Source organism: Tachyglossus aculeatus, unplaced genomic scaffold (assembly GCF_015852505.1).
Source record: "Tachyglossus aculeatus isolate mTacAcu1 unplaced genomic scaffold, mTacAcu1.pri scaffold_166_arrow_ctg1, whole genome shotgun sequence".
In the NCBI taxonomy this organism is placed as follows: domain Eukaryota; kingdom Metazoa; phylum Chordata; class Mammalia; order Monotremata; family Tachyglossidae; genus Tachyglossus; species Tachyglossus aculeatus.
This window is the reverse complement of record NW_024044889.1, coordinates 5,047-77,135: the sequence shown is the minus strand read 5'-3', so window position 1 is coordinate 77,135 and position 72,089 is coordinate 5,047. Positions and strand designations below refer to the sequence as shown.

The 72,089-nt window shown below is 43.6% G+C and overlaps 2 protein-coding genes across 2 annotated transcripts; both read right to left on the bottom strand.

Annotated features, from left to right (window-relative positions):
- Positions 1-44,711: 44,711 nt before the first annotated feature.
- On the bottom strand, positions 44,712-61,436 carry LOC119923268 (olfactory receptor 50-like). The gene is given in 6 exon segments (XM_038742726.1): positions 44,712-44,748; positions 48,517-48,707; positions 51,222-51,724; positions 51,727-51,835; positions 56,338-56,355; positions 60,951-61,436. Coding segments are annotated over 6 exon segments (1,344 nt in total).
- Positions 61,437-67,148: 5,712 nt separating this feature from the next.
- LOC119923266 (olfactory receptor 7A10-like) lies at positions 67,149-68,096 on the bottom strand. The gene has a single exon (XM_038742725.1). It carries the CDS (start codon positions 68,094-68,096, stop codon positions 67,149-67,151), a length of 948 nt encoding a protein of 315 aa, XP_038598653.1.
- Positions 68,097-72,089: the final 3,993 nt, after the last annotated feature.

Below are 72,089 nucleotides of genomic sequence, written 5' to 3'. Positions count from 1 at the left end.
TGGATGATTTAGAATAGGATTCACCCTTCTGGGAGATAGGCCAGAATTTGCTAATGAGGAGTCTCTGGGTTGCTTTCCCATTAGAGAAATTATTTTCTGAGTAATCATTCAGTGGTGTTTATTGTGGGCTTTGTGTGAGCAGAGCCCTGTACCAAGTACTTTAGAGTAATCAAAAAATATGGCATAGTGGCCATTTCCCTGGCCACTACTAGCTGCCACACAAAGTGATCATGTGGCTTCTGGAAATGGCTGGTTCGGTCTCTGGGAACAACTTGATATACTCAAACTAATGGCCAGGTGTTCTTATCATACCAGGCTGGAAGCATCGAAAGGGGACTTCTTATGACAGAAGCAAGAAAACTGGACAAGTGCCTCACATTAAGATTTGAAATGTCTCGGGTCACCTGTGCCCATGTATTAAGGAAAATGTTGAATAATGTCATCAGAGGCATTATTTATTATTATTATTATGATTCGATAAGTACCCACTGGTGTCATGTGCAAGGTGCTGGGCTTGAAACATATTCAATGCCTTCTGTGATGCTATGATACCAAATGTTTAAATTATTTTAGATGAATTTAGAATTCATCTTTCTTGCCAGTTTAAGTACAGAAGGAAGTTTCCTCAATGCTGTTGGGCTAATATGGGCTCATTAGTGTGTTTCTGCCTTGGACATTAGCAAACAGAGTTGGAGACAGTTTTGATTTCTGCAGGCTTACTTGATAAACTGCTTAAGTTAAATAATCTGCCACTCTCTTGAAAGGAATGGTATGATTTACAGGAAAATCCCTCTAAGGTGAATGAAAATAACTGTCAATCTGAGTGAGGCTTTGGAAGATGAAAATGGGCCAAAGTTGAGGTCTCTTCAGGAGAGGTTGTGGAAGGTCAAAAAACCTTTCTATCAGTTCTTGAAATCAGAGGAGGAATGCAAGAAAATGTCATGACGTGTAGATTTTCATTGTCCTGCTGCTATCTGTGAAAACAAGAAACTTGGAAAATACTGAAAAATGCAACGGAGGTAGGCAGATAACAGTCTAGTTTGAAGAAGGACCTAACAAGGAAATGTTATACTTAGGTACAATTATCTAATTGGATGTCAATATATTCACCTCAAGTCATCATCTCCAAATATCCAAACTGGTTCCATTACAGTTTGGCAGATTATAATAGATCCTTCCCACCATTCTCAAATGGTACAGGCTTTTCTGCTATTTTCCTTGAGTCCATTATTTTTTATGGTATTTGTTAAGTGCTTACTATGTGTCAAACACTGTTCTAACCACTGGGGTAGATACAAGTTAATATTGTTGGATGCAGTCCCTGTCTCACATGGAGTTGACAGTCTAAGTAGGAGGGAGTACAGTAGAACTGAGGACCAGAGAAGTGATGTGACTTGACCAAGGTCATGCAGCAAGCAATTGGCAGTGCTGGTATTAGAACCCAAGTCCTCTGATTTCCAGGCCCATGCTCTTTCCACTAGGCCACTAGACCACACTGCTTTTCATGGCCCCAGTTTTTGGAATTAACTGGATGCCGAGGTCCCCAAGATTATGCAACGTTCAAGTTGTTCCCTTAGTTTGGATTTCCCTTAATCAGTCTGCTTCATAGTTTGGTGTACCAAACTGTAGCTAAGTGTCTGTAAATCCACCAGAACTGTAGTCTGTAGGTTAAACCTGACCTACCTTACCTCACTGGGAACCCCTACTATACCCCAGCTTCCACTTTGCTTCTCTAGTGCCAACTTGCTCACGGTGCCCTGATCTTGTCTAACTTGTTGCCAATCCCTTTGCTATTTCCTGCCCCTGCCAGCACCCCCTCCCCCATCCCTTACTCCCAGCCCTGGCCTGGAACTCCTTTCCTCTCCTTACATGCCAGACCACCACTCTCCCCACCTTCAAAGTCTTATTAAAGTCACATTTCTTCAAAAAGCCTTCCCTAATTAAGCCCCCTTTTCTCTAGCTCCTTCTCCTTTCTGTGTGATCTATGCACTTGGATTCGTGCCCTTTGAGCATTTGGGGTATTCACCCAATCGCACTTATGTACATATCTATAAGTTACTTATTCATATTAATGTCAGTCTCTCAGTCAAGACTGTAAGCTCGTTGTGGGCAAGGGATGTGTCTATCAACTCTCCCGAGTTCTCTGCACATAGTAAGTGCTCAGTAAATACCACTGATTGATTAAACATCAGGAAGCAGTCTTCCTAAGTGTCAGTAAATACTTTTATGCCTGGCTACCCCTATGGAGTGTAAGCTTCTTGTGGGCAAGGAGAATGTCCCTTATTTGTTTTGTATTCACAAACACTTGGTACAGGGCGTTCATTAAACACTATTACTAATACTACAATTACATTAAGAATAATAATACTGTACACATTCAACAGCCCTGAAAACAGTAGAAAAACAAAAGGTAGTGTCTGAATTAAGGTGAAAATTAAATAAAAAGTGTGCTGTCATTTGTAGAGTCAAAACAAGGCTTCCCAACAAGAAAAATGGGAGGAACAAAGCCTTGAATCAATTCACTAAAGCAGCTTATGGTCAGAGTTTGTTGTGGTGTGTAAGCTATTTTGTTTAAAATTGGGTCACTGGGATACCATTCCAAGCTTGCTGGATTTCTCTTTTCTTTCAGAGAATGAGAAGAGGGAGAAGGGGAATGAGAAGCAGAGGAAGAAATCAGCAAAGTCTGCAAACATGCCTTCAGTACATCTCCATCTGGATGTCTGCCTGCCATCTAAAACTCAACGTCCAAGACTGAACTCCTTGTCTTCCCTCCCAAACCCTGCCCTCTCCCTGACTTTCCCATCACCGTTGACGTCACTACCATCCTTCCCGTCTCACAATCCCGCAACCTTGGTGTCATTCTCGACTTCGCTCTCTCGTTCACCCCTCACATCCAATCTGTCACCAAAACCTGCCGGTCTCACCTCTGCAACATCGCCAAGATCCGTCCTTTCCTCTTCATCCAAACTGCTACCCTGCTGGTCCAATCTCTCATCCTATCCCTACTGGATTACTGCATCAGCCTCCTCTCTGATCTCCCATCCTCCTGTCTCTCCCCACTTCAATCTACATTTCATGCCACTGCCCGGATCGTCTTTCTGCAGAAACGCTCTGGAAATGTGACTCCCCTCTTCAAAAAATCTTCAGTGGCTACCAATCAACCTATGCAGCAGGCAAAAACTCCTCACTCTCATCTTCAAGGCTCTCCATCACCTTGCCCCCTCCTACCTCACCTCCCTTCTCTCCTTCTACAGCCCAGCCCGCACCCTCCGCTCCTCTGCCACTAACCTCCTCACTGTGCCTCGTTCTCGCCTATCCCGCCATCGACCCCCTGCTCATGTCCTGCCCCTGGCCTGGAATGCCCTCCTTCTGCATATCCGCCAAGCTGGCTCTCTTCCTCCCTTCAATGCCCTACTGAGAGCTCACCTCCTCCAGGAGGCCTTCCCAGACTGAGCCCCCTCCTTCCTCTCCCCCTCCTCCCCCTCCCCACCCCCGCCTTACCTCCTTCCCCTCCCCACAGCACCTGTATATATGTATAGTTGTTTGTACATATTTATTACTCTAATCATTTTACTTGTACGTATTTATTCTATTTATTTTATTTTGTTAATATGTTTTGTTTTATTGTCTGTCTCCCCCTTATAGACTGTGAGCTCGCTGTTGGTAGGGACCGTCTCTATATGTTGCCAACTTGTACTTTCCAAGCGCTTAGTACAGTGCTCTGCACACAGTAAGCGCTCAATAAATACGATTGAGTGAATATATAGGCAGAATGGGATTGGCTGCTTGGGTTATCTTGCCTACTCCAGTGGCAATGATACTGGCTTTGGAGAGATGGGTCCCATAGTAGATTTAACTACAAGCTGTATGACTAGGGCAAGCCACATTACCTCAGGTGGGCTGAGTACTTCTGTCTTCCTGCCAGGTGGAAAAAGCTTGGCCTTTTCCTTTAGCAGGAAAGCTTGGTTTTAAATATAAGTAAAGTCCTGAAAAGTCTTAGGAAAGAGCGTGCTATAAAAATTCAATGTATTCTTTTTGGGTTTCTGTTCCCAAATCAGTAAATAGGCAAATGCATTTTTCCTATTTCATATCATCTCCGATGTAAATTTGAGTTACATACTGGTAAATGGATGCAGATATGATGACTGTATTGGATAAGGTTTGATCGATCTGTGAAAAAAGTTTGACCTCTCCATCATAATTAAGCAATGTAAAATAAATCCATGCAATGTTTTTCTTTTCTGCAAACTAGCTAAACTGTTCAAGATTACTGATTTTACAAGTCTCTCCTTCATTTATTAACTGGTCACCTTCAAACAATGAAACGTTAGGATCCACATTTCCAAATCTCCAGGTTACTAGAAAGCAGCTGGTTTTCAGAAAATATTACGGCTTCCAAAGGGCTGTAAATTTTATACTGAGAATTTAAGAATTTCAACCTCATTTGTTCATTTAGAGCCCTGTTAAGGGCTTCTTTGCTGTACCACATTTCACTTTTGACTTCTACAGACTGAGGGGACTTCTGAAGAGTCCCTCTTTGTAGAGGTAGGGGACTGTTAAATGCCAGAGAAGTCAAATGACCTATTCAAGGTCACACCGTCAGTGAGTTCCTTTTGTTTGCTCAGTGTTCTTCCAGGGGAGCTAAATTTGTGAATTTCCTGTAGAAGAGACTCCAAGTCCAGGCCAGAGAAAGCAGCACCATTAAAAATGTTAACTACTCCTCCTTTCTTGGTATTGGTGTTAACCAGTCCAACACATTTCAGAGACGTGAATTTATACACTAATAGACCCTGAAGACAAAAGCAAATAGCTTCAGAGGTTCAAAGGTGAGCTACACACCTCACTGGAGATCTACAAAGCTGTGGTGGTATCAAATCTCCTACATCAGTGAGACCATCCACGTTATTTTTAGCAATCAATAAATTAATCAATGGTATTTATTGAGTACTTATGTGTGCAGTTCACTGAATTCAGTGCTTGGGTGAGTATAATTCGATAGAGTTTACACACAATCCCTGCCCTCCAGGAGCTTGCAATCTAGTGAGGGAAACAGATGTTAAATTATGCAGGGTAAAAATGGCAAAGTGATGTTAGGGAGGGGTGGGGTGGGGATCAATGTGCTTAGTGATAGCCCAAGTGTGTAAGTGACACATAAGGGAGGGAGAATAGGGTGGAGAGATGAAAGATTTGTGCCTACCAACACTGTATCTAGACTGCAAGCCCGTTGTTGGGTAGGGACCGTCTCTATATGTTGCCAACTTGTACTTCCCAAGCGCTTAGTACAGTGCTCTGCACACAGTAAGCACTCAATAAATACGATTGATTGAATGAATAAATGTACATATTATACTCCCCCAAGTGTTTAGTACAGTGCTCTGCACACAGTAAGCACTCAATCAGTATGCTTGATTGATAGGTTAGTCAGGGAAGGTTTCTTGGAGGAGATATAATTTTATTAGGACTTTGAAAGTAAGAGAGGAGTGTTCTGTTCAGTGTGAATCAGGAGAGAGTTCCAGGCCCATGGGAGGGTGTGGGCCAGGGATCGGTGAACATAGAGACAAGATACAAATACACTAAATAGGTTAGATTTTGAAGAAGAAATTGTGGGGGCTGAGTTATACCCTGCGCTGATGTAGGCTAAATAGGAAGGGAGAGCTACATGAGTGCCTTAAAACTAATGGTAAGAAATTTCTCATTGATGCAGACATGGATGGAAAACCACTGGGTGTTTGTAATGAGTGGGGAGACAAACATCAAATGTTTTTAAGAAAAATAGTCTGAATAGCAGAGTGAAGTAGGGACTGAAATGGGGGAGACAGGAGGCAGTTGAGGTGGGTCAGGATAAATGTTTCTATGCTATGTACTTGGATCAGGGTGATAGCAGTTTGGATGGAGAGAAAAGGCTGGATTCTAGAGAGGATGTGAAGGTGACCTGAGAGGATTTGGTGACAAATTGAATATGTGGGTTTAATGAGACAGAGAGATGAGTGGAGAATAAATCCAAAGTTATAGAACTGTGAGACAAGAAAGAGTGTTATTATCTACACTGATGGGAAAGTTAGTGGGAGGAGAGAGAAGATGAGGAGTTCTGTTTGGATACGTTAAGTTTGAAGTGTTGGCGGGTTCTAAACTGTGAGCCCGTTGTTGGGTAGGGACTGTCTCTATATGTTGCCAACTTGTACTTCCTAAGCGCTTAGTACAGTGATCTTCACACAGTAAGCACTCAATAAATACAATTGAATGAATGAAAGAATGAATGACATCCAAATAGGAATATCTTAAAGGCTGGAAGAAATGCGAGACCACAGAGAAGGCAGATCAAGATTAGAGAGGTAGATTTGGGAGTCATCTGTGTGGTAAGCAGCGTGGCTCAGTGTAAAGAGCACGGGCTTGGGAGTCAGAGGTCATGGGTTCAAATCCCTGCTCCGCCGCTTGTCAGCTGTGTGACTTTGGGCAAGTCACTTCACTTCTCTGGGCCTCGGTTACCTCATCTGTAAAATGGGGATTAAGACTGTGAGCCCCATGTGGGACACCCTGATCACCTTTTATCCTCACCAGCGCTTAGAACAGTGCTTTGCACATAGAAAGTGCTTAACAAATGCCATCATTATTAGATATGGTAATTAAAACCATGGAAATGAATAAGTTCTCTAAGGAAGTGGGTGTAGATGGAGAACAGAAGAGGACCTACAACTCAGTATCGAGGGAACAACACAGTTATTTTGGAGGGTGGGGAGTGAGTAGAGGGAAGTAGAGGAGAAGCTGGTGAAAGAGACTGAAGAAGGAGTGACCAGTGACTGGAGAGATAGGAGGAGAACCAGGAGGAGACAGTGTTAGTGAAACCATGGCTAGTGAATGAGGTGGTCCACAGTGCTAAGGGCAGCTGAGGTCAAGGACGATAGAGATGGAATAGAGTCTGTTGGATTTGGCCAAATGGAGGTCATTCGTGATGTTGGAGAGGGCAGTTTCTGTGAAGTGAAGGAGGTGGAAACCAGATTGTAGTGCACTGAGGAAAGATTTGGAAGGTGTAAGCAATGCTTGAGGAGTTTGGAAAAGAATGATAAGGAGACAGGGTGATAACTGGAGGGTACAATGGTGTCAAGGGATAGATTATTAAAATAGGGGGTACCTGGGAATGTTTGAAAGCAGTAGTGAAGGTTCCTTTAGATAGCGAACAGCTGAAGATGATGGTCAAGATGGAAAGAAGTGTTTGCATTGGGGGCAAGTGTTTCAATAAAGTGCAGAGGACTGGGGTCGGGGGGGCAGATGAAGAGAGTTAATTTTGAAAAGAGGAGGGAAATCTCCTCTTGAGATACTACTGGGGAAGATGGGAGAGTTGAAGAGGTGCAAGGGAGATTTTAGCAAGCCCACACTTCGTTTCAATTATTTTTAATTGAAGTAGGAGGTAAGGCCATTAGGAACAAGTGAAGGGGGCAGAGGGGAGTGGGAGGTATTTGAAGAGGGAGTTAAAAGTGTGAAACAACAGTCATGATCCACAGGCATGGGAGTCAATAAAGAAGGAGCAGTATTGTTGCTGGGCAGTGGAGAGGGAAGAGGAATAGCAGGTGAGGATGACTTTGATGTACGAGGTCAGTCTGCTGACTGACTTTTCACCAGTAGCACATTGTGGAACAGGCACACGAGCAGAGGAAGATTTGTCAGTGTTGCCTGTGGATCATATTCAATGTCAAATAGCAGGACAGGAATACCAGCCAAGAGCCCCTGGAATGCAGTCACTTCACCCTCTAGATCTTAGGCTCCTGCCCACAAAGACATGTCTACTAACTCTATTTTATTGTAATAATAATAATGATAATAATAATAATTGTGGCATTTGTTAAGCACTTACTGTGTGCCAGGCACTGGGTAGCTGGGTAGCTAGAAGGTAATTGGGTTGGACATGGTCCCTGTCCCACATAGCATTCACAGTCTTAATTACCATTTTTCAGATGAGGTAACTGAGGGCCAGAGATGTGAAGAAACTTTCCCAAGGCCACACAAAAGACATGTGGTGGATCCGATATTAGAACCCCGGTCCTTCCAACTCCCAGGCCCGTGCTCTATCCACTAAGCCACACCGCTTGCTCTGCCCACACAACTGCTCAGTAAACACCATTGATAGATTGATTCACCTGTATTGGGACAATCAATACACCTAATAATACAGCTTACTGGGGGAACATATTTGGAAGAATGGATACACAGAGACTCCCTGGTTACCTTTTTTAATCACTATTGTGAAAATACAATATTCAGGAGATGTGCACTAAATGAAGTACAGTTTCCCACAGGAAATAATGTAAAATGCTTTAATACATTCCCAAGATCCAAAAGGAAGGCCAAAACAATATAAATATCTCGAGCAAGAGTAATAAAAGTGCAAAGCACATAATTGCATAATCAAATGGTAATATAAATATGTGCCAATAATAAAATACTATGAATTAGATTTTTTAAATCTGTATCATAGATAAATATTTGATTTTCAAAGTGTTTTCTTTCACATTCTAGCAGCAAAATGTCACCTTGTTTTAACACAGTACAAGATCATTATCTAATTCCAAAGGAAGAACAAACATAATCTGAAATGGACTCTAACCTCTCTGTTCAAGTCAGCCAACGTATTTCTAAATTTCAGGAAAACAGAATGAAAGATGAAAGGAGTTTGGGCCTAAGTAAACTTTGCACACCTGCAGAAGCAGAGGGGTATTAAGACGTGAGATAAAATTCAATAGGCTATTGTTAGAGAGCCCAAATGTAGAGCAGATATAATGGAGTTGGTGAGCTGGTAGAAAGATAGCCTAACAGTTGCTAGATGGGGTCCTGAAATTAGACATAAACAGATGGAGAAAAAAGACAAGACATTTTAAAGACACATTGAAGCACAGTTTCAAACAATGAAGGGCAATAGCAGACTGGCAAGGAAACACGAGTAGTGACCAGCCTTTCTGGTGGGTTGCAGGGGCTTGCCAAGACCAAGCCTGATTAGAAAATAGAGCAAAAAATGCTACATGCAAGTCTCCACCATTTCAAGAGGCAACAGACAGGTGCTGTGCATCACAGGGTGGAATGGGTTCTCAAATCCTCTAGACTGTAACCTCATTGTGGGGAGGAATGTCACTGGTTTTTTTTGTGTTGTACTTTCCCAAACTCTTAGTACAATGCTCTGCACATGCTCAACAAATGATTGAATGACGCGAAGCAGTTCTTTTCCCCCACACTCTCTCACTCTCAGTAGCATCAACCATACTTATGCCTGATATAATAATAATAATAATGGTATTTGTTAAGCACCTACTATGTGCAAAGCACTGTTATAAGCTCTGAGGAGGTTACAAGGAGATCAGGTTGTCCCACGGGGGGCTTACAGCTTTAATCCCCATTTCACAGATGAGGTAACTGAGGCACAGAGAAGTTAAGTGTCTTTCCCAAAGTTACAAAGCTGACAGTTGGTGGATACAGGATTCGAACGCATGACCTCTGACTCCAAAGCCTGTGCTCTTTCCACTTAGCCACACTGCTTCTCAATATATAGATATAGACCCATCATCAATATAGCATGGCTAGTGCTAGTTCTGGAAGGGAGAGTCTGAATTCTGGTGAAGACGAACCTCGAAGAACTTTGTCCTGTCTGCATTCACAGCCATGGAAACACTACAATTTTCATTTTATGCATTTCTCCCCAATATCTGCCTGCTTTGCTCAATCAGTGCTCCGTATAGTGTCATTAACATACCTGTGAAACTTCTAATAATAAACATAGTTTTCCTAAGGACTTACTATGTGTCAAGTACTGTACTTTGCACATCAATCATTCGTGGAAAGGGAGTTAAAAATATTTTAATCCTCCTGGAAGCTCCTCTGGGTTATTTGCATATAGCCTGCCCTAGTGGATTGAGCATGGGCCTGGGAGTCAGAAGGATCTGGGTTCTAATCCTGCTTCTACCACTTGTCTTGTTGAGTGACTGTCTTCCTGTGTGACCTTGGTCAAGTCACTTAACTTCCCTGTGCCTCAGTTACCTCATCTGTAAAACAGCAATTAAGATTAGACCACATGTGGGACAGGGACTGTGACCAACCTGACCAGCTTGTATCTACCATGGCTCTATGTACAGGGCTTGGCATATAGTAAGCAATTAACAATGCCATTTAAAGAAAAAACACCGAAAAAATCCCCAAGATATAATTATTCAGACAGGGCTCTTGGCTCCTGGCTCACAGGGGGTTCACAATCTAAAAGAGGGAGGGGGAAAAGCCCCTCCCTTCAACCCTTGTTAAGCCACTCTAAGTATCATACTCGATGGCTTTCAGAGTGAGTGAGGGCATAGTGGTGTTTTCTGTTTTCGAGGTTTCAGACAAAGAGTATTTTGTTTGCTGACCACACTCTGTGCCCTTTCTCCTTATCAGTCTCATGATGCATTCTGCTGAGCACAAGAAGACTGCATGAGAAAGTTTGGATGGCCCAGTGTGAGCCTTTTTTTTAAAATGGTGTTTGTTAAGTGCTTACTATGTGCCAGACACTGTACTAAGTACTGGGTTAAATACAAGCTTATCAGGCTGGACACAGTCCATATCCCACATGGGTCATATGGTCTTAATCCCCATTTTACAGATAAAGTAACTGAGGCATAGAGACGTTAACAGACTTGCCCAAGGGCACCCAGTAGACAAGTGGCAGTCAGGATTAGAACCCAGGTCCTGCTGACTCCCAGGCCCAGGCTCTTTCCACTAGGTGATGCTGCTCCTTTTCACCATTTTCGTACTATCTACTTAAATGCAAGTCCTGCTGGAGGTTGAACCATTGATATCTGAATAACAACCACCTGCAAGACAGCACTTCCCTATATATCAGTAATTTTATTTATTTATTTTATTTATTTATTTATTTATTTATTTATATTGATGTCTGTCTACCCCTACTAGACTTGTGAGCTCACTGCGGGCAGGGAATGTCACTGTGTATTGTTATACTGTACTTTCCCAAGCACTTAGTACAGTGCTCTGCACACAGTAAGTGCTTAATAAATACAAATGAATGAATGAATGAATGAGGGCCAGAATGAGGCCTCTCTCTTTCAAAGAGACTCATACTCATGTTTGCAGTCTCACCAGTGGCAGCATCATCTTCATACTGAAGGGCAATTCTACCGCATATGGTCAAATATCATAAAAATGGAAATCGTGTAATGCAGGCAGTTCTACTTCAAATCTTTGCTAATTGGGCAATATGAGAATAACCTATGGTTCCCTCTGAGGATATCCAAATAGCTGCTGCATGATGAACTGAAATGGGAAATGTTAAGTAGGGAGCACAGAAGACCTGCTTTACATACAAAATCTTAAATTGAGGAGGCATAAGCATGGACAACTGGAAGACAGCAGCAGAAGCAGAAAGCCTGGCATATATCAATTGTTGATGGTTTGATTTTCTTAGACTCAAGGCATCACGATATAACATGAAAATCGTACTGTAGGTAACAAACGTAACAGGGCAGTAAGGGACAAACTTTGGTGCTCCCAGTGTGGAATAAATAGTCACACAGTCATATTCTCAGTCATATTCCCACACACTAATAAAAATCTACTCGACAGTTGCCTCATATTTGAATCAACAGGTTGGCTATACATAGATGAAGAAGTTCAAGAAGAGGCCATCAAAAGGGAAGGGAAGGATGGGAAGCAATATAACCTAGTGTAAAAAGAATGGACCTGGGAGTCAGAGAACTTGAGTTCTAATCCTGGCTCTGCCACCTTTCTGCTGCGTGATCTTGGGCAAGTCACTCAACTTCGCTTTGCCTCAGTTACTTCATCTGTAAAATAAGAGCTCCATTAGGGACATGGACCGTGTTCAATCTGATGGCTCATATCTACTCTAGTGCTTATACAGTGCCTGACACATAATAAGCACTTAACAAATACCATTACCACCCCACGAACAAAAACCAAAAGTGATTAGTGGCTAAGAAAGAGAAACCTGACAAAAAGGCTGAAAAACTGGCACTTATTTCATCGTAAATAAAGGGCTGAGTAGTTTAGTGATTCTGTTAAAGTAGATAAAAAGGGAAGATGGCTTACATCCTTATTCTCCCAGAGAATGAACATAAATTGCAGAGGGAAAAATTTAGAGTTAAAATAAGGAGGAATGCTGAAAAGAAACTTTTAGGACTGAGACACTGAATGGATTACCACAGAAGGTTGATAAATTTCCTTCCCTAGAGATAATTGAAGATTAAAAATACATTTTTTTCCTTGGGCAGAGAAAGTTCAAGGACTCTCATTAAACGAGGCCACCAGTGGGCCTTCCAGGGCATGGAGCTGGAGTCAGCTTTATACATTTGGCTGAGCAAGGTAGAGGTAAACTCACTGTCCTTTCCAGTTTGGTTTCATGTGACGACATTATATTGAAGTAGCATACCCATTCATGTCATGGGGAAATTGTTTGGGATCCTCAAACCAATAATAGTTACCCAGGGACCTCTAACCTATCCCTGTTACTCCTGAACATCGAATTCCCCTACCATGTCCTCCTCATTATTAGAAGACTCAGTTTGGGAGCCCACAACTATTTTAGCAATCCCCCTCAGCCAGACAGAACAACCTGAGGCCATTGCTTACCTCATGGGAACACCTGAAGCTGGTCCTGGATGGTGCTTCATAACAGGGCTAAGAACAAACTACAAATAGAATGAAGTTCAGTAAGTGATTCTCCCATGGACGAACTCACACATCTCTCATCTATTCCCCAATTCTCTGCTGTCTGTACCCACTCACCACCTCCCCCATCCACTGTTTGGCTTACCAGTCCTGGCTCTTTCTCCTAAATCTTTCTGCCCCTCTTGTACCGTACTCTCCGTGCCTCATTTTGAGACTTGTCCTAGTCTCCTTATCTTGAGTTCTGATCCACTGGGTATTTTCTGCTATCTGTCTCTTTCTCCTTTTTGTTCTGTTAGTCAACCCTATTCTTATCACTTCTGTTTTGTTTTGCTCTTTCCTTTCTTTGTTTCTCTGTTCCCTCTCTCATGTGTTTTCCCCATCCTTGTTCACCTGCTAATTTTCTTTCTTAATAATTGAGGTATTTGTTAAGCACTTTATATGTGGCAAATACTGTACTAAATTCTGAGGTAGATACACGGTAATCAGATCACTCAGATTCTGTCCCACATGAGACTCATACTCTAAGGAGGAAGAGGGGGAATAGGTACTTAACCTCCATTTTACAGATGAGAAAATTGAGGCACTGAAGAGTTAAATAACTTGCTCAAAATCACACAGCAGGCAAGTCTCCCACTGTAGATTGTAAACTCACTATGGGCAGAGAATGTGCATACCAACTCTGTTATACTGTTATATTGTATATGCCTAAGTGCTTAGTACAGTGCTCTACACACAGTAAAACCTCAGTAAAAGCAACTGATTGATAGTGGTAGAGCCAGGATTAGAACCTAAGTCCGTGCTCTTTCCACTAAGCTGTGTTCCTTTTGTCACCTGTTTAAAAAAATTATTTTTATTGCATTTGTAAAGCAATTACCACGTTCCAGGCACTGTACTGAGCCCTGGAGTAGATACAGGATAATCAGGCTGGTTATAGTTCCTGCCTACATAGGGCTCAGTCTTAATCCCATTTTACAAATTAGGTAACTAAGGTATGGAGGAGTTAAGTGATTTGCCCAAGGTCATGCAGCAGACAGGTGATGAAGTTGGGATTAGAATCCAGGTCCTCTGGCTCCCAGACCCATGCTCTTTCCACTAGGCTATGCTACTTTGCTGAGGCCAATAGACCCGTACCTCTCTCTCTCTCCTATTCTGAATCTTTCTTGAGAAGAAGACTCCTTTTGAATTTCCTCCCAAGCTATCTGGAGCCCCATCTCTCTCCTTCCCTCAGTCACAAGTACCAATGCCATGTGGACGGGGGAGGACTCAGTGGCCACTGTGAGATTCCAGGGAGGCCACTGTTTTTCTCTCACCTTTTTGAGCTAGATCCCAGCCGTGCTCATCCCAAGTTTCTGACAACATTTGGAAGTTTCTGAGCAGGGTTGGAAAGCCAGAAAATTGGGTCTTTATGACTTGGTAAGTCTTGAAAATCCTAACCATCGCCAGCCCCATCCCCCCTGCTCATCTCCAGCCTATGAAAATCCCCTGAACACCAGATAAAGAATTGGCACTTGTGCCCTTCCAATCAATCGTATTGAGTGCTTACTGTGTGCAGAGCACTGTACTAAATGCTTAGGAGAGTACAAAATATCAGAATTAGTAGACATATTCACTGCACACAAGTTTACAGTCTACATATATGATACAAACCTGATATTAATTAATTAAATTAATTGTGGATATGTACATAAGATCCAGAACATGAAGATTGTGAGCCCACTTTTGGGTAGGGACTGTCTCTATGTGTTGCCAACTTGTACTTCCCAAGCGCTTAGTACAGTGTTCTGCACACAGTAAGCGCTCAATAAATACAATTGATTGATTGATTCCCCCGGGCCTGGAATGCCCTCCCTCTGCCCATCCGCCAAGCTAGCTCTCTTCCTCCCTTCAAGGCCCTGCTGAGAGCTCACCTCCTCCAGGAGGCCTTCCCAGACTGAGCCCCTTCTTTTCTCTCCCCCTCGTCCCCCCTCTCCATCCCCCCTTCTTACCTCCTTCCCTTCCCCACAGCACCTGTATATATGTATATATGTTTGTACATATTTATTACTCTACTTATTTATTTACTTTATTTGTACATATCTATTCTATTTATTTTATTTTGTTAGTATGTTTGGTTTTGTTCTCTGTCTCCCCCTTTTAGACTGTGAGCCCACTGTTGGGTAGGGACCGTCTCTATATGTCGCCAATTTGTACTTCCCAAGCGCTTAGTACAGTGCTCTGCACATAGTAAGCGCTCAATAAATGCGATTGATGATGATGATGATGACAGGCATGAACGAGGTACGGTGAGAAGATTGGCGGCAGAGGAGTGGAGGGTGCGGTGTGGGCTGTAGAAAGAGAGAAGGGAGGTGAGATAGGAGGGGGCGAGGTGATGGAGAGCCTTGAAGCCCAGGGTGAGGAGTTTCTGCCTGATGCGCAGATTGATTGGTAGCCACTGGAGATTTTTGAGGAGGGGAGTAACATGCCCAGAGTGTTTCTGGACAAAGAGAATCCGGGCAGCAGCATGAAGTATGGATTGAAGTGGGGAGAGACACGAGTATGGGAGATCAGAGAGAAGGCTGATGCAGTAGTCCAGACGGGATAGGATGAGAGCTTGAATGAGAAGGGTAGCAGTGTGGATGGAGAGGAAAGGGCGGATCTTGGCAATGTTGTGGAGCTGAGACCGGCAGGTTTTGGTGACGGCTTGGATGTGATGCATGAACGAGAGGGCGGAGTCGAGGATGACACCAAGTTTGCGGGCTTGTGAGACGGGAAGGATGGTAGTGCCATCAACAGAGATGGGAAAGCCAGGGAGAGGGCAGGGTTTGGGAGGGAAGATGAGAAGTTCAGTCGTGGACATGTTGAGTTTTAGGTGGCGGGCAGACATCCAGATGGAGATGTCCTGAAGGCAGGAGGAGATGCGAGCCTGGAGAGAGGGGGAGAGAGCAGGGGCAGAGATGTAGATCAGGGTGTCATCAGCATAGAGATGATAGTTGAAGCCGTGGGAGCGAATGAGGTCACCAAGGGAGTGCGTGTAGATCGAGAACAGAAGGGGACCAAACACTGAACCTTGGGGAACCCCCACAATAAGGGGATGGAAGAGGGAGGAGGAGCCTGCAAAAGAGACTGAGAATCTCGGAGAGATAAGAGGAGAACCAGGAGAGGATGGAGTCTGTGAAGCCAAGGTCAGATAGCGTGTTGAGGAGAAGGGGGTGGTCCACAGTGTCGAGGGCAGCGGAGAGGTCGAGGAGGATTAGTATAGACCTTAGTATATTAGTATAGACCTTTGAGAGGGCAGTTTCCGTGGAATGTAGGGGACGGAAGCCAGACTGGAGGGGGTCGAGGAGAGTGTTGTTGTTGAGGAATTCGAGGCAGCGCATGTAGACAACATGTTCAAGGAGTTTGGAAAAGAATAGTAGGAGGAATATGGGGCAATAACTTGAAGGTGAGGTGGGTCAAGAGAAGGTTTTTTTAGGATGGGAGAGACATGGGCATGTTTGAAGGCAGAGGGGGAAGGAACCAGTGGAGAGTGAGCGGTTGAAGATAGAAGTTAAGGAGGGGAGAAGGGATGGAGCGAGAGATTTCATGAGATGTGAGGGAATGGGGTCAGAAGCACAGGTGGCCGGAGTAGCACTTGAGAGGAGGGAGGAGAGCTCCTCTGAGGATACTGCTGGGAAGGACGGGAGAGTAGCAGAGAGTGTTGAGAGCCAGGGCATTTGAGAAGGGGGGGAAGTGACTTTGAGGAGGTCGGACCTGATGGATTTAATTTTGTCAATGAAATGGGAGGCCAGATCGTTGGGGGTGAGGAAAGGAGGAGGGGGAGGAACCGGGGGCCTGAGAAGGGAGTTGAATGTACGGAAGAGCTGGCGGGGGCGATGGGCACGGGTGTCAATAAGGGAGGAGAAATAGTTTTGTCTGGCAGAGGAGAGGGCTGAGTTAAGGCAGAAAAGGATAAACTTCTAGTGAACGAGGTTACATAATGTTTAGTCTTTCGCCAGCAGCGTTCGGCAGCTCGAGCATAAGAGCGAAGGAGGCAGACAGTGGCAGTGATCTAGGGCTGTGGGTTAGTGGTACGAGAGTGTCGAAGCGAAAGGGGAGCGAGTGAATCTAGCTGAGTAGAAAGGGTAGATTTGAGAGCAGTAATCTGATCATCAAGACTCGGTAGAGAGGAGAGGGCGGCTAGGTGGGGTGTGAGGCGCTCCGAAAGATGGATGGGGTCAAGAGAGCGGAGATCTCTGTGAGGGAGTAATATGGGTTTACAGGGGAAATGAGTGTGAGTGAGGATGCAGGTGAGAAGATTATAATCAGAGAGAGAGACGGTATTAGTGGAGCAAAGTGGGCAGTTTGGGTTGTGGTAGGAAATCAGTGAGGTTAGTTGGTGGGGGAGAGGTAATTTTTTTTAATTGTTTATGGTATTTGTTTCGTGCTTTGTATGTGCCAGGCACTGGACTAAGCACTGGAGTAGATACAAGCTGATCAGGTTGGACACAGTCTATGGCCCACATGGGGCTCACAGTCTTAATCCTCATTTTACAGATGAGGTAACTGAAGCTCAGAAAAGTGAAATGACTCACCCAAGGTCACCCAGCAGACAAGTGGCGGAGCTGGGGTTAGAACCCAGGTGCTGCTGCCTTCCAGGCCTGTAGTATACCCCGTAGACCATGCAGCTTCTTGTGTCTTATAATCAATGATAAGGAGTTTCTGTTTGATGTGAAGGTGTATGGGCAACCACTGAAGGTTCTTGAGGAGTGGGGAAATATGGGCTGAATGATTTTTCAGAAAAATGATTTGGGCAGCAGAGTGCAATATGGACTGCAGAGGGGAGAGTGTATCTCCACTGCCAGGATTCAGTCCCATTTCCTGTGCAACTTTGTGGCCAGAAAACCAGTGTGTCCTGGAGTGCAGAAATGCTGGGGTCATGGCGACTCAAGGGAGTGTGGATTGATATACTCACTTCCTCAGCTTCCGTGGCCTCGTCACAGCCCAGAGCCTGGTGTCTGTCCAAGACTGGGGACTCATAGCTGATGCTGAATCAATCAATCGTATTTATTGAGCGCTTACTGTGTGCAGAGCACTGTACTAAGCGCTTGGGAAGTACAAGTTGGCAACATATAGAGACAGTCCCTACCCAACAGTGGGCTCATAGCCTAAAATGTGAAGTGTCCCCTTTGTGAACAGAGTTGTATATGTGCTCTCCACAGCTCACCCCACTTTGCTACCTCTAAGCCAAGGGCTTTGGCAATAACTATGACAAGGAAGGTAGGTTAAATGTCCTTGTTGATTGTCGTATTGTACTTTCCCAAGTGCCCTGTACACTGTAAGCACTTATTAAATACGATTGAATGAATGAATAAATATTTGATAGCAGCTAAACTAACCAACTCACTGTGCCTTCTTCTCATCTCTCCTACCTCCCAACTCTTCCTTATTTCATTCCTCCTATCTGGAGCTTCCTGCCCTCTTCAAATCAGCCAGAGCACATATCTTTCCACCTTCAAAGCCCTTCTCGAATTCCCCCTTTCTTCATTATTAATTACAATTCTTCTTCCAGGAGGCCTTTACCGATTAATGTTTCTTCTCCCTGGGTTGTAACCTCTCAAAAATCACCTCGTCATTTGTGGGTCACTTCCAGGCACATATAGCCAATCAGCTGTAGCACTTTCATAAGTATTGAGCTACATACTCCATGTGATGAGCCCACAGCAAGCTGATTTACTAGTGACTGTTTGTGATCTCATGTCGCAAAGCACCGTGGCTCAGTGGAAAGAGCACGGGCTGGGGAGCCAGAGGTCGTGGGTTCTAATCCCGGCTCTGCCACTTGTCAGCTGTGTGACCTTGGGCAAGTCACTTAACTTCTCTGGGCCTCAGTTCCCCCATCTGTAAAATGGGGATGAAGACTGTGAGCCCCACGTGGGACAACCTGATTCCCTTATATCTACCCAAGGGCTTAGAATAGCGCCTGGCACATAGTAGGTGCCCAACAAATACCAACATTATTATTATTATTATTATCTCACAAACTACAGAGAAGAAGAAATTCGCAAAAGAACTCAGCTGCTTTACTCCAGGATAGGTACTTGCTGGCCCGTGGGGGCAGAGCATGGAGAGAGGTGTGGCCTTCTCTCAGTGCTCTACTCACTAAAGGGGCTGGACCAGTCAACAGCTGCCATGTAGAGCTGCTGCTGTGATTCCTGAGGGTCTTACTTTACCATTTCAAGCTCTTGGTTGAGCAGCAGAAAAGATTGGCAGCAATAGCAATAAAAATAATTGATTGAATAAATAATTTCTGGTTTACATGTGTTTAGTTTTTCCTACAAAAATGATTCTGGTATTATTAAGTAATAATGATAATGGTAATAATAAAATAATAGTAATAGTCATTATAAGAAGCAGTGTCATTAGATAAGTCATTAGAGAAGCAGCGTGGCTCAGTGTGAAGAGCACGGGCTTGGGAGCCAGAGGTCATGGGTTCTAATCCCAGCTCTGCCACTTGTCAGCTGCGTGACTTTGGGCAAGTCACTTCGCTTCACTGTGCCTCACTGCACTTCTCTATGCCTCAGTTCTCTCATCTGGAAAATGGGGATGAAGACTGTGAGCCCACCGTGGGACAACCTGATCACCTTGGAACCTCCCCAGCGCTAAGAACAGTGCTTTGCACATAGTAAGCGCTTACTAAATGCAATTATTATTATTATTATTATAACAGTGTTATATATTAAGTGATTACTATGTGCCAAGCACTTTACTAAGTGTTGGGGTAGATACAAGATCATCATGTTCCACATGGGTCTCACAGTCTAAGTAGGAGGGAGAACAGGTATTGAATCCCCACTTTGCAGATGAGGTAACTGAGACACATAGAGGTTACGTGACTTGCCCAAGGTCACACAGCATGTAAGTAGTGGAGCCAGAGTTAGAATACAAGTCCTCTGACTCGCAGTCCCATGCTTTTTTCCTGCTAGACTATGCTGCTTTTCATAGATCCAAGACAGAGCCTGAGGATGGGTCAGATTTTTCAATTGGGTTGGCCCTGAAGATTTGGAATGGGGAGTTTTAAATAGCTATATGAGAATTTCAGAGGGAAGATGACTTTTTAATCAATCCATAGTATTTATTAGACACTTCCTGTATTCAGAGCACTGTACTGAAAGACCTCCCTCAACTTACCTGTTCCAAGCCTAGCTGTTTGTTCTCCTCCTGTTGATTCTTCACCCCTTTTAGGCTTTAAGCTTGTTTTGGGCAGGGAACGTGTCTACCAACTCCAGCTCTCCCAAGTGCTGAGTACAGTGCTCTGCACACAGTAAGTGCTCAATCAGTATCTTTGATAGATTGATGTGTTGACTACTGCATTAGCTTCTTCACTGACCACTCTGCCTCCTGTCTCTTCTTATTGCACTTCTTATTTCACTCTGCTGCCCAGATCATTTTTCTAAAAAGCACTCAGGACACATCTCTCCACTCCAGTGGTTGCTCATCCACTTCTGCATCAAACAGAAACTCCTTACCATCAACTTTAAAGCCTCAAGTAGTTTAGCATGGCTTAGTGGATAGAACACAGGGTTAGGAGTCAGAGGTCGTGGGTCCTAATCCCGGCTCTGCCACTTGTCAGCTGTGTGACTTTGGGCAAATCACTTAACTTCTCTGGGCTTCAGTTACCTCATCTGTAAAATGAGGATTTAGACTGTGAGCCCCACGTAGGACAACTTGAATTCCTCGTATGAACCCCAGTGCTTAGACCAGTGCTTCACACATAGTAAGTGCTTAACAAATATCATCATTATTATTGTTATTATTACCTTACCTCACTGATTTCCTACTACATCCTAGCACACTCACTTCACTCCTCATGTGCCAATCTACTCACTATACCTCAAACCTGTCAAGCCATTTGCCTATGTCCTTCCTCTGGCCTGGAACTCTCTCCCTCTTCATATGTAACAGACCAACACTTTCCCACCTTCAAAGCCTTCTTAAAATCATATCTCCTCCAAGAGGTTTTCTTAACTAAGGCCTCATTTTCCTGTTCCTCTCCATTCTGTGTCCTCTATGCACTTGGATCTGAAAGTTTTAAGCACTTGAAATTCACCCCACTCTCAGCTCCACAACACATGTACACAGCTCTATTTTAATATTTGCCTTCCCCTCTGGGCTGTAAGCTCTTCATGGGTAGATGATGTGTCTACCAACTCTGTTGAAGTGCACTTTTCCAAGTGCTTAATACAGTGCTCTGCAAAGAGTAAGTGCTCAATAAATACCATAGCTTGGATTTGATTAATCTACTGAGTACCTAGTCTGTGCTTTTGAATTTTTCATTTTTCCCATTAACAGAGGTTACTTGGGGTCCTGTCTGGTATGTTCACATGCACACAAAAGAGCCTTAGGCTTAGGAACTAGAACCTCGATTAGAGTTTCCTGTTGTTTTTGATAAAAAGTTAGTTTAGAGCTTTTATATTCTGGTCACTCTCATCCCAGTGGAAACCTGACAGAAATATTTAAGGTCATAGATAAAGACCCCACTCTTGTAGAACCTGGAGTTTCTTTTGGTAACTGGCTTTTTTCTTGAGTGTGTGTCATCATTCGCATTCCAAATAGAGCCCTCATCTGAAAAATAAGGTTTGGATAATACTAGATTTTGGACAAATCATAAGATCCAATATTTTAGCAGTTTAGGGTTATGGTTACACTATTGTTGTATATGTTGGAAGGTAATGTTGATGTCTATCACTAGTTTAGCAATTGGGGTCATTTGTCATTATAGGTGATTTATAACAATGGAGGATAAAACTGTGCCAAATAAAAAAAAATCAACTTTTACCAGAACTTTGAGAAAATAAAAGTATCTCCTGAATTAAATATTTTTTAAACCCTTGAAAAATCCTTTCACCACTTAAACACTTCTTTCATCACTCTGTGTTGCTGTCTGGTAGGGTGAAAACATAGGTTGTATTAGTGCTATGCCAAGAGAAGGTAGTAAAAATAGAGTTTGACATAAGGCAGATGTCTAATCAAGCTGTAGTCTTGGTACAGAGAAAGAGGTGGTCAGTGATCAGAGGGAAATCAGAGATGGCAGGTTTGCCACAGACTCAGAAATCCACAGACACACTTTTTGGTCAGTGACATTTACTGCACTGTCCCTTTATGAAAAGTGGTTTGTTTCCCCATTTTAGAGTGTAAACTCTTTGTGATCAGGGAACACGTCACTTCTTTATTCCCAAGCTCCAAATAGGAGTTTAGTAAATGCTGCTGCTACTACTACTACCTCTACTATAATGATGGTATTTGTTAAGTGCTTACTATATGCCAAGCACTGTTCTAAGTAGATACAAGGTAATCAAGTTGTCCCACATGGGGCTTGCAATCTTAATACCTATTTTTACAGATGAGACAACTGAGGCAAAGAGAAGTTAAGTGACTTGCCCAAGGTCACACAGTAGACAAGCGGGGGAAGCAGCATGGCTCAGTGGAGAAGAGCCCGGGCTTTGGAGTCAGAGGTCATGGGTTCAAATCCCGACTCTGCCAAATGTCAGCTGTGTGACTTTGGGCAAGTCACACAACTTCTCTGTGCTTCAGTTCCCTCATCTGTAAAATGGGGATGAAGACTGTGAACCCCCTGTGGGACAACCTGATCACCTTATAACCTCCCCAGTGCTTAGAACAGTGCTTTGCACATAGTAAGTGCTTAATAATTGCCATTATTATTATTTTTATTATTATTATTATTATTATTATTACTAAGTGGCAGAGCAGGGATTAGAACCTTATTAGTACTATTACTACTATCACCATTGTTACTATCCCTATAAATGGCATAGTGAAGAGTTAAAAGGAGGACGTAGGAACTCCTGCCTCTAAAATATTCATATCTTATACAAACTCAGCCTGAAAGAGTAACCAACAAAAGAAAAAAGTCTAAAAGACACTCTAAAGGGCAAACCACAGGAACAACTACCTGTAAATGCTCGAGGATAGAGTGGTCTGGGTGACCAAACCGGTTAGGATGTAGGGTGAATGTGGCATGAAGAATGTGAACAAAGTGTTTTAGGGCAAGGATCAGCGGTTACCTTTCCACGCTCTAGTCTCTGGATCAATCTTATCCATTTGTACCCTTTGATGCATTTTCTCCAGGAATTACAAAGCTGGAAACTAGACGTTGCACTTTCCGGAAGCTTTGTTGCAGCATATCCTGAAGTAAATATTTGGTAAGAAATAGCTGGACTATGTGGCTAGAGCACAATGTCTTTGAGTCTTAGCTCAGCCCCCTTAGATTTGTAAACCCCTCTATGAGAACTGCCAATCAATTTTACAATCTTGGTCAACTTCTGTCTTTCCACATAGATTAGCAATTGGGAAATTCCCACTGTACAGTATAAAAAAGCCTGTCTAGGCCTAAGCAGTCCCAGTCACTTCAGCTAAGAGAGATGATGAAGGTCTCAATTTTCCTAGCAGTGCTGCTGCAGCTGCACTGCTCTAGCTTAGTAGTGACAACTGCAACAAGTATCATGGCTGCATATCAACTGACTACAAGTGCATACACTTCATATGCAGTACTCTCAAATATGCTGTTTCCGACTGTACCGACTTCATCAGCACTGACTTCAAACTTGCTCCAACCTGAGGTTAGACTGGGCATGGCACATAGAATTCTGAACTCTTCTTCTTCCCTCTTGCTCTTGAAGCCCTTCAGCATTCCTTGAATTCTCCTGAATTGTTTTAATCCCCTAATAAACTGGCTATATGCTTTATTAATAAAATTGAAACAATCAGACATAAGCTCCCTAAAATCTCCCCCGCTTCTATCCCTCCCTTCTCCTGCCCCTTCTTTGACTCTCCCATTTTTCACAGCAGTATATCAAGAGAACTCCTGTTTTCTCTCAAAATCTATGCTCCCTTACCTGCACTTCCAACCCCATCTGTTTATATCTTATAACAATAATAATAATGACATTTATTAAGCGCTTACTATGTGCAAAGCACAGTTCTAAGCGCTGGGGAGGTTACAAGGTGATCAGGCTGTCCCACAGGGGGCTCACATTCTTAATCCCCATTCTACAGATGAAGGAACTGAGGCACAGAGAAGTTAAGTGACTTGCCCAAAGTCACATACTGATAATTGGCAGAGCCAAGATCAAAAGACTTGCCTCTTTCCTCCCTGTCTGCCATCTTTTTACTTTTCACTAGCCAATGGCATCTTCACCACTACTTTCAAACATGCTCATGTATCCCAATCTTAAAAAACTCTCCCTTAACCCTGCGGCTCCCTCCTGTTATCACCCCGTCCCCCCTCCTTCCATTCCTCTCCAGCCTCTTAGAGTGAGTTGTCTACATCCATTTTCTGCACTTCCTCTACTCCAATTCTCTACCATACACCTTTTGACCTGGGTTCCACCCCTTCACTCCACAGAAAACGCCCTCTCTTAGGTCACCAATGATCTCCTTCTTGCCAAATCCAATGGGCTCTACTCCATCCTAATCCTTCTCGACCTCCCAGCTACCTTGGACACTGTGGACTATCTCCTTCAACTGGAAACATTATCTAACCCTGGTCTCATTGACACTGTCCTTTGTTGGTTCTTCTCCTACCTCTCTGGCAACTCGTTTTCAGTCTCTTTTGCTGGCTCTTCCTCTTCTTCCCACACATTAATTGTGGGAGTCCCTCAAGGCTCAGTCTGAACCCCACTTCTATTCTTCATCTACACCCAGTCATTATGAGAACTCATACACTCCCACGGCCCCAACTACCATCTCTTTGTGGATGATTCCCAAATCTACATCTCCAGTCCTGATCTTTTCCCTCCTTTTCAGTCTTGTATTCTCTCCTGCCTTCAGTATATCTCAACGATGGAGGTCCCACTGACACCTCGAATTTATCATGTTCAAAATGGAAATTATCATCTTCCCACCCAAATCCTGTCCTCACCCTGACTTTCCCATCACGGTAGACAGTACCATCATCCTCTCTGTTTTATAAGCCCGTAACCATTGCAATTTCCTTCTTTTTTATAGTATTTGTTAAGCACTTATTATGACTCAGGCACTGTACTAAGGACTGGGGTTGAGACCAGCTAACTAGGTTGGACACAGTCCAAGTCCCACATGGGGCTCACAGTCAATCCCCATTTTACAGATGGGGTAACTGAGACACTAAAAAGTTGTCCAAGGTCATGCAGCAGATAAGTAGTAGAGCAATGATTAGAACCTAGGTACTTCTGACCCCCCTGACCTTTGATTTACTTGACTCATAATAATAATTATGGCATTTGTTAAGTGCTTACTATGTTCCAGGTACTGTAGTAAGCACTGGTGTTTGTTGAGCACTTACTATGTGCCAGGCACTCTACTGAGCGCTGGGGTGGATACAAGCAAATGGTGTTGGACAAAGTACCAGTCCCACATGGGACTCACAGTCTCAATGCCAATTTTACAGATGAGGTAACTGAGGCCCAGAGAAATGAAGTGACTTGCCCAAGGTCACACAGCAGACATGTGGTAGAGATGGGATTAGAACCCTTTACCTTCTGACTTCCAGGCCCATGCTCTATCCACTACGCAATACTGCTTCTCATATTTGTCAAGTGCTTACTATGCGTCAAGTACTGTTCTAAATACTGGGGTAGATGCAAGATAATCAGGTTAGACACACTGCCCCACTTTACAGATGAGGTGACTGAGACCCAGAGAAGTGAAGTGACTTGTCCAAGGTCACACAGCAGACAGGTGGCAGAGCCAGGATTAGAACCCAGGTCCTTCTGACTTCCAGGCCCATGTTCTATCTATCCAGTAGGCCATGACTCATCTCTCTGATTTAACCCACATATTCAATCCATCACTACATCCTGTTGGTTTAAGCTTCACAACATCACTAAAATCCACAGTTTCCTCTCCATCCAAACAGCTAACACATTAATCCAAGCACTTTTCCTAACCCACCTTGATTACTGCATCAGTCTCCTTGCTGACCTCCCTGCCTCCTGTCTCTCCTCACTCCAGTCCGTACTTCACTTTGCTGATTGAATCAGGTTTCTAAAAAGCCATTCAGTTCAGGTTTCTTCACTCCTTGATAACTTTCAGTTGTTGACCATCCACTACTACATCATCATCATCATCATCAATCGTATTTATTGAGCGCTAACTGTGTGCAGAGCACTGTACTAAGCGCTTGGGAAGTACAAGTTGACAACATATAGAGACAGTCCCTACCCAACAGTGGGCTCACAGTCTGAAAGCACTGTACTAAGCACTTGGAAGAGTACAATATAGCAATAAATAGACACATTCCCTGCCCACAGTGAGCTTACAGACTAGAGATGAGCTTACAGTCTAGTGCTTAGTATATGCTCAGCACATAGTAAGTGGTTAATTCATCTCAGCTATTATTATCCCCTTTTAGACTGTGAGCCCCATGTAGGCCAGGGACTGTTTCTGACCTGATTATCTTTGAATCTATCCCAATGCTTAGCATAGTGCTTGGCACATAGTAAGGGCTTAATAAATGTCATAATCATTATTACTGCATAGAAAATAAATGGGGAGAATGAAGCATACTAGGGAAGAAATCTACCAGATTCATCTCTCCTGTCCTAGGAAAAGTAGATGGCCTAGTGGAAAGAACATGGGCCTGACAGTTAGAGGACCTGGGTTCTAATCCTCACTCTGTCACTCACTTGCTCGATGACATTGAACAACTTAACTCTTAAGTGAAGAGTTAACTTACAGTTAACTTCTCTTTACCTAAGTTCTCTATTTGGTAAAATGGGGATTCAACACTCATTCATTCATTCATTCAATCATATTTATTGAGCACTTACTGTGTGCAGAGCACTGTACTAAGTGTGTGGGAAGTACAAGTTGGCAACATATAGAGACACTCCCTACCCAACAACGGGTTTCCTCCTTCTTAGACTGTGGGCCCCTTAAGGGACAGGGACAGTATCTGACCTGGTTATCTTCTATCTACTCCAGCACTTATTACACTGCTTGGCACATGGTAGGTGTTCAACAAATACTACAATTATCATTATTATTATTCCTGTTGTGTGAGCCATGAGATCAGTGAGCTGATCAGGAACCTTCTGTGTGGGGTGAGAGGGGTTATCTGCAAGGCGTGTAATAATAATAATAATAATGAAGGTACTTGTTAATCACTTACTAGGTACCAGACACTGTACTAAGCACTGGGGTGGATACAAGCAAATCGAGTTGGACACAGTCCTTGCCCCATGTGAGGCTCACAGTCTCTATCCCCATTTTACAGGTGGGGTAAATGAGTCTCAGAGAAGTGAAATGACTTGCCCAAGGTCACACAGCAAATACGTGGAGGAGCCATGATTAGAAACCATGACCTTCTGACTCCCAGGCCTGGGCTGTATCCACCACTTCAAACCATTTCAAAAGGATTTCTCCTACTATTAAAAAATGTGCATCAGACTTGTTAATTTGCATGTTGTCCTAGAGTAAATTAAAAAATCTTAGTTCAACAGCCAAGAAATTTGGGTATATAATGGAAGTGACATCTGCTCCTTAATAAAAGTGGCCTGAGTGTCCAAGAATTTGTATATTCAGGAGTGATAAAACATTTTATAAGTCTGGCTCTCTCTGAGGCTTTGAAGGTAAAACTGTCTCAAGTAAACCAGGAAGATAATTTAAAATTGGTCAAGTTACCTCTTAACTATATTATCTCCCCCAACTATATTGTCTCCCCCAATCAGCATTCTGAATTATTTTATCCCTGATGCATGTTTTTATTTGCTCAAAGAATTGTCTTTTGAAGGACCCAAATATTTCCTGACTGACTTGTGAGATTATTTTCTTTCCTGATGAATGATTCATGTTAGTTATCATTTAAAGAAAAATAATAATATATATTAATTCCATCGAAAAATGTTTTCTAATTCATAGTTATGATACTGCCCCCTCTGAAGACCTTCTGTCTTCGATCAGTCAATTTATCAATTAATAGTATTTATTGAGTGCTTATTCTGTGACTAGCACTATATTAAGCACTTGAGCATGCAATAGAATTGGAAGACATGATTCCCATCTTCAAGAGCTTACAGCCTAGCAGAGGAGACAGGCACTAAAATAAATTCAGGGGAAGCAACAGTGTTTTAAGATATGTACACACATTTTGCCAGCACAAGGGAAAGCGAGTACTCAAATGCTTGGGTGAAATTGAGTGGCCAGAAGAGGGGAAATAGGGCAGAGAATTGAGAGATTAACCACGGAAAGACTTCTAAAGGATTTGCACTTTCAGAAGAATTTCCATGATGGGGAGTAATCTGCCAGATGTGAAGAGTGAGGGAATTTCAGTGAGAAAAGAGTATGTGAGCAAGACGTCAGCCACAAAAGGGTACAAGAATGAGGCACTGTGAGTAAACTGGGTTGAGGAGAAATGTATGTGAGTTAGGGTGAAATGAGAGAAGAGCAAGGATAAGTAGAGGAGATGATGGGGAAGAGCTGAGGGGGAGGGCTAAGTGGGAGCCTTGAAGCCAATGATCAGAAGTTTCTGTCTGATGGAGAAATCAATCAATCAATGAATCAATCAATCGTATTTATTGAGAGCTTACTGTGTGCAGAGCACTGTACTAAGCGCTTGGGAAGTACAAGTTGGCAACATATAGAGACAGTCCCTACCCAACAGTGGGCTCACAGTCTAGAAGGGGGAGACAGAGAACAAAACCAATCATATTAACAAAATGAAATAAATAGAATAGATATGTACAAGTAAAATAAATAAATAAATGAGTAATAAATATGTACAAACATATATACATATATACAGGTGCTTTGGGGAAGGGAAGGAGGTAAGACGAGGGGATGGAGAGGGGGCCGAGGGGGAGAGGAAGGAGGGGGCTCAGCCTGGGAAGGCCTCCTGGAGGAGGTGAGCTCTAAGTAGAGCCTTAAAGGGAGGAAGAGAGCTAGCTTGGCGGATGGGCAGAGGGAGGGCATTCCAAACCAGGGGGATGACGTGGGCCGGGGGGGATGACGTGGACCGGGGAGAAAGGAATAGACAGCCATCAGAGGCTTTGGGGAAGGGCAGGGAGGTGAAATGCTTGATGTTTCGCCTGCATTATGAATGCAAATATTATCCTTTAACAGTATTACTATCTATAGTCACCAGCACCATAGACAGATATAAGATCTTCCAAAATATCTGGATGTGTCCTAATCATTGTATCCAACTAGGTTCTGGATTTTACCCAATTTAATCCAAATTCTAACTCTTGAAATATTTTGTAAATTAAAAATTTTAAAATGTATTATATTTTCATTACTTCATTGCCAAAATGGAATTATGCCATTTTAGGAAACAATAATGAAAATAATATTATTTGTTAAGAGCGTACTATGTACCAAGACTGTAATAGGTGCAGGATTAGATACAAGATAATCAGGTCAGACAGAGTCCCACATGAGGCTCAAGTTCTAAGTAGGAGGGAGAAAAGGCATTGAATCCCCATTTTAAAGATGGGGGAACTAAGGCACAGATAAGTTAAGTGACTTGCCCAAGGTCACACAGGCAAGTGGCCGAGTCATAATTAAAATCCAGGTCTCTGACCCCTAGACCAGTGTTCTTTCCATTTTCCAAAAATGGTTATTTGTAAAGTGCTTACTGTGCCCCAGACACTATACTAAGCCCTGGTGTTGATACATGAGAATCAGATAGAACACAGTCCCTCTCTTACATGGTGATCACAGTCTAAAGGGGAAAGAGAACAGGTATTGAATTCCCATTTTACAGATGAGGAAACTGAGACACAGCGAATCAATCCATCAATGGCATTTATTGAGTGCTTACTGTTACAGAGCTCTGTACTAAGTAATTGGAAGAGCACAGTATAATAGAGTTGGTAGACATGTTCCCTGTCCACATGGAGTTTACAGTCTAGGTGGGGAGGCAGACATTAAAGTAAATTACAGACTTGTATATAAGTGCTGTGGGGTTGAGGGAGGGGTAAATAAAGGATACTAATCCAAGTTCCAGGGTGGCTCAGAAGGGAGAGGGAGTAGAGGAAATCAGGGCTTAGAGGAGGAGAGCCCCTTGGAGGAGATGTGATTTTAATATGGCTTTGAAGGTAAGAGAGCACTAGCATTTCTAATATTTAGCATCCCAATATTTCTGCATCACCTAAGCACTTATGTAATGCCTGTGTCCATATCTTTAAACATTATTGTTTTCCTCTATTTGTAATTTATTTTAACATCTGTTACTCCTGCTAGATTATAAGGCCCTTGACTAACTCTATATAATAATAACAATAATGGTATATGTTAAGTGCTTACAATGTGCCTAGCACAGTTCTAAGCACTGGGGTAGATACAAGATAATCATGTTTTCCCACGTGGGGCTCACAGTCTTAATCCCCATTTTACAGATGAGGTAACTGAAGCACAGAGAAGTTAAGTGGCTTGCTCAAGGTCACACAGCAGACAAGTGGTGGAGCCTCGAGTAGAACCTACATCCTCTGACTCCCAAGTCCATGCTCTTTCCTCTAAGTCATGCTACTTTGTCCCACTCACTCATTTTGTCCCATTTTACTTTCCTTAGTGCTTAATACAGTCCTCTGTTCAGAGTAAATTCTCAACAAGCACTATTAACTGATTGGTAGCTTTCCGTTCTGTATCAATCAATGAATTGTACTTACTGAGCATTCATTGTAGGAAAGTACAACATAACAGAGTTGATAGACACGTTCCCTTTATTCTTGATGAAAAGCTATATCAGTAGATGGGGTTTCCCTGGGGCAACCTGCTGCTGAGGTGTCCAGTTTTTTACTGCACAGTCTGATTTTCAGCTGGACTTCCGCCTGTCTGGGTGCTTTTATACCCATTAAATTATTTTCTTTGCTTTGAGACTTCCTCCTCTGTGACTCCTGTTGCCAAATTCTGCTGCTCAGACACTGGCCAGACTTCACAAGCTGGCCTGGGAGGAAAGCACAAGGGCTCTGGAGCAAGTGAGGAGCTCAAGGTTTCCCCTGGAGAAGTCTTTTGGGATTATGTGAAATTTACAAATTTCCAGAAATGGGGCCTGCAATGTCATCATGTTATGCTGCATGGCCAGTGTCACATATAACATCACAAACATTTCCTTGTCCAGTATATGGGAGGGCTGTCACTGGCCAACCTAATTGCTTTATAACCTCCATTTTCTCCAAGTGCTATCAAGTCCATCATACTGAAGTAGTTGTACAAAGCAATGCATACATTGTTCCTTACTTCTGTTCTTGTTAGGCTCTTCAAGAGCCTAGCCAGAAGGCTTCAGATTGTTTGACATCTGCTGAGTTGTTTCATTCATTCATTCAATTGTATTTATTGAGCGCTTACTGTGTGCAGAGCACTGTACTAAGAACTGAGGTGATCAGTTAATAACCTTGCTGGTTAAAACACTCCTGCACTCTGATCTCTATTTCCCATGTTTTTGACATATGAGAATTACATCACTTTCTTTTAAATTCCCTGTGGTCCATGTTACTTCTTGAGAACTCTTTTACCCAATGATATGCTCCCAAGTACTCAGTACAGTGCACTGCACATAGGAGATACTCTTTAAATATGGTTGATTAAATTCATTAATTATTAAGCAGATGTCGGTGCATTGAAAACCACAGGACCCTGCCATTTTTGTGAAGTACACATCAGAAGTACTGGAGTAAAACAATAAAAAAAACCCTCTGTTCTCCTTCTTTGGGAGGGCCCTGATGGAAGAGGTTTCATTATCTAGTTGCAGCAGATGTGGGAGTCAAGGGGATTGGCAGAAATTGAATGCACAGCATGCAATGTTTGCTGTGGCAAGCAGACCTCCCAAAACCTAAGTGGTGTGGAACAAGTCTCTTCAAACTTTGCAGATCACTGCTGCTTCTTTGCGACACTCACAGAGAGACCTTCAGTGCTAACATCTGTTGTGAGGAGCTCTGGAGCAAGGGCCCTGTGAAGCAGTCAGATGAAATAAAAAATATATGATGAATGCTCAACTTGGAAATAAAGTTTCCAGGACTGGATTTTTGTAACAATAATAAAAACAAGTTAATTGTAGTGGGATGCCCCTGGGGAAGAAAGATGGGGACAAAGGGAGATCAAGATCTTTCAAATCTGTCATTTTAAAATATGCACTGGCATTGAAGCATGAGACTGAATATCTTAAAGGAACATCAAATATCTTAAAATGAGTTTTCTGGAAACGGGTGAACTGTAAAACTCTTATTTCAAATAACAGAGAAGAACTCTGAAGTTAGTTTTCCCACTCATACACTGCACTATTTCTAAGTAGTAGCACGTATGGTAGAAACCAGTATTGCTAGATGTTACTTAGATATAAAAGTCTTGGGCTGCTTTTTGGCTCTCCATACCTATTTCTTTCTTCCTTTCTTTCTTTCTTCCTTTCTTTCTTCCTTCCTTCCTTTCTTTCTTTCTTTCTTTCTTTCTTTCTTTCTTTCTTTCTTTCTTTCTTTCTTTCTTTCTTTCTTTCTTTTTTTCTTTTTTTCTTTCTCTCTCTCTCTCTCTCTCGAAACTCCCATCTCCCTCATTTGATTGTAAGCATCTTAAGGGCAGGGATTGGGCCTAGCACAGTGCTCTCTACCAAATAGGCCTTCAATGCATGTTGTTTAACCTGATGATAATTAATTCTGATGGGAAAGACAGTGGGCTATTGGACTCTCTGAGTGACCTTAGTATTCAGTTTTCTCCAGTCTAGCCAGGTGTTCTTCCTGAGAAGGTGGTCCACCCCTACTATGCTTCCCTGCCCCTGGTAGCTTTATTTCCCATAATAATAATAGTGATTTTATTTGTTAAGTGCTTACTATGTACGAAGCACTGTTCTAAGCGCTGGGGGGATACAAGGTGATCAGGTTGTCCACGTGGGGCTCACAGTCTTAATCCCCATTTTACATATGAGGTAACCGAGGCACAGAGAAGTTAAGTGGCTTGCCCAAGGTCACACAGCTGACATGTGGCGGAGCCAGGATTCGAACCCATGATCTCTAACTCCCAAGCCCATGCTCTTTCCACTGAGCCATGCTGTTTCTCTAACTGCCACTTCATCATTCTCCTCTCCCATTCCCTACAAAGTCCCCAAACAGCCTTTAGTGAATTTTCTTGCAAGCGATTTTCCCCAACTAAGACCTCATTTCCTCTTCTTCTACTCCCTTCTACATGACCTTTGAACTTGGATTTTCACCCTTCATTCATCCCACTCTCAATTTATCATTTTTTCATTCATTCAGTCATATTTACTGAGTGCTCACTGTATGCAGAGCACTATACTAAGCGCTTGGAAGAGTACAATTCAACAATAAAAAGACACAATCCCTGCCCAAAATGAGTTCAATCAATGGTATTTATTGAGTACTTACTATGTGCAAAGCACTGTGCTAAGCACTTGGGAGAGTACAACAGAAATAGCAAATCCATCCCTTGCCCATAATGAGCTTACAACTCTCATCACTTATATCTGTATATATATATATCTCATATCTTATATATATATATATATATATCATATCTCATATCTGTAATTTATTTATTTACATTAATGTCTTTCTCCCTCTGGACTGTGAGCTCCTTTGGGGAAGGGAAAATGTCTCCCAATTCTTTATATTACACTCTCCCAAGCAATAGCACAGTACTCTGCACACAGGAAGCACTCAATAAATGCCATTGATTGATTGAGTCATTGTCGTTGATTGATTGATTGAGTCAGTGTAACTGCTTCTCAGGGTGAAAGACCAGGCAGGGTTCTTACTTGGTGTAGCTCTAACTGGGGTGAGCATGTTAGTCATTATCTCTTTCCTTTAATCCTTTTCATTGGTTGAGCTTCACTTTTCGGTCCTTCATGAAAGACCTTCAGTCTGGGTATGAAGTATGAAGATAGTGGATCCTTCATGCATTTCTTAAGTTCTTGTGTGCTTCATCTCATACCCTGACCTTATTTTTTTCGGTTCGTGTCCTACTTCACCGGCTCCGTGAATGACCATGGAACCTGCCAGTGCTTTGTCTCCCTACCATACACTCCCTTCCCTGTTCAGAAGATGGAAAGCCTGATATTAACCACCCATGACCTCTCAGATAAATTTTACAGCGAACTTACTACAGTAAGTAGTCTTTTTCTTTTCTTTTTTCAAATACATGCCAACATTCTTGGAAAGTGAGGAAATGAGAAAACCTATAATGGTAGGCTGATCAGACGTCATGAATCTCCTTCCCTTCCTTTCAAGGTGAGGATACCAGTGGCATTTACAATATATGCTGGTGCAGCACATTTTGACACAATTTGGCTTTCATTACATATTTTGGTTGGGACACAATTGTGAAATTAGGGAATGTTCGTCTAACTGGTTATGACATGATGTGATGTTAGAAGAAACAGTTTTGCACACATGTGGAGTTGGGCAAAGGGTGAACTCAACAGCATGTGTTGGCATGAATGCAAGATTCTTCAGAAACACAACACTCATGTTATGGGAGCAATGAATGTATTGGGTAAATGTGAATTATTTTGTTGACCATCCTCAATTTTGCACTTATGAAAGGAAAAAGATGAGTTTATAAGGAAAATAAAGTCAGTACTCTGGCATAGAATCAAGGGTTTCATTAAGCTTTGTAGCTAGGCAGAACATATTTTTGTTGAACGTCAGGGCACGGAATCAGAATTCGTGCCCATCACTCCCCAGTCCCTCCTGTCCACTGTGAGAGCAAGAGGTAAAGGAAGACATTATGGGGTGAAAATCCCCCAGAATTCTGAGGTGTCCCTATTATAAGCTCCTAAGTGCTTATTCTACGGAGGATGCCACAACTGGGACCTAGAAAACCGAGCATTTAAAATGAGCACGATAGATTGCAGGTTGACCAGAGATTATAGACTGACCAGTTTATCTGATACAATTTCACTTCTGGGACCTTTACATATTTCCTTAAATTGGCATAGATGGGCTACATAATTCCAGGACTACCTAAACCCATGTCTTCCCCAAGTTTTGTTCTCCAGGCTTCTCCCTGCCCCATGCCCCCTGTTTTTTGTCCTTGTCCTTTCTTCCCCTCATTCTTCTTTCCTTTCTCCTCCTGTTTTATCTGTTGAACTACTTTGGTACATCAGACTAAGAATACTTGGTCTTAAAATAACTCCGAGGGAGTGACCTTGCTATTGGGAACCAGAGATGTTTCCCTTTGGCAGCAGGGCCTCTCTACCAGTTTGAAGGACTCCTCCCATGTCTGGCTGTCTTCAGGGGACCAGGTTCAGGGCAGGGTGACATTCAAAAGTGGTGAGGCCAGGAAAACGGGGTGAGGCCAGAGAGAGGGCTGGAAGGAGAACAAAGAAGGGTAGAAGGGTGAAGTGGAAAAGAGGAGATGGAAAATGAAAAAAATGGGAGGGGAAAAGGGATGAAAGGGGAAAAGGAAAAAGAGAAAAAGAGAAATAGGGAGGAGAAGGGAAGAGGGAAAAGGAAAGAAAGGGGGAGAGAGGCAGAGGGTAGAGTTGAGGAGAGAGGCAGTGGAGATGAGGAGAAGCCCTTGTCTGCTTTATCTACTGTTGCCTCATCTGGTATTCCCGCTTGGTGGCTCTGGGTCTGATCCCTCCCCAATGCAGAGGTGAAATCAAGTCCTGGACCCGCAGACCAAGGCTTTTTGGGTGACAAGTGGTATCTTCCCCCAACTCCCTTCCAGCCCCCTTCTCCCTCCAATATGGCAAAGATGCAGGTGCATCTCAGACCAGTTTTTTTTTCCTGAGAGCTTTTCAGGACAGAGTTGGGCTCAAAGAACCTAAAATGGGAGGAGAGACAGACTTCTCAAATTTCAGTACTGTCCCATCTAAATCAGGATGTCGGATCCCCTTCAGCTAGCTGGAGGAGGAAAAGGGAGGGAATACTGAAGAATACAAGGAAAAAGACTGCCTAGGGAAAACTTGACACAGTCCATATTTAGATATCTCCCACCTCCAGTCCTCAATCTCTTAGTAGACTTAAAATCAATGGGAAAAGTCTCCAATAAAGAATTCAGGTAAAAGAAATGATTGAATTTTGTATTCTGATTTAATCCATTTCCTTTTAAATTACAATCATCTAGGGATTTTATGGCAGAATCGGAGATACATTATCAAACCAAATATACATTTGGGCCAACTACCTCAATTTCAAATGTAATTATCCTCCCCAATGAAATTATTGTATGGATGAGGTCCCGCTTTCAACCTGAGTTGGTAGATAAATATTCAGAGTTTAAATGAGGTATCCAGGAAAATGTCTTTGACTGCTCCAGGAGTGAAGCTTCTTAAGAAATAAAATGTCCTTGAATTAATCAGCCCAAAAAACACAGCACTAAATTATAAATTCCATCTATTAATATTCTTAACCTTTTCCTAGCATAATCAAGAGCAGAGAAGAGGTTGTGCGTAAAAACAGAAAAAATGTGGAGGAGAAGTGTAGGTAAAGACTTTTTTTGGTTAAAATCACTTTCTTTGAAATAATGGAAACTAATGATTTACATGTACTCACTTGCTGGAAAAAATACGAAGGGCCTTTTTAATCTACATACTGCTTGAGGGTAAATGGGTAACTTGATAGATCTGTGAAAATGGGAGTTTTAATATGCTGTCTTTTTGTAGGGGCTGGAAGCATCTGCTTGCTTTGTAACTGGCTGGGTCAAAAAACAGATAGGGAAACTTTGAGATAGGAAGAAAAAATTATCAAGGACATGTCCTGCTCAAGATATCCCCAAATTGTATGCAAATAGGTAGCCCAAGCTATTGATCGATGTTAAAGAGGTGGAAAAATAGCACGCTGGGTGCCTGAGGAATCATGTTAGGAATGAATTGTTTTTACCCCAGAGGTCTTTCTTAATGGGGTTGCTACCTCATCAGAGCCAAGACAAGTAAAATACATTTGCAGACCTTAATTTTCATGAGAGGGAGATGTGATGGAAAGGGTCACGTAGCCCCACAGAAAACACCCTGGTTACAGAAATAGAACAAGGCCAAAATCTGGCATAGAGAAAATCTCAGAGCCTGTCACTGGCATGAGAAGGATGTTCCATAAATAAAAAAGAGCCCTGAAGGGGAATGCTGTTGGCATGACTGCTTAACACTAAACTGGTGACTAATGGTAAGGTCCCCGTTGATATAGAAAGATATGAGTGCTGTAATCGTCAGAGATTTTTTCTGTGACTGCTCTCAGTGTGAGAAACAAGGAGTTTTTGTCAGTTTGAGTTGGTTGGCCTTAGAGATCTCTTCCACCGAGTTCTCTACCCATCCTCAGTACCTGTGTCTGTATGTATCTGCATCCAATTCTACATTCAATTATTTATTCTGCTTCCACAAATTGTAAATAGTTTTATATCTGTTTCCCCCATTAGAGGGTAGGTCCTTCTTGTATTTCTGTAGGTCTTTCCCAAGATCTTAGTACAGTGTGTTGCCCCCATTACCTTGCCAAAGAGGTAAGAGGGGCTTCCTTTGAAAGTCTAGTCTATTACCTTTGGTTCAAACAACCTGGAAATGTTTCCACTTTGGTTTTTTAGGCCCATTTTCTTTGGGCTTTTCAAAACAATGTCACCCCAGGAGGTAGAGGCCAAAATTCCCATAGTTTCTAAAGTTTCCAGGGATTCAAAGTTTGATTCCAAAGCAATGTTATCCAAGCTATTCATCCTATGGTAAGGACAGGCACAGCACAGACAGTTGATAAGTGGCATGATTCAGATGCCACCTAAATGGTCTCCAGACACATTCGATTGATCTTTCCCTTCGCAAATGAGATTTCTGATTTACTTACTTCACAGCAAGCAGCTTTAAATTACTAGAGGAAAAGTATTCCAGGGGAGATTTGAAAACTAATACTGCATGGCTTCAGGTTGAATAAAATTTGGTCATCTTACATAGAGATTTGGTTTTAGATCTTTGGATGAGGTGGCAGCCTTGCAAGCAGGAACAACAAATGTCAGCCTACAAATATATCACCAGCCCTGCCTCAGATTCCTAGCATTCTAATGTTTATAGTGACAGTGGGAAGTTCTAAACCAGTCAATCATGCTGTTCTTTGCTAAATAGCAAAATAACATTTATTTATAGTCTCTAATTAGGTGCATATAAGCCACTCTTATGCAGTTCCTCTGCAGCTTTATGTTGTTCCCAGTGTGTCCTCTCTCTCTCTGAAACTTTCCTTCTGGAAGGCATTTGCTATCCTAAAAGTGGTGAGCAACAGGAACCTGAAGGAATACAGAAGCACTGCTATGGACTGCATTTTCCATTTTTATTAAAATTCCTCTTTGCCTGTAGCCTAATTTCTTTCAGTTCAGCAGCCTGTGAGTAAGCACCAATTTGCACTCCTGGATTCAGTATAATGATTTAGGGCAGAATTGTCACTTCAGTGTCATACATATTGGACTCCCTCTGATGTTAGAGGAATCAAAAACCAAGCTTGGCATTGGATTCATAATAATTGTGGTATCTGTGAAAATTCTTACTACATACCAAACACTGTACTAAACATTGAGATAGGTACACTGTAATCATATTGAACACAGTTCAACTGGAGAATGGCTTCTGCACTGTGATATTAGTGTTATTTTCACTGAAGTATAACCTAAACCAAAAACAAACAGCCAAAATAAATTAAACCACAGTTGTTTTTAAATAAACATTAGAGTTTGGCTAATTAAATCCTTAAATTAAATCCCTGACATTTCTTTAAAAGATCAGTCACAGAAAGAACCATTGACTGACTCTGCTTATAGGAATGTCCTTTTATGGGTTCCAGTCATTAGATGCACTGAGGGAATTTTTGGATCAGATATTCAAATATATGCACCAAATGTGTAATTTGGAGCTCTGATTGTGAGAATCAGTTTTTAGAATATATGTGGGTGCATTCAATTATAGATGCTGTATTATACATGTTTGCCAATATGTATTGTTTGTTGAGTTGTTGTCTTATACTATAATTAGCACCCAGAGGCACAAACCTCATTCTATGCTCCAAAGAAACAACAGAAGTGAAAATTATCTTTCTCAACTTGAATGAGATCCTGACCATGGTCATCAGGAAGAGACCTTTTCAGAAGCTTCTATCCATTTGTTTAACATGGACCAGGGGTCTGCAAAGCCCTTTGACACATCTGTGAAGTCTGAAGTGGAAATAAATGCTATTTCCAATTTAGGCCACTGTAAAGTCAAGTAGCTTTTCTGATGGATCACAGATGCGTTTAGTTCATGCTGGAGTTGTATGACAAAAATGTGGAGCTCCTTCTATTCAATTGATGGGTAGATAAAGGACATCAAGATGTGAAAAGACTGAAAAACAGCAGTGGTATGTTGGGGAAGGAAGGGGCAGGATCCAAGGAGACTTTTAGCAAAAGCCCTTTCCTCATATGTCTTAACCTGCAAAGCTTGACTGGGCTGAACACAGCTTCAGTTCCAGCAGACTGATTTCATTTCAAGACTTTGATGTTGGTGATCCTGTTTTGTCTCCCTGATGCCGAGGGTGGGATGTAAGTGACACCAAGTCACTGCTCTAGCTGGATATGGTATTTGCGGTGGATCTGCATCTGAAAACTGTAGATAGGTTTGTGCAGTACTACAGTTCTGTAGACCTTCAGTGCGGTCTGAACCCTGACACCACACTCTCTGACTATACACTATCTTTCTGGAAATAGTATTTCTTCGATTGTAATATGATGTGATGAATTGACTTGAACATAACTCTTTCAGATAAAAGAGTATTCTGTAGTCATTGAGAGGTATGAACAAAGGCTCCTAAACCTAACAATCCGAGTTGAGACCATAGAGAAGACCAGCATTTCTTACAATGACCTGGACTTTGAGTTACTCAAGCTGGAAGTCAAGGAGATGCAGAGACTGGTCACCCAGATGAGAACCACTTTTGTTGCCAGCAGTGTAATTATTGATCAACTGTAAATAGAGGTAAGGCATTAGCCAGTCTGGCTTCAGCTCCTGGCTCCTGGAATGAGAAATGCAACTTCATTCAATCATATTTATTGAGCACTTACTGTGTGCAGAGCACTACACTAAGTGCTTAAAAATTACTATGTGCCAAGTACAGTTCGAAGTACTGAGGTAGATACAAGGTAATCACGTTGTCCCATGTGGGGCTCTCAGTCTTAATCCCCATTTCACAGATGAGGTAACTGAGGCAAAGAGAAGTTAAATGACTTACCCAAAGTCACACAGCTGATATGTGGTGGAGATGGGATTAGAACCCACAATTTATGACTCCCAAACCTGTGTTCTTTCCACAGAGCCACGCTGCTTCTCTACTGCTTCTCAAATGCTACTTCTTTCCCACTGTGCCTGAAGATTTTTATACCACTACAACAATTGTGATCACTTTCAATTTACAAAGGGAACTCTTTAAAACAGTTTGGGGACCAGATCTTGTATGCACTCTTGATTCGACTCTGCTCTGCCCAGCACTGTATGGTTTCCAAGCCTGTTGCCTTCAGCTGTGATCTGGGATTGGCCTACAATGTCTTCCCCTGTGATTATATGTGTGTTTCAGTCCATACATATGCTTTTTTTGTCTCCCACGTCCACACACACACAAACATACACACACACTCACAAACTCACACACAGAGACATTTTATTAAATAAAAGCCTGTTCTCAACCGCAAATGACCCTAATGAGGGTTATGATTGAGCCTAGTCTTTGAATTTTGGCTTGGGGCTGAAATATTGAATGAACAACAAATGTGACCTAGTGGATTTAGTAACAGCCAGGAATCAGAGGCCTGAAAGACAGAGAACTTTGTTTCTAATCCCAGATCCACCACTTTTTAAATTATTAATGGTATTTGTTAAACACTTCCTATGTGTGAGGCACTGAATGAAATGCTGAGATAGATACATTATAATCAGGTTGGACACAGTCCATGTCCCACTTGAGGCTCACAGTCTTAATCCCCATTTTACAAATTAGGTAACTGAGACACAAAGAAGTTAAGAGACTTGCTTAAGGTCACACAACAGGAAAGTGGTAGAGGTGGGATTAGAACCCAGGTCCTACTGACTTCCAGGCCCATGTGCCATTCACTAGGCCACGTTGCTTCTCTACTGTGACTTGGGACAAGCCACTTAGCTTCTTTGGGCCTCAGAAACCTCATCTGTAAAATGGCACTTAAATCCCCTTCCTTCCAACAGACTGTGAGTCCCATGTGGGACAGGGCTGTGTCCAACCTGATTACCTCGTATCGATCCCAGCACTTAGGACAGTGCCTAATACATTGTAAGTGCTTGCTTAACAAGTATCATAAAAGAAAAAAACAAAGAGCAACATATCTTCCTATTGGTCAAGTGGGGCAGAAATGCCCAGCATTTGTTTGGTCTTTCCAAGACTGAACAAGGGTAGACATTCAGGGACCTGATTAATGTGAGCTCCCAGTTTTGAGGTTGCTTGGAAACATTCACTTGAAATTTGTGTCTCAGTATCTCTGGCTCTGTGCCCGTTTTTAATTATGACTCTGCAGATGTCCCTTAGCCCTAGCATGTCTTAGAATATCTACCTATCTTACTCCTCAGCAGGATTGTATTGCAGTTTAATTTTCAAAGCTATTAGGGTCTTCAGATGAGCAGTGCTACAATGAGCAATGTTCTCATCATTTATCTTAATAATAAAGTTACTCCTGGAACTAATTTGTAAAGAGTTTCTAAAAAAAAGTAGCATTTATTAGTAACATGTATACAATATAGAATTAGTATACAAGAGTTTATTAGGAAAGTATTATTAAAAGTAAGCTCTAATGGGCATTTATGGATGATAAAAAGAATATATAATATGCTATTAAAACAGTACACTTTTTCTGCCATTTTTTGATCACACACACAGCTGCCTGCAATTTGACAATTCTTCAAGATAATCCATATAATTTATTCTTCCAAGTGAAACGGCTTCAAAAACCCCTGGTGTGTTCTCCTGCAGTGTTTCACTAAATGATAAATTCAGCTCTAGAATGTCTATGAAAGAAATTGCTCCATATCATAAAGTCACTCTGAGTTTTTATTTTGCTAGATCAAGAATATGACTCTGCTGGTGCAGGAACTGGAGTCCCTAGACAAAAACAATATCCTTACAATTCGTCGGGAAATTGCAGCTCTAAAGAACAGACTGAAGGAATGTGAAGAATCTAATAAACAAAATGACCTAGTTCAAAATTTTCCACCAGGTAAGCATTCTTTTATTTATGATGGTAATAATGATAGTTATTATTATTTTTTTATTGTGGTATTTGTTAAGCACTTATTATGTGCCAGGCACTGTATTGAGTACTGGGGTAGAGACAAGAAATCAGGTGCCACTTGGAGCTCACATTGTAATTAAGAGGGAGAATGAATCCCCATTTTTCGGGTGAGGAAACTGAGACACAGAAATGTTAAGTGATTTGCCCAAGATCACACAGCAGGTACGTGGTGGAACTGGGATTAGAATTCAGGTCTTCTGACTCCCAGGCCCATGCTTTTTCCACCAGGACATGCTGTTTCCTTATTTTTCATTTGGATTAGCTTGAAAGAAGTGTGAAAAAGGGGGAAATTCATAGATTTCAATTATTTACAGAAATCACAAAAGCAAAGATAAAATGAACTGATTTGTTGGTACCACTGGGGCTTGACCAAGTGAACTAGAGACCTGGGATAAATTTGCTTTGCTGATGGCTGATGTGAAAAGTTGCTGGACTGTTCCCAGTTGCAGATAGAAGTCCATCCATTCCCAAGCAGACATTTAAGCAGCAAGGCTTCTTGAGTCTCTGCACACTGCGCTGACCCAAGCACCATTCTTGAGAAGATCTCTCTGATCGGGGTAGAACTAAGGGACAGAAGTTGGGAAAAACTTTTATGATATTTGTCTGTTGGAGAAAATGTCATTAAGTCCCATGGTAGTAGGGGTTACCCAGGAATATCAGGGGTGGGTCAGGGCCCATGACAGCAGCTGTTGCTCCAGGAAGCATGACTGAGTTGGAAAGAACATTGACTCAAAGACTTGGCAAAAAAAAGTGAAAGGACATGACAAAATCCACGCTCTGGGTCAGTGGAAGTTCTGGGAATCAAACCCAGCTCCTAGGACTCAGTTGCCAGAAATGTGTTTGACTGGCACTTTCCATTCCTAGCAGCTACAAAGCCTGAATCATTCACACAGCGAGAGTGGAGTATCAAGGCCATCTTAATTATCTTAGTTATCTTAAGTATCAGTACTTCATCTCCCTTAATCTCAGCTCCTGTTGTTGAGTTCAATTTTCTGAAAGCTTACCTCCTCCAAGAGGCTTTCCCAGACTGAGCCCCCTTCTTTCTCTCCCCCTCCTTCCCCTCCCCATCCTCCTCACCTTACCTCCTTCCCCTCCCCACAGCACCTGTATATATGTATGTATGTTTGTACGTATTTATTACTCAATTTATTTATTTATTGTATTTGTACATATTTATTCTATTTATTTTATTTTGTTAATATGTTTTGTTTTGTTGTCTGCCTCCCCCTTCTAGACTGTGAGCCTACTGTTGGATAGGGACCGTCTCTATATGTCACCAACTTGTACTTCCCAAGTGCTTACTACAGTGCTTTGCACACAGTAAGCGCTCAATAAATATGAAGGAATGAATGAATGAATAATATGGCGTCCAAGTTTTCATGGACCTGGTTGGGACCTGGAACAATTGGTAAGTCAGGGAATATCATGGAAATGTTCTAGGTTTGGGCTAATTTGACTCCAATTGGGCATACTTTGGCAGAAATCTCAGCCACATGATGTTGCCATGTCACGCTGGGGGCCGTTTTAACCACTTGACATCATATGCATCTTGGAGTCCAGATTTTTGGGATGCCAATCCTGTCTACTCTAGCAGGGAATGATCTCCAGGAAGTCAAAAGAATTGCAAACATTTTTGCACTAAGAAATATTTGTATTTTGGGGCATTTTTGCTTTATGTGTCTTCAGGTTCTCTGTGTGTGTTGATTCAACATATGCATAGTGAAGAATAAGTCCATGTTTTATTTCTGAAAATAGAAAACTTTGCTCTCTCCTCCCCAGAAACTTTTACCCTAGTTTTGACTGTACCAATGATTTTTTTTTTAAGCAAAAATTATTATTGGTCAGTGCAGACCGAAAACCCAGAGATGGGAGAGAGAAAGTTTTATTTGAAAGTAGGGGTGAAATGAAATGAGCAGTTTTTAAAAATTTCCTAGTAAAGCACTCCTGGGCTTTGAATACCACCCTAATCCTAGGTCAGTTGTTTAAACAAATTGGATCCAGATTTCCTCAAACAAATTGGATCCAGTTTTATTTTCACTTTCCCAACAACCTTGGGTGTACCTGAATTCTTGCCAAACCACTTGGTCCTTCTCCAGCTTGAGTTAATATTATATTTATGAGGTTTATATTAACCTGACTTTTTGTCATGTTTTTAAATCAATTTCTCCCTCTCTATTTTTGCTTGGTTTGGTTGATAATGTAGACTTGAGAGTACTTGAAGCATCTCCAGAAAGCCAAAAAAAAAAACAAAACTCTGTTGAGAGTTCACGGTTTTTCACTATTTCAGGACTTTAACAATCTATCCTGGATGACTGGCCATTCTAGAAATGGCCGAAGAAACAGAGTTTGGGTCAGACTGTTTTTAATTCGGTGGCTGGTTTCTATTTTGACTGCCTATTTAGAGTTGCAATTCAGTAAACATATTTTTAAGTAGCAGAGTGTCATTTGTTAATTCTGCAAATTTACATTGTCTCCATTCTAAATTTATATTTCGTTTCTTAGAACTTCAAACAAAATAATCTGCCTCATTTCATCAAATTTTCCAAATCAACCAGCTAGCCATTCCTTGTATGGGATTTAAGATGTATGTATATATGTTTGTACATATTTATTACTCTATTTATTTATTTATTTATTTATTTATTTATTTTACTTGTACATATCTATTCTGTTTTATTTTGTTGTATGTTTGGTTTTGTCTCCCCCTTTTAGACTGTGAGCCCACTGTAGGGTAGGGACTGTCTCTATATGTTGCCAATTTGTACTTCCCAAGCTCTTAATACAGTGCTCTGCACACAGTAAGCGCTCAATAAATACGATTGATGATGATGATGATGATATTTAATAGTAATAGATCAGGAGCAGACACTGTCATGCTTGGCTATAGTCAACCTGAAAGGAGCCGGGTTGGCTGATCTAGAATTTAGAGGCCAATGTATCCTGATTGCTCTGCACTACATTCTCAGTTGCTCAATACATTTTCCTGGATATTCATATACTTGAGAATTGGACTCTCTTTAGCCTTTTCCTAGTACTTTATACCAATTTAATTGCCTGATCCTCATAACCTCTTTGAATGGTCATTTACTGCTTTATTCCCCACTGGCCCAGAGGTAAGAACCTAGATTCAGCGATCTGCCTGGTCTGGAAAATGAAGTTGTGGTAAAACCGGGGTTAACATTCTCATGTGGTTTGTTGGCTCAAGCCTGCTGAAGTGGATTTTTGCAAAACAACAGCCTTCCCAGTCAGGGTGGTGTTTCTGTACAGCACCGTTAAATGGGGCATCCGAGGATCTTGCCAAGTGGGGAAGTGTCATCTACACGATGCACAGATAAAGAGAACATCGATGATTAAGAATGTGGTTGGATGGAAAGACTTTGCACTCCAATTCATTTAGTAGTCCCCTGCCTTTATTGCTCTAAAAATTCATGTGGGTAAAAAGGCACTTGGGTGTTTTCTGCAGTTTTATTCCCCTACTGCCTTCTTCCAGCTCTTCATCTGACCTAGGTAGCATGATAATATAATAATAATGATAAAAATGATGATGATAATAATAATAATAATAATAATAATAATAATAGCATTTGTTAACTGCATACTATGTGCAAAGCACTGTTCTAAGTGCTGGTAATAATAACAACAATTGGGGTATTTGCCAAGTGCTGACCAAGTACATTTTGGGTTGTGTTAAGTAGATAGGGCAGTGTGTTCCTGAAAAATAAAAAAAAGGAAGTACACATTTCCTATTTGTGTTGAAGATTAGCAGGTGCCTTTTTTTACCACTGTGATTTTAAAGCAACCCCTGACTGTTCTGTGTGGCAGTGTGTGGTCAGGCAGTTGAGATGATTTCCAGGCAACACCAACATCCTTCCTGCAATGACTGAGCCCCTTCTGTGTGCCAAGCACTGTACTAGATTTTTGGAGAATATCCAATAGAAGATAGAAGCACATACCCTGCCCTCAAGGAGTTTGCAATGAGATGGGGAAATTGGAATAGGAAAATGAAGAACATCAAAATGCCAGCAACCAGCATAGCCTAGTGGAAAAAGCACATGCGTAGGAGGCAGAGAACCTGCATTCTAATCCTGGCTGTGCTGTGTGACCCTGGACAGATCACTCAACTTCTCTGTACCTAGTTTCCTCATCTGTAAAGTGAGAATTCTCTCCTACTTAGACTCTGAGCCCTATGTGGGACAGGGACGGTCTCTGACTTCATTATCTTGAATTTACCCCAGCACTTAATATGGTGCTTGGCACATAGTAAGTTCTTAACAAATATTCTAATTCTTATTATTGTTATTATTATTTGCTCCAGGAGGTCCTGGTAGAGGTGTAGGGAAAGGTATTTGGAAAAGCAAATGGAGCTAAGGTACCAACAAGGAGAGAGATGGTGGGGAAGGGAAAATGATGGCAAGTTACACAGTGCATTTTCCAACCCATGCACATTACATTAGCTAACATAGGGCCTTGCCTTATACTCTGCTATTTCCCCTATCTGTAATTGACTGTAAATTACTTGTTGGAAGGGATTATGTCTACTAAGTTTATTGCATTGTTCTCTCCAAAGTGTTTAGTACAGTGCACTACATATGATAAGCACTCACCAAATACCATGTATTATAAGATGTCAGAATATGGTTGAACTGATTTTCAATAGGCATTTCATCACTTATTGCATGATTGTACTGCTGAGGGGAAGAGGACAGTCTTTGACCTGAAACCTCATAATAATGTTTGTTCAAGTCACATGCATTACAACTCAAGAAATGACACAGCAACCTTCTCTTTTTTTTTTTTGAAAATTCTCTCCGAGGTTCAAATAAGAAGCCAGTGCAGGGTTAGATTAAGAAAACAACTGAGACTCCTTTGAACTGGCAGGAAAGATAACTAACTTGCTACTAAAGAGTAAAGCATGAATAAAAATCTTCAAAGTGATTTCAAAAGGAAAATCAAGTTTAAATCACATAGAACCCCTAATAGTTTTGTTATTAAACTGAACACTGAATAACTTTATTTTAATAATTCATGCAATGTTTCATAAAGAAAAGCAAACAAGCATTCATCTGAGAGATCACTTTTAGGGAAAAAATAATACTTTGTACCTTTTTTTGTGAAGTCCGTCCATTTACTGAACACACTTTTGTTTTTTATTCATGAACCAGTCCATGAATTATTGAGAGAAACCCAGGATTCTGTAGTTTAATCATATGCAAAATTATTTGAGGTTGGGTTCAGAGAAATTTCAATCCTCTTTACCTGCTGCAGTTGTCAGAAGGTTTTGTTACTCAATTGAAAATTTAGAATCAACTTTAATAACTGTGTATTTAATCCTAGGGCTAAAAGATCAGAAATTTAAAAAATGAAGGGAAGACCCTTGGTAATAGTTTCATCTTAATATAAATGATCAAGCACCAGAGCAATTATTTTTAGGCTGTGCTCGGCTCCTTGCAACAAGCCCATTAGATTGTAAGATTCTTCAGGGCAGGGCCCCTGCCTTTTACTTTTATTGTCTTTTACCAATAGCCTAGTTCAGTGTTCTGGCCAGGGATTTTCTGGGTGAAGACCTTCATTCTTTCATTCATTCAGTCAGTCACATTTATTGAGTGCTTACTGTGTACAAAGCACTCACTGTACCAAGTGCTTGGGAGAGTACAATATAGCAATTAACAGCTACATTCCCAGTCCAAAATGATCTTACAGTCTGGACGGCTAGGGTTCACCATTTGCGTCTACACTTGCATATTATGTTCCCAAATTAACTTTGGTCTCAATCTTTCAGGCTATTTCAAGTAAATGGGATTTTTAGAGAAGGCAAATTATTTTTGTGTTATTTACAGATTTAGAGTAGGGAGAGCATTTCAAGAAGATAATGCTCATGGATGAATGAATGGATGAAGAGTTTGGGTCTTTGCTCTTGGCTTCTCTTTTCTTCTTGCATCTATCCATCTTTCCTTTTCTCTTTTCCTGCCTATTTGCAAATTATTTTGTGTCTATCTTCCCAGTTAGATTGTTAATCAGGTGAGAAGGGATTGTGTTTTATGCCTCCATTTGTACTCTCTGGAAAATTTAGTACAATGATTTGCACACAGTACATGCTGAATAAATACTACTGATTGATTTATTGATGGATTGAATCATGATCTTCAAGCTGCAAAGTACAGTACTTATTGAGTGCTTACTATGTGCATAGCACTGTACTAAGTGCTTGGAAAGTACACTTCGGGATAATAATGATGGCATTTGTTAAGCACTTACTATGTGCAAAGCACTGTTCTAAGTGCTAGGATAGATACAAGGTTATCAGGTTGTCCCACTTGGGGCTCACAATCTTAATCCCCATTTTACTGATGAGGAAACTGAGGCACAGAGAATAATAATAATAATAATAATAATAATAATGATAATAATAACAATTATAATAATGATTGCATTTATTAAGCGTTTACTATGTGCAAAGCACTGTTCTAAGCGCTGGAGAGGTTACAAGGTGCTCAGGTTGTCCCATGGGGGGCTCACAGTCTAAATCCCCATTTTACAGATGAGGGAATTTAGGCCCAGAGAAGTAAAGTGACTTGCCCAAAGTCACACAGCTGACAAGTGGCGGACTTGAGATTAGAACCCACTACCTCTGACACTCAAGCCTGTGCTCTTTCCACTTACCAGTTGGCCAATGGTCCATTGGGTATAGGGCCCACAAGCTGCAGGATAAGTGATACCAGCAAGATAGTGTATACAGCCTGCATCGGATGGTCTTGGACAGACTGCTTGGTCATCTCGGGAACTAATTGTTCATTCTTGGAAGAGTCCTCCAGCGACCCACTCTTTGCATCATCCAAAGGAGGAACTTCCCTCTGAGGGTTCCCGTATACTATCAGCAAGGCTAACTAAGGATCTCTCAAAAATGGTTCAAACCTATGATCATCAAAGGAAGGAGGACCTAGGACTGGAGGCATTACCCAAAAATAGAAATTTCCTCTCCAGGATTCATTAAAAGGAGGGAGGGACTTCCTCTGTGTTCAGGGCAGCAAGTGGGAAGACTTTTAGTGGGGGTGCTTTAGAATATAAAGACACAGCTAGTTGCTGCAAAACTATGTATTCATCTGTTTGTACTGGGATGGTGCACCTTGCTATGTGGGATCCAGTGGGATGTTTTAATAAAGAGGATCTGTTATTCACTGAGATCTTGGGGTATAGTGTATTCAGTAATGGCTATGGAATGAGAAAGACAGTCTCCTGTTCCCTGAAAGGGTCAGTGAAAATAGAAATGATTCATTCATTGTCAGATGTATTGAGCGCTTACTGTTATGCAGAGCACTGTACTAAGCATTTGGAAAGTAAATTCGGCAATAGATAGAGAGAATCCCTGCCCAACAACGGGCTCACAGCCTGAAAGCAGGAGACAGACAGCAAAACAAAAAAAGTAGATAGGCATCAATGCCATCAATATAAATAGAGCTATAGATAATATTTACTATTATTGTTAATAAAATAAATTAAGTAACAATTATGTACAAATATAAACAAGTCCTGTGGGGAGGGGAAGGGGGTAGAGCAGAGGGATGGAGTAGGGGCAGTGGGGAGGGGAGGAGGAGCAGAGGAAAAGGGGGGCTCAGTCTGGGAAGGCATCCTGGAGGAGGTGAGCTCACAGTAGGGCTTTGAAGAGGGGAAGAGTGCTAGTTTGATTAATTAATTAATTAATACTTAATAATGGCATTGGTTAAGCGTTTACTATGTACAAAGCACTGTTCTAAGCGCTGAGCACTGTTCAAAGTGCTGTTGTAAGTTTGATGCGAGTAGGGAGGTCATATCTCACTTTCAGAATGCCCCGATATTGTGGCTTTTAGACTTCTGAGCACCCCCTGGGGAACGGGGCTGGGCTGTACTTGTAGCCCCAATATTGGATCAGAGTGAAGGCTAAAGTTCTCCCATCGTGACTGGGAAGAGGCAGGGGTGCTCCTGTGTGCTGGGACGGGGGGGTCGTTCCCTACCTGTGCAGGTCGTCTTGGGGTCAGTTGGGCAATGGAGGCTGTCTGCACTGTCCGCCTCCTTTGTCCCTTCGGATGATGGGCCTTGTGGTGGGGAACTCGTCCTGGAACAATCAGTGTAGCAGAGAGGGAAGCGGGACGGGGGGCTGTGGAGCTCAAAGCAGAAACGCTGCGTCCTCAACCACAGGCACAGTGGTGGTGTGAGTGGGTCTTACGGCAGGACTATTTGCAGGAGTCTCTGGTCCCTCAGGCCCCACAGTTTATGGCTCCCCCAGCTCCGTGTGAGAGAGATACAAACTCTCAGTGCCTGGTTTCCCTGCTGGGCTATGCTTAGGGAGATGTCCCAGGAGATTTTCTGTTTTAAGTGGTATTTAAGTGCTTACCATTCGCCAGGCACTGTACTGTGGGGTAGATACAAGATAATCGGGATGGACACAATCCCCGTCTCACAAGGGACTCACAATCCTAATCTCCATTTCATAGATGAGGTAAATGAGGCACAGAACAGTGAATTGACTTGCCCATGGCTACACAGTAGAGAAGTGGCAGAAGCAGGATTAGAACCCTGGTCTTCCAACTCCCAGGCCCATACTAGGTCCACCAGGCCATGCTGCTTCCCTATTAATAATGGCATAGGTTATGTGCCAAACATCGTACTAAGGGCTGGGGCAGATATAAGATGATTAGGTCTCACGTAGGACTCACAGCCTCAGTAGGAGGGGGAATAGGTACTCAATCCCCATTTTACAGTTTAGGACCTGAAGCACAGAAAAATTAAGTGACTTGTCCAAAGTCACACAGCACACAAGTGGTGAGCTGGGATAAGAGCTCAGTTTCTCTGACTCCCATGTCCCTGATCTTTCCACTAGGCCACACTGCTTCTCTGGTCAACAGAATATTGGTGACCATAAAGGAGGATGGTAAACCCTCACTAGGAATGTGAGAGTTTGACCCTCTCCTACAAAAAACAAACAAAACCAAATTGTACATGACAAAAAGTATGCGAGGTTCGAGATCTGGCTTAACTTTCTCAGAAAAATAAGCTTCAGGTGAATCAGCATGTCAGAGTCCTCGAGAGAAGACACTTTTCCTGTTGAATGCGTTTCTCAGGGCCATTTTCATGTTCTTGTTCCTCATGCTGTAGATGAAGGGATTCACTGTGGGGATGACCACTGTGTACACTATCGAGCCCTTACTGAATGTTTGGGTCGATGTTGGACAAACGTAGGTCCCAAGAGAGGTGCTGTAGTATAAGGAGACCACGGACAGGTGAGAACCACAAGTGCTGAAGGCTTTCCACCTACCCCCTGCAGATGGGATTCTCAATATGGTGGAGATGATGCGAACGTAAGGGAACAGGAGGCCGGTGATTGGACCTACCCCAATCACTACTACAGAGACAAACACGATTACATCACTGATGCAAATGCCAGAACAGGAAAGCTTTAGGATCTGGTAAAGTTCACAGAAGAAGTGAAGAATTTCCCAATTGGTACAGAAGGATAAGCGAACCACCAATAAGGGGTGTGTCAGGGCATGGAGAGAACTGAAGATCCAGGATCCAGCAACCACCAGGGTACAGGGCTGTGGGTCCATGATGGTGGTGTAGTGGAGGGGGTGACATATGGCCTCGTAATGGTCATATGCCATTCCAGTGAGGAGAAAATGGTCCAGACTTGCGAACAGAATGAAGATGTACATTTGTGCCAGGCAGCCAGCATAGGATATGGATTTGTCGTGGGTCTGAATGTTGACCAGCATCTTGGGGACCGTGGTGGACAGGAAGCAGATGTCGGCCAGGGAGAGGTTGGTGAGGAAAAAGTACATGGGGGTGTGCAGGTGTGGGTCAGAGCTGATGGCCAGGAGGAAGAGCAGGCTTCCAGAACCCTAAACAGGTACAACCAGATTAAAAGCACGAAGAGGAGCTGCCGCTGCTCTGCCAGGTTGGACAGTCCCAGGAGGAGGAATTCGGAGACACCAGTTTGGTTTCCCCTCTCCATGGGGCTGGAGGATCTGCTGGGGGAGATGCGACAGGAAAATGGGATGGTGAAGCAATCACATCCTGGTTCAGACTAGGTTTTATGCGGTTTAATGTGTGTGTTCCGGGGCGGGGCAGGCTAAACATTGGAGAGACCCCTGCTGCTCGATTTCAGACATCTCCCCAGCTTTATTGGGAATGTGGTTGGGAGGGCTGGGGTCTGGCTGGAGTATTTGTTCATCTGAGATTCTTCTGCTCACACTCTCCAGCCTTCCTGTGGTCCTGGGTCCACCCTTCCCAGGCCCGTGTGTGTCGGCACAAGGTGCAGCGGGTTCTATTTCTGCCCCACCCCCAGGCACAGTATTGGGCTCTACTGGTCCAGCTATTCCTCATTCTCAGAAACTCGGAGCCCATCATCAGTGGCCCTTCAGGCTTCTCCTCACCGGAATGAACAATCCCAGTTTCTTCAGACACCCCCTTTCCCTGACATTTCTCCATCATCACTACTCTCTCCTGAGCTTTCTCCATGGAATCTCATCCCAATTCTCAGGCCAAGCCTATTCATTACTAAGGAGAAAAATTGTGCCTTGCTCATTTTGGGGCCAAAAGAATATTTCTGGGTCCTGGTGATGGACTTTACGTTGCTGGCAGCTGTTCTGCACCCTACCCTTAGCAAATGCCCCCCAACTCCTTCCTTATGCCTTCTTATAAGTTTATTTTTGCTTGCTTTTTAAGCCCATCACACTAGTTTTTGCAAGGCTCATCCTACTCCTCATTCCCAGTCTTGTTTGTCTTCCTCATGTCTGTAGTTCCCATAAGAATGAGGGTTATGGTTTCTGCAGGGGGTGGTCGAATGGTTAGAGTAGTATTCCCTCCACCCACCAACAATTACAGGAGTGAAGTCAGATCTCTTTCATGATTGGAGGGTGGGTCATCCACGCGGCCGGGGTCTTCATAAGAGGGAAGCTCCGGTCTGTGATGTGCCAGTGGCTGGTCAGGGCAGTCTTCTTCCTCTGCCCCCACAGTTTGAAAGTACAGCCCATAACCACCTAGGAAACACTGGGAAAGACTGCAGGCTTTTGTACCCTAGTACTCCTGATTGGAGAGGAGAGAATCCTGATAATTATCTCCTCCAAGTGCTGTTTCAGCTATTCGTTTTAATGTTAATAATTTGTGCAAGTAAATCTTCAAATGGCTCTTATTTTGGATTGTAATTTACTGTTGTTGTTTTTCTTCTATTGGTCTCTCTTCCCTTATTTAGTGGGGTCAGGTTCCAGAGAATTGAGACCGTGTCTTGTATTTTTCTTGAGGGCAGAGATTATGCCTGCCTACCCTCTTCTGCTGTGCATTCCAAGGAGCTTAGTACAGTACAGGAGCTTAGTATAGGAGCTTAGTACAGTGTTCTACATACAAGTGTTCAATAACTACCAGGGATTGAATACCAGGGCTTGGTATGAGGTAGGTACTCAACAATAACACAGAGGAAGCAGCGTGGTTCACTGGAAAGAGCCCGGGCTTTGGAGTCAGAGGTCATCGGTTCAAATCCCGGCCCCGCCACTTGTCAGCTGTGTGACTTTGGGCAAGTCACTTCACTTCTCTGGGCCTCAGTTCGCTCATCTGTAAAATGGGGATTAAGACTGTGAGCCCCCCGTGGGACAACCTGATCACGTTGTGAACTCCCCAGCGCTTGGAACAGTGCTTTGCACATAGTAAGTGCTTAATAAATGCCATTATTATTAATAACACTAATACAATGATGAAATGGCTGTTATGATGTGATTGCTGCTTTTAAATCCTCTAGCAACCCTTGATGACAGGTAAACAACCCCCCTCTTCTCCCTGCTCTAGTAGGAAACCCCACCTAATTAACCCCTTCAAGGTCCAGGTAGTAAACTCTTCCCCATTCCTGAATCCACTGTTAAGCCTAGGCATTTCCCAGGTTTAAACGCTGCAGGTTGAAATCTGTGTCCGTTGATATGAAGGAGTTCTCGTTGGTTGGAAGGGATACTAGGAGATTGGAGCCATGGAACTCTGTTGGGAGGTTCTGGTCCACCTTGGCTGATCCATGCTGATCATACCCCGAGCTCAACTTTCTCCAACCCTGCAGTCGTGAAGGCCAGCCCTTCTTCTGGAGCAATTCTAATATCCAGCAGTTGTCACCTGTGATGGCCCTTGACCAGTTAGGACTTCAAAGACATCTGATCACTCCCAAGACCTGTCCTATCACATTTCCCCTGCAAATCCTCACCATGCTTTGCCCCTGACTCTTTTTTTTTATTGTATTTTTTAAGTTCTTACTATTTGCCAGGCACTGTACTGAGCCCTGGGGTAGATGCATGGCAATCAGGTTGACACTTTCCATGTCCCACGTGGGGCTCACAGTCATAATTTCCATTTTACAGATGAGGTAAGCGAGGCATGGAGAAGTTCAATGACTTGCCCAAGGTCACATGGTAGACGAGTGGCAGAGCTGGGACTAGAACTCAGGTCCTACTCTCTCCCAGGCCCGTACTCTATCCACTAGGCCAAGCTGCTTCTCAAGATGAAAATCTTTCATCCATGATCTCATCTGGGACACCAGCCATCTACTTCACTCAACTCAGGTGAATGGACTATTTTTTTAATGGTATCTGTTACACACTTAATATGTGCCAGGGGCACTGTACTAAGCAGCGTGGCTAAACGGAAAGAGCATAGGCTTGCGAGTCAGAGTTCATGGGTTCTAATCAAGGCTCCACAACTTGTCAGCTGTGTAACTTTAGGCAAGTCACTTAACTTCTCAGTGCCTCAGTTCCCTCATCTTTAAAATGGAGATTAAGACTGTGAGCCCCACATGGCACACCCTGATGACCTTGTCTCCCCCACAGCGCTTAGAGCAATTCTTGGCACATATTAAGTGCTTAACAAATACCATTATTATTATTATTATTATTATTATTAACAAATACCATCATCATCCTTACTACAATAGATCCAAGTTAATTTTGTTGGACGCAGTCCATGTCCCACATGGCACCCTCAGTCAATCCCCATTTTACAGGGAAGGCACAGGGAAGTGAAGTGACTTGCCCAATGTCACATAGCAGACAAGTAGTGGATCTGGGATTAAAACCCAGGCCCTTCTGACTCCCAAGTCCATGCTCTAGCCACTAAGCCACACTGCTTCTCAAGATCTCACCCAGAGGTGGTTGGTCTTAGATTCTTGTCTTACTAGATGACTTAGAGGGAAAATTAGGGATGTTAGATGGTACATCCCTAACCGTTAAGATGATGTTAAGGAGAGTAACTTTTACTAGTCGGGCAGTGGTCCACTGTGTACATGGCCCATGAGCTACAGGATAGGTGATACCAGCAAGATAGTACATACAGCTTGCATCCAATGGTCTAGGAGAGACTGCTTGGTCAACTCAGGAACTAACTGTTCATTATTGGAAGAGTCCTCCAGAGACCTACTCTTTTCATCACCCAAAGGAATATCTTCCCCTTGAGGGTTCCCACATACCATCATCAGGGGTCACTAAGGATCTTTCAAATGCAGTTCACATCTATGATCATTAAAAGAAGGAGGAACTAGGACTGTATGCATCATTGGTCATTGGGGACGTTTGATAGGACAGTTCGGTAGAAGGGAGGGGACTGAAGCTAGACTCGAGGGGATCCAGGAGAGAATTGGAGTTGAGCAATTCGAGGCATCGAGTATAGACGACTCGCTCTAGGAGTTTGGAAAGGAAGGGTAGTAGGGGGATAGGGCAATAACTGGAAGGAGCGTTGGGGTCAAGAGAGGGTTTTTTTTTAGGATGGGGAGAATTGGGCATGTTTGAAGGCAAATGGGAGGAAGCCATTGGAGAGTGAGTGGTTGAGGATGGAAATTAAGGAGGAGAGGAAGGAAGGGGTGAGAGTTTTTATAAGATGAGAGGGAATGGGGTCAGAAGCACAGGTGGCAGGGGTGGCACTTGAGAGGAAGAAGGAGATCTCCTCTGAAAATACTGTCAGAAAGTATGGGAAGGTAGAGGAGAAGGTTGAGAGCGGGGGGATGGAGAAGGGGGAGTAGTAACTTTTGGGATCTCAGACCTGATGGTGTTAATTTTCCTAATGAAGTAGGTGGCCAGATCATTGGGGGTGAGGGATGGAGGACGGGGAGGAACAGGGGGCCTGAAGAGGGAGGTAAATGCCCTGAACAGCTGACGTGGGTGATGGGCATGGGTGTCAATAAGGGAAGAAAAATTGTTTTGCCTGGCAGAGGAGAGGTCAGTTTTAGGGCAGGAAAGGTTAAATTTAAAGTGAACAAGGTTGGCTTGGTGACCATAACCAATTCTGGTGGTGAAACATCCTGGTTTGGGCAGGTTAGTATTAGGCCTGGTAGGGACCAGGGGAGACCTGTTGGATTTTAGCCAAGAAACTCCCAGGGCAATACCCGAAACTCGGAGAAGTCAACACCAGCATTACCCCCTTCAGATGGCATCCAAGATGATGGACAAAAACACTATAGAAACCCAGCCCAGGCATTATTTGTCACACTGTGGCCAGCAGAGTTAGCTAGAACAGAGCTCCCCTGGGTACCTAGTCTCTGACACACTGGTCCCTGATTCCTGCTGCATGGCTCAAGCTGCTGACCTCTAATGACTTTTGGCTGTCCCTGTCCTTTCTCCATCCCTTGCAGAAGAAGAAGCACTGCACACTATTGGTTTGCTTTGTTAACTCCGTTGTATTGTATTCTCACAAGGGTTCAGTACAGTATTTGCATATACTAAACACTCAATAAATACCATTGATGATGATAATGATAATGTGGACACAAGATCAGGTGAGCTAGGTGGCTTTTGTAGAAAAAAGGTCATTGTGACTGGAACCATCCCACACTTGGAAGCCTTTCCCTTCTCTGTCAGTGATCTGAAAGCAAGGGTGGCCAGAATGTGTATCTTAGAACAGTGCTTTGCACAGAGTAAGCGCTGAACAAATGCCATCATCATCATCATCATCATCATCATCATTATCTATTTATATTATTGTCTGTCTCCCCAACTAGATTGTAAGGTCATTGTGGACAGGGGGTATTTCTGTCATATTGCTGGGCTTTACTCTCCCAAGTGCTTAGTACAGTGCTTGTCACACAGTAAGCGGTCAATAAATATGATTGGTTGATAGATTGGTGTAGGGGTGAAGTTTCCTGCATATAGGACCCAAGACTACCTGTCCCCGCATGTTCTGTGACTTCACCTGAGCCTGCTCAGAGTGTGTTCCAACCTGAACATAGAAGGCTAGGCATTTCAAGTGAAGAAGAGCAGCTGCTCACACCCAGACTAGAGCACTCAGCACATGCATGTGGCTGTTGGTTTCTCTCCTAAATGTGGTCAGTAACATATAACAGAGAAGAAGAGCCTTTGGAGGATCGGGATGAGGACCCACACTCCAGTGGAAAGTTAATGGGGGTCTGCACCTCCCCCAGAGACATGCCCTTCTCCCAGCCCCCTCCCCAGCCCCTGGCCGTCAGGGACGGAGTTCACGGCTCCAATTCCCACCCGGCAGACCTGGTCACTGTTGCCATCACCGGGATGATGTGGCCACTGACCCCACTCTCAGGAAGCCCCAATCTTGTGGCTTACCATCGGGTGGGTGGGTTGAGACATACTTTAGTCCCAGTATCAGAGTAGCGTGAAGGCTGAAGTTCTCCTGAAAGGGGTGGGTAACAAGTGTGGGTGTTCCCATGGGCTGGCTCGGGGGGAACATACCTCACCTGTGCAGGTTGTCTTGAGGTCCGTCAAGCAATGTCCTTTTCATACGCCGTCTAACTCCTCTGTACCTCGGGGGATGAGCCTTGTGGTGGGGAATTCCTCCTAGAACAATTGATGTGGCTGTGTGGGAAGAGGAATGCAAGAAATTCAGGGTCCCAGGCAGGAACGCCGCATCCTCACTCATAGTGGCAGTGCGGATGGGAAAGGGACTCATGGCAGGACTATTTGCAAGAGCCTCTGGGCCCTTGGGACTCACACTCCATGGCTCCCTGAGCTCCTTGTTAGATGTGAATGAACACTCAGCTTCTGGTTTCTGCCCTCGCCCCTCCTGGTTCTGCTGAGGGAGATATCTGGAGATGATAATGTAATCTTACTGGGGACAGTTTACATTGGCTTAGTGGAAAGAGCACGGACTTAGTGGAAAGAGGTCGTGGGTTCTATTCCTGCCTCTGCCGCTTATCAGCTGTGCGACTTTGGGCAAGTTACTTAACGTCTGTTGTGCCTCAGTTGCCTCATCTGTAAAATGGAGATTAAAACTGTGAGCCCCAAGTGGGACTTCCTGATTACCTTGTATCTCCCCTAGTGTTTAGAACAGTGCTTGGCACATAGTAAGCACTTAACAAATATCATTATTCCTTCTTGACTCTAAATCTGCTGTGGTTGGGGATTTTTCTTTTATGGTATTTGTAAAGCACTTACTATGTGCGAAGCACTGTTTTAAGCGCTGGGGGATACAAGGTGATGAGGTTGTCCCACGTGGGGTTTACAGTCTTAATCCCCATTTTACAGATGAGGTAACTGAGGCACAGAGAAGTTAAGTGGCTTGTCCAAGGTCACACAGCTAAGTGGTGGAACCCAGATTTATTGCGGAATTGAACTCTCCAAGCGCTTAGTTCAGTGCTCTGCATACAGTAAGTGCTCAATAAATAAGATTGAATGAGTGAATGAATGAATGAATGAACCTTCTGGGCTCCCCTGGACAGCCGTTCCTGAAGCTCAGGCTGCTCCTTCCCAATTCCTATTATGGTTATTTCTTATTATAACTTACTGCAGCAAATATTTTCAGATCATGACTCCAATGTTTAGTTGTTACGGATAAAAATACAGCATGGCATCATTTTTAAAAAAAACATTTCTACCCTTTTCCATTTCTTTCACAGTTTAGATCAACAGTACGGATTTGTTTTAGAAATATCCCATTTGTTATTTGTCCAGAAACATTTGCAGAAAGGGAGCTGAGTTCCTTTTTTCCAATAAAAGTGAAAATTCCACCTCTTAAGACAACCAATCAACAATAATTGTGGTGTTTATTAAATTTTTATTATGTCCTAAACCCTAGGGTAGCTGCATGGTTACCCACACACCTTCAGTTATAAACTCCTAATCCACGTTTTTTCAGTAGACAATTGAATCCCAACTGATTCCAGTGCTGGACTGGGGATTCTGACCATGCCAGATGCCACTGCACCTGCAGCCTTGCTACTGGGAAAGAGCAGAGAAATTCTTCATGAGATAGCTCTTTTTTAGCCATTGTGTTTGACTAGACCCTTGCACCCTGGATAGAGAATTCTTTTTTTTAGGACGTTGTCTGGTGGCAGAGGTTACCGAGAAGTCTTGGGTGTGCTGAGGAATAGCCGATGAAGAGAGATGACATGTAAGATGGAGGGAGATGGTGCAGAGCTTTGAAGATAATGGCAAGGAGCTTCCATTTATTGCAGAAGGAGAAGGATAACCACTGGAGATTTTTGAGGTGTGAGGAGATGTGTGCTGAGTGGTGCTGAAAAAGGATGATCCATGTAGCAGTGTAGAGAATGGGCTGGAGAGGTGGAGAGCTAGAGGCCGGGAGAGCAGTGATGAGGGTGATACCTGATGTAGTCTTGCTGGGCTAGGATTGCAGGCTTGGACCAGCGTGGATGGAGAGGAAAGGGTGGATTCTGGAAATGTGGAAGAAGACCTGACAGGATTTAGAAAGAGAATGATGTGAGAATTGAAAGAGAATGAGGAATTCAAGGATCATGCCAAAGAAGCCAGCTTCTGAGAACAGGGACTAGGCATGGAATTGGTAGCAGAGAGAGGAACGTTTGGAGGAGAACATTTAGGAGGAAATGGAGAAGGAGGGGCTTGACAAAGGAAGGTGTGGCTCTCAGTTTTGAACACGTTGAATGTGCACGTTGAATGAGCCCACTCTTGGGTAGGGACTGTCTCTATATGTTGCCAACTTGTACTTCCCAAGCGCTTAGTACAGTGCTCTGCACACGGTAAGTGCTCAATAAATACGATTGATGATGATGATGATGATGCAGGTAGGACATTCAAGTGGAGCTGTCGTAGGGCCACGAGGAAATGTGGGATTGAAACCCAAGAATAGAACCAAGATTAGAATGCTGCTTGGAGGAGACAACATGAGTTCGGGGAAAAACCATGGGCCTGTAAGTCAGAGGTGGGAGGTCAGGGTTAGAGAGGGAGAACTGGGAGTCATCCTCATAGGAGCCTTCCCTGATTAAGCCTTCTTTCCTTGACTCCCTCTCTCTTCTGCATCATCTGTGCACTTGGCTTTGTTACCTTTGGGAGCATGATATTGACCTCACCCTCACCCCTGCAGCACATACATACAGATCCATAACTGTTTTATGTATGTGAAGATCTATCTTCGCCTCTCTACTGCAAACTTGTTGTGGGCAGAAAATGTGTCCACGAACTCTGTGGTATTGTACTCTACCCAGCGTACACGTCCCTGCACAGAGTATGTGCTCAATAAATACCGATGATGGATTTATTCATTGATCAAGGTGGTAAATAAAGCCACATGAATACATAGATGCCTCTAACGAGTTAAGTGCAGAATGTGCTAAGTAGGCACCCAGAACAGAACCTGTGGGACACTGACAACCAGCAGATGAGAGGGGAAAGAGTTGCCAAAAAAACAAAACGAAGGGATTACAGTCTCTGGAAGAAGTCATATTTCCTACTGATGAATTTTCTCAGGGCCCCTTTCATTTCCTTGTTCCTCAGGCTGTAGATGAAAGGGTTCAGCATGGGGGTCACCACTGAATGCATCACGGATGCTATAGAGTCTTTCCTGGCCTTGTGGGTGGACCGGGGGCTGATGTAGACCCAAACGGAAGTGCCATAGAACAAGGAGACCACAGACAGATGAGAGCCACAGGTGGAGAAGGCTTTAAACCTTCCCCCGGCAGATGGGATTCTTAAAATAGTGGAGAAAATCTGATTGTAAGAGAACAGAAGTCCCATGAGGGGACCTAGCCCTAACAGAGCAGCAAGAACTAAGAGCAATATTTCATTGATGAGTGGATCGGTGCAGGAAAGTTTTATGATCTGGATAGGTTCACAGAAGAAGTGATGGATTTTATTGTCTGCACAGAAGGATATTCGAAGCACCATTAAAGTATGTGTCAGAGCATGGAGACTGCTGATAATCCAGGACCCAGCTACCATCAGAGCACAGAGCCGTGGGCCCATGAAGGTGGTGTAGTGGAGTGGGTGGCATAAAGCCACATAGCGGTCATAAGCCATTCCAGTGAGGAGAAAGTGGTCCAGAGTTCCGAACAGAATGAAGAAATACATTTGCGCCAGGCACCCAGCATAGGATATGGATTTATTGTGGGTCTGAATGTTGACCAGCATCTTGGGGATTGTGGTGGACAGGAAACAGATGTCGGCCAGGGAGAGGTTGGTGAGGAAGAAGTACATGGGCTTGTGCAGGTGCGGGTCAGATTTGATAACCAGGATGATGAGCAGGCTCCCCAGGACCCCGAGCAGGTACATCCAGAGGAACAGCATGAAGAGGAGCTGCTGTTGCTCCGCCCGGTCGGACAGTCCCAGGAGGAGGAATCCTGAGATGCCGGTTTGGTTTTCCCTGTCCATGCGGCCGGAGGATCTGCTGGGGGAGATGTGGCAGGAGAATTGGATGGAGGAGCAGTCATATCCTAGTTCAGACTCAGTCTGGACTTTATGCAGTTTAATGTGTTTTTGCCGGGGCAGGGCAGGGTAAACAGTGAAGAGATCCCTGCTACTCGATTTCATACATTTCCTCGCTTTATTGGAAATGTGGTTGGGAGGGATGGGTTCTGGCCGGAATATTTGTTCATCTTTGATTGTCCTGCTCAGACTCTCCAGCCCTTCTGGAGTCCTGTGTCAACCATTCCCGGGCCTGGGTGTGTCAACACTAGTTGAGGCGGGTTCTATTTCTGCCTCATCCCCAGGCACAGAATTGGGCTCTCAGTCCGGCTGCTCCTCATTTTCCATGGAATACCCCATCAGAGACTCGGAGCCCATCATCAGTGGCCCCTCAGGCTTCTCCTCACCCGAATCAATAATCCCAGTTTCTTCAGACACCCCATTCCCAGACATTTCTCCATCATCACTGCTCCCTCCGGAGCCTTCTCCATGGAATCTCATACCACTTCATACCACAAGCATACTCAGTACTAAGGAGAACCATTGTGCCTTGCTCATTTTGGTGCCAAAAGAATATTCCTGGGTCCTGTTGATGGGGTTTTCAGGGCTCGCAGCTGCCCTGCACCCGACCCTTAGCAAATGCCCCCAACTCCTTCCTTATTCCTTCTTAATAAGTTTATTTTTGCCTTCTTTTAAAGCCCCACACACTTGTTTCTGCCACGCTCAGTTCCAGCCCTTCCTCCCAGTCTTGTTTATCTTCCACATTTCTGGATTCCCATAAGAATGAGGGTTCTGGCATCTGCAGGGGGTGGTCCAATGGCTAGAGTAGTCTCCTCAAAACCCACCCAACAATTTGAGGAGTGAAGTCAGATTCTATCAAGAGTGGAGGGTGGGCCATCCATGTTGCCGGGGTCCCCAATAGAGGGAAGCTCCAGTCTGTGATGAGCCGCTGGCTGGCCAGGTGAGTCTTCTTCCTCTCTGCCGCAGGATGAAAATAAAGCCCATACCACCTAGGAAACCCTGGAAAAAACTGCAGGCATTTGTACTGTAGTACTCTTGATTGGAGAGGAGAGAGTCTTGGTAATTCCCCCTGCCCCCAAGTGCTGCTTTAGCTATTTATTAAATTTTGATAATTTGGGGAATTAAATCATGAAATGGATCTTATTTTGGATTGTAATTTACTGTTGTTCTTTTTCTCCTGTGGGTCTCTCTTCCCTTACATAGTGAGGTCAGGGTCCAGAGAACTGGGACCCTGTATTTTTCTTGTATTTTTCTTCACTGCAGAGATTATGCCTACCTACCCTCTTCTGCTGTGCTTTCCCAGAATCTTAGTACAGTGCTCTACACACAAGTGTTCAATAAATACCAGTGATTAAATACCAGGGCTTAGTATGAGGTAAGTACTCAAGAATAACACTAATAGAATCCTGAAAATGGCTGTTACGATGTGATTACTGCTTTTAAAACCTGTAGAAACCCTTGATGACAGGTAAACATATCCCCCTCTTCTCCCTGTTCTAGCAGGACAACCCACCTAATTAACACCTCCAAGGTCCAGGCAGTAAACTCTCCCCCATCCCTGAATCCATTGTTAAGCCTAGGCATTTCCCGGGTTTAAACACTGCAGGTTGAAATCCGTGTCAGCGAGTATGAAGTAGTTCTAGTTGGCTCAGTGGGATTCTAGGTGATTGGAGCCATGAAACTCTGTTAGGTGGTTCTGGTCCAGCTTGGCTGATCCATGCTGATCATACCCCCAGCCCACCTTTCTCCAGCACCGCAGTTCTGAGAGCCAGCCCTTCTTCTGGAGCAATCCTAGTATCCAGCAGTCTTCACCTGTGATGGCCCTTGACCAGTTAGGTCTTCCAAGCCATCCTGTCACTTCAAACCTGTCCCACCCCACTTCTCCTGCAAATCCTCACCTTGCTTTGCCCCTGACTCTTTTTTTAAAAGTGGTATTTGTTAAGTTCTTACTATTTTCCTGGCACTGTACTGAGCCCTGGGGTAGATGCATGGCAATCAGGTTGACACTTTCCATATCCCACATGGGGCTCACAGTCATAGTTCACATTTTATAGATGAGGTAAGTGAGGCACAGAGAAGTTCTATGACTTGCCCAAGGTCACAGGGCAGACAAGTGGCAGAGCTGGGACTAGAACCCAGGTCCTGTTTACTTCCAGGCTTGCGTTCTCTCCACTGGGCCAAGCTGCTTCTCTAGGTAAAAATTTGTCATCCATGATCTCATCTGGGACACCAGCCATCTACTTCCCTCAACCCAGGTGGATGGGCCATTTTTTATGGTATCTGTTATACACTTAATATGTGCCAGACGCACTGTAGTATGTAGAGTGGCTCAATGGAAAGAGCACGGGCTTGGCTGTCAGAGTTCATGGGTTCTAATCACGGCTCTGCCACTTGCCAGCTGTGTGACTTTGGGCAAGTTCCTTAACTTCTCCGTGCCTCAGTTCCCTCATCTGTAAAATGGGCATTAAGACTGCGAGCTCCACATGGTACAGCCTCATTACCTTGTATCCCCCTAGCGCTTAGAACAGTGCTTAGCACATAGTAAGTGCTTAACAAATACCATCATCATCATCGTCACTGCAATAGATCCAAATTAATCAGGTTCAACGTAATCCATGTCTCACGTGGCACTCTCAGTCCATCCCCATTTTACAGGGAAGGCACAGGGAAGTGAAGTGACTTGGCCAATGTCACAGAGCAGACAAGTGGCAGGAGCTGGGAACAGAACCCAGTCCTTCTGACTCCCAGGTCCATGCTCTATCCACTAGGCCACACTGCTTCTCAAGATCTCGCCCAGGAATGGTCGGTCTTAGATTCTTGTCTTATTGGATGACTTAAAGGGTAAATTAGGGATATTAGATGAGTTATCCCTAACCATTTACATGATATTAAGGAGAATAACTGTTACCAGTTGGCCACTGGTCCACTGGGTATAGGGTCCACAAGCTGTAGGATAAGTGATACCAGCAAGATAGTGTATACAGCGTGCATCGGATGATCTTGGACAGACTGCTTGGTCATCTCGGGAACTAATTGTTCATTCTTGGAAGAGTCCTCCAGCGACCCACTCTTTGCATCACCCAAAGGAGGAACTTCCCTCTGAGGCTACCCGCAGACTACCAGCAAGGCTAACTAAGGATCTCTCAAAAATAGTTCAAACCTATGATCATCAAAAGAAGGAGGACCTAGGACTGGAGGCATCACCAGAAAATAGAAATTTCCTCTCCAGAATTCATTAAAAGGAGGGAGGGACTTCCTCTGGGTGCAGAGCAGCAACTGGGAAGACTTTTAGAGGGGGTGCATTAGAATATAAAAGGCACAACTAGTTGCCGCAAAAGTGTGTGTCTATCTGTTTGTACCAGGATGGTGCACCTTGTTATCTGGGATCCAGTGGGATGTTTTAATAAAGAGGACCTGTTATGCACTGAGATCTTGGGGTATAGTGTATTCAGTAATGGCTATGGAATGAGACAGACAGTTTCCTGTTCCCTGAAAGTGTCAGTGAAAATAGTAATGATTCATTCATTCAATCAGATTTATTGAGCGCTTACTGTTATGCAGAGCACTGTACTAAGCATTTGGAAAGTAAATTCGGCAATAGATATAGAGAATCCCTGCCCAACAACAGGCTCACAGCCTGAAAGCAGGAGACAGACAACAAAACAAAATAAGTAGACAGCTATCGATACCATCAATATAGATAAATAGAGCTATATATAATATTTAGTATTATTATTATTAATAAAATAAAGTAATAATTTTGAACAAATATGAACAAGTGCCGTGGGGAGGGGAAGGGGGTAGAGCAGAGGGATGGAGTTGAGGCGGTGGGGAGGGGAGGAGGAGCAGAGGAAAAGGGGGGCTCAGTCTGGGAAGGCATCCTGGAGGAGGTGAGCTCACAGTAGGGCCTTGAAGAGGGGAAGAGTGCTAGTTTGATTAATTAATTATTAATAAGTAATAATGGTATTTGTTAAGCGCTTACTATGTGCAAAGCACTGTTCTAAGCGCTGAACACTGTTCTAAGTGCTGTTGTAAGTTTGATGTGAGTAGGGAGGTCATATCTCACTTTCAGAATGCCCCGATATTGTGGCTTTTAGACTCCTGTGGACCCCCTGGGGCAGCTGGCTGGGATGTACTTGTAGCCTCAATATTGGATCAGAGTGAAGGCTAAAGTTCTCCCATCGTGACTTGGGAATAGGCATGGGTGCTCCTGTGTGCTGGGACGGGGAGTCGTTCCCTACCTGTGCAGGTCGTCTTGGGGTCAGTCGGGCAATGAAGGCTGTCTGCACCATCTGCCTTCTTTGTCCCTTCGGTTGATGGACCTTGTGGTGGGGAAATCGTCCTGGAACAATCAGTGTAGCTGAGGGGGAAGAGGGACGGGGAGATGTGGAGCTCCAAGCCGAAGCGCTGCATCCCCAACCACAGGCACAGTGGTGGTGTGACTGGGGCTTACGGCAGGACTATTTGCAGAAGTCTCTGGTCCCTCAGGCCCCGCAGTTTATGGCTCCCCCAGCTCCGTGTGAGAGACACACAAACTCTCAGTGCCTGGTCTCCCTGCTGGGCTTTGCTTAGGGAAATTTCCCAGGAGATTTTCTGTTTTAAGTGGTATTTAAGTGCTTACCATGTGCCAGGCTTTGTACTAAGTGTGGGGTAGATACAAGATAATCGGGATCAATCAATCAATCAATCAATCAATCAATCGTATTTATTGAGCGCTTACTGTGTGCAAAGCACTGTACTAAGCGCTTGGGAAGTACAAGTTGGCAACATATAGAGACAGTCCCTACCCAACAGTGGCCTCACAGTGTAAAAGGGAGAGACAGAGAACAAAACCAAACATACTAACAAAATAAAATGAATTAAATAGAATAGATATGTACAGGTAAAATAAATAAATGAATAAATAGAGTAATAAATATGTACAAACATATATACATATATACAGGTGCTGTGGGGAAGGGAAGGAGGTAAGATGGGGGGGACGGAGAGGGTGACGAGGGGGAGAGGAAGGAAGGGGCTCAGTCTGGGAAGGCCTCCTGGATGGACACAATCTCTCTCTCACAAGGGACTCACAATCCTAATCTCCATTTCATAGATGAGGTAAATGAGGCCCAGAAAAGTGAAGTGACTTGTGACTTGTCCATGGTCACACAGCAGAGAAGTGTCAGAAGCAGGATTAGAACCCTGGTCTTCCAACCCATACTAGGTCCACCAGGCCATGCTGCTTCCCTAATAATAATGGCATAGGTTATGTGCCAAGCATTGTACTAAGGGCTGGGGCAGATATAAGATGATTAGGTGTCACAGTCTCAGTAGCAGGGGGAACAGGTACTGAATCCCCATTTTACAGATAAGGACCTGAAGCACAGAAGAGTTAAGTGACATGTGCAAAGTCACACAGCAGACAAGTGGTGAGCTGGGATAAGAGCCCAGTTTCTCTGACTCCCATGTCCCTGATCTTTCCACTAGGACACACTGCTTCTCTGGTCAACAGAATATTGTTGACCATAAAGGAGATTGGTAAACTCTCACTAGGAATGTAGTCTGTTCCTCTCCAAGAAAAATGAACAAAACCAAATTGAACATGACAAAAAGTCTGTGATATTTGAGAGCTGGCTAAACTTTCTGAGAAAAATAAGCCTCAGGTGAATCAGCATGTCAGAGTCCTCGAGAGAAGACACTTTTCCTGTTGAATGCGTTTCTCAGGGTCATTTTCATATTCTTGTTCCTCAGACTGTAGATGAAGGGATTCATTGTGGGGATGACCACTGTGTACAGCACAGATGCTATCGAGCCCTTACTGAATGTTTGGGTAGATGTTGGACAAAGGTAGGTCCCGAGGATGGTGCTATAGAATAAAGAGACCACAGACAGGTGAGAAGCACAAGTGCTGAAAGCTTTCCACCTACCCCCTGCAGATGGGATTCTCAATATGGTCAAGATGATGCGAATGTAAGAGAACAGAAGGCCGGTGATTGGACCTACCCCAACTACTACTGCAGAGACAAACATGATTACTTCATTGATGAAAATGCTAGAACAGGAAAGCTTTAGGATCTGGTAAAGTTCACAGAAGAAGTGAAGAATTTCCCGATTGGTACAGAAGGATAAGCGAACCACCAATAGGGTGTGTGTCAGGGCATGGAGGGAACTGAAGATCCAGGATCCAGCAACCACCAGGGTACAGAGCCGTGGGCTCATGATGGTGGTGTAGTGGAGGGGGTGACATATGGCCTCGTAACGGTCATATGCCATCCCTGTGAGGAGAAAGTGGTCCAGAGTTCCAAACAGAACGAAGAAGTACATTTGTGCCAGGCAGCCAGCGTAGGATATGGATTTGTCGTGGTTCTGAATGTTGACCAGCATCTTGGGGACCGTGGTGGACAGGAAGCAGATGTCAGCCAGGGAGAGGTTGGTGAGGAAGAAGTACATGGGGGTGTGCAGGTGTGGGTCAAAGCTGACGGCCAGGATGATGAGTAGGCTCCCCAGAACTCCAAGCAGGTACAACCAGAGGAACAGCATGAAGAGGAGCTGCCGCTGCTCTGCCAAGTTGGACAGTCCTAGGAGGAGGAATTCTGAGATGCCCGTTTGGTTTCCCCTCTCCATGGGGCTGGAGGATCTGCTGGGGGAGATGTGGCAGGAGAATGGGATGGTGGGGCAATCACAACCTGGTTCAGACTCAGACTAGGTTTTATGCAGTTTAATGTGTGTGTTCTTGTGCAGGGCATGGTAAATAGTGGAGAGACTCCTGCTGCTCCATTTCAGACATCTCCCCAGCTTTATAGGAAATGTGGTTGGGAGGGCAGGGTTCTGGCTGGAGTATTTGTTCATCTGAGATTCTCCTGCTCACACTCACCAGCCTTCCTGGGGTCCTGGGTTCACCCTTCCCGATCACGTGTGTGTGTCGGCAGAAGGTGCAGCGGGTTCTATTTTGCCCCACCCCCAGGCACAGCACTGGGCTCTCCCGGTCCGGGCTCAACCAAATATTAGCTGTGTAACTTTGGGCAAGTCACTTAACTTCTCTGTGCCTCAGTTACCTCATCTGTAAAATGGGGATTAAGATTGTGAGCCCCAAGTGGGACACCTGATCACCTTGTAACCTCCCCAGCGCTTAGAACAGTGCTTTGCACATAGTAAGCGCTTAATAAATGCCATAATTATTATTATTATTATTATTCTCCATGGGGCACCCCATCAGAGACTCGGAACCCATCATAAGTGGCCCTTCAGGCTTCTCCTCACCGGATTCAACAATCCCAGTTTCTTCAGATACCCCCATTCCCCGACATTTCTCCATCATCACTACTCTCTCCTGAGCTTTCTCCATGGAATCTCATCCCAATTCTCAGGCCAAGCGTATTCATGACTAAGGAGAAAAATTGTGCCTTGCTCATTTTGGTGCCAAAAGAATATTTCTGGGTCCTGTTGATTGATTTTTTGGTGCTTGCAGCTGTTCTGCACCCTACCCTTAGCAAATGCCCCCCCAACTCCTTTCTTATGCCTTCTTATAAATTTATTTTTGCTTGCTTTTTAAGCCCATCACACCAGTTTTTGCAAGGCTCAGCCCACTTCTCACTCCCAGTCTTTTTTGTCTTCCTCGTGTCTGGAGTTCCCATAAGAATGAGGGCTGTGGCGTCTGCAGGGGGTGGTCGAATGGGTAGAGTAGTCTTCCCTCCACCCACCAACAATTACAGGAGTGAAGTTAGATCTCTTTCATGAGTGGAGGGTGGGTCATCCATGCGGCCGGGGTCTCCATAAGAGGGAAACTCCGGTCTGTGATGTGCCGTTGGCTGGTCAGGGAAGTCTTTTTCCTCTTCCCCCACAGTATGAAAGTAAAGCCCATAACCACCTAGGAAACACTGGGAAAGACTGCAGGCATTTGTACTCTAGTACTCTTGATTGGAGAGGAGAGAATCTTGATAATTACCCCCTCCACGTGCTGTTTTAGCTATTCATTTTAATGTTAATAATTTGGGCACTTAAATTTTCAAATGGCTCTTATTTTGAATTACAATTTCCTGTTTTTCTTTTTCGTCTATGAGTCTTTCTTCCCTTACTTAGTGGGGTCAGGGTCCAGAGAACTGAGTCCGTGTCTTGTATTTTTATTGAGGGCAGAGATTATGCCTGCCTACCCACTGCTGCTGTGCTTTCCCAGGAGCTTAGTACAGTGTTCTACCCACAAGTGTTCAATAAATACCAGTGAGTAAATACCAGGGCTTAGTATGAGGTAGGTACTCAACAATAACACTAATACAATAGTGAAAATGGCTGTTATGATGTGATTTCTCCTTTTACATCCTCTAGAAACCCATGATGACAGGTCAACATCCCCACACTTCTCCCTGTTCTGGCAGGAAACCCCACCTAATTAACCCCTTCAAGGTCCAGGCAGTAAACTCTTTCCCATTCCTGAATCCACCGTTAATCCTAGGCATTTCCCAGATTCAAACACTGCAGGCTGAAGTCCGTGTCAGGGGATATGAAGGAGCTGTAGTTGGTTGGGAGAGATTCTAGGTGATTGGAGCCACGGAACTCCGTTGGGAGGTTCTGGTCCACCTTGGCTGATCCATGCTGATCATACCCCAACTTTCTCCAGCCCCGCTGTCCTGAGGGCCAGCCCTTCTTCTGGAGCAATCCTAATATCCAGCAGTCTTAACTTTGCAGTCGTCACCTGTGAAGGCCCTTGCCAATCTAGGTCTTCAAAGACATCCTATCACTCCCAAGACCTGTCCTATCCCACTTCCCCTGCAAATCCTCACCTTGCTTTGCCCCGACACTTTTTTTGAAATGGTATTTGTTAAGTTCTTACTATTTGCCAGACACTGTACTAAGCCCAGGGGTAGATGCAAGGCAATCAGGTTGACACAGTCCATGTCCCACATGGGGCTCAGAATCATAATTCCCATTTTAGAGATGAGGTAAGTGAGGCATGGGGAAGTTCTATTACTTGCCCAAGGTCACAGGGCAGACAGGTGGCAGAGCTGGGACTAGAACTCAGGTCCTACTGACTCCCAGGCCTGTTCTCTACCCACTAGGCGAAGCTGCTTCTCAAGATGAAAATTTGGCATCCATTATCTCATATGGGACACCAGCCACCTACTTCACTCAACTCAGGTGAATGGACCATTTTTTTTATGGTATCAGTTATGCACTTAATATGTGCCAGGGGAACTGTACTAAGCAGCATGGCTAAATGGAAAGAGCATAGGCTTGAGAGTCAGAGTTCATGGGTTCTAATCAGGGCTCCACAACTTGTCAGCTATGTGACTTTAGGCAAGTCACTTAACGTCTCAGTGCCTCAGTTCCCTCATCTTTAAAATGGGGATTAAGACTGTGAGCCCCACGTGGCACACCCTGATGACCTTGTCTCCCCCACAGCGCTTAGGACAGTTCTTGGCACATAAGTGCTTAACAAATACCATTGTTATTATTATTATTATTAACAAATACCGTCATCATCATTACTGCAATAGATCTAAGTTAATTTTGTTGGACACAGTCCATGTCCCACATGGCACCCTCAGTCAATCCCCATTTTGCAGGGAAGGCACAGTCTAGTGAAGTGACTTGCCCAATGTCACACAGCAGATAAGTAGCAGGAGCTGGGATTAGAACCCAGGTCCTTCCTGACTCCCAGGTCCATGATCTATCCAGTAGGCCACACTGCTTCTCAAGATCTCACCCAGGAGTGGTCGGTCTTAAATTCTTGTCTTACTGGATGACTTAGAGGGAAAATTAGGGATGTTAGATGATACACCCCTAACCGTTAAGATGATATTAAGGAGAGTAACTTTTACTAATCGGCCAGTGGTCCACTGTGTACATGGCCCACGAGCTACAGAATAGGTGATACCAGCAAGATAGTACATAGAGCTTGCATCCAATGGTCTAGGAGAGACTGCTTGGTCATCTCAGGAACTAATTGTTCATTCTTGGAAGAGTCCTCCAGAGACCTACTCTTTTCATCACCCAAAGGAGTATCTTCCCCTTGACGGTTCCCACATACCATCATCAGGGGTCACTAAGGATCTCTCAAATACGGTTCACACCTATGATCATTAAAATAAGGAGGAACTAGGACTGTATGCATCATTGGTCATTGGGGACGTTTGATAGGGCATTTCGGTAGAATGGAGGGGACTGAAGCTAGACTCGAGGGGATCCAGGAGAGAATTGGAGTTGAGCAATTCGAGGCATCGAGTATAGACGACTCGCTCAAGGAGTTTGGAAAGGAAGGGTAGGAGGTAAATAGGGCTATAACTGGAAGGAGTGTTGGGGTCAAGAGAGGGTTTTTTTTAGGATGGGGAGAATTGGGCATGTGTGAAGGCAGAGGGGAAGAAGCCGTTGGAGCGTGAGTGGTTGAGGATGGAAATTAAGGCGGGGAGGAAGGAAGGGGTGAGAGTTTTTATAAGATGAGAGGGAATGGGGTCAGAAGCACAGGTGGCAGGGGTGGAACTTGAGAGAAGAAGGAGATCTCCTCTGAAAATACTGCCAGAAAGTATGGGAAGGTAGAGGAGACGTTTGAGAGCGGGGGGGTGGAGAAGGGGGAGCGGTGACTTTGGGGAGCTCAGACCTGATGGTGTTAATATTTCTAATGAA

Bases quoted from the DNA above. Each gene is read 5' to 3' on its own strand.
- LOC119923266 (XM_038742725.1), bottom strand. From the start codon at position 68,096: ATGGAGAGGGGAAACCAAACGGGCATCTCAGAATTCCTCCTCCTAGGA.